Source organism: Diabrotica virgifera, chromosome 1, assembly GCF_917563875.1.
Source record: "Diabrotica virgifera virgifera chromosome 1, PGI_DIABVI_V3a".
Classification (NCBI taxonomy): Eukaryota; Metazoa; Arthropoda; class Insecta; order Coleoptera; family Chrysomelidae; genus Diabrotica; species Diabrotica virgifera.
Genome location: NC_065443.1, coordinates 257,921,794 through 257,982,741, shown reverse-complemented (window position 1 = coordinate 257,982,741; position 60,948 = coordinate 257,921,794). Strand labels below are relative to the sequence as shown.

At 32.6% G+C, this 60,948-nt stretch overlaps 1 protein-coding gene across 1 annotated transcript; it reads left to right on the top strand.

Moving 5' to 3' along the window:
• The first annotated feature begins 726 nt into the window (after window positions 1–726).
• LOC126893348 (uncharacterized) lies at window positions 727–9,690 on the top strand. The gene is made up of 3 exons (XM_050663434.1): window positions 727–2,328; window positions 2,899–3,630; window positions 9,640–9,690. The coding sequence occupies exons 1-3, from the start codon at window positions 727–729 to the stop codon at window positions 9,688–9,690; spliced, it is 2,385 nt and encodes a 794-aa protein (XP_050519391.1).
• The last annotated feature ends 51,258 nt before the right edge of the window (window positions 9,691–60,948 follow it).

Sequence of the window (60,948 nt, the reverse complement as noted above, 5' to 3'; positions counted from 1 at the left end):
AGTAGAAGCCTTCGAGAACCTTTGAGCACCAGAGAACCTGAGTAGCAGTCCTTAAGTCTACGGTTCCAGCTGTTTGGAGGTGAAAAATCTAGCGGCATCCAGAGATCCAGCTCACCAGTTCCAGTTGCAGTTCTAAGAAAGAGGCAGCGCTGCAGATTCCAGGCCCACCCGGTGACATACAAGTGAACATCGGAATAAAACTGTAAGTTTTTGAATATTTATTATCATTTAGGGCAGTGCATTTTTTTTATATAAAGTAAAAAGTTTATTAAAGAAACTTAAGCATCGAATTTTACTAATTTTTATTGAAATATTTATTCTGTATACTGTATATCTATTTACTTAAAATATTTACTGGTAATATTTTGTCTAATTCAAATCTAACAGTTTGATTATTCGGATATTAAGTATATTTGGTAATTTTGATTCTTATAATTTGAAATTTTTTAAAACATTTGATTTCCTAAACATATATAAACTCCTGACATACTGACACATTTAATCAATCAAGTCATTTTTATATTACAATCTTGCGTTTATTCAACTCCATATATATTTATGTCGCATATGCATTTTTTTATAAAGAATTATATTTCTCTGGTTTAAAAGTGAAATTATTTCATTGTACAAATCAGCATTTTTTGAGGTCGTTGGTTTATTATTGAGAAAGGTTTTTTTTTTTGCTGAGACATTATCTTGAATATAGGTCAAGTTTATATTTAAAACATGAAGAGATTATACGCAGAACAAGAAAAACTTGGACAGGAAATTGCAAAAATCTTGACTAATATTAAAAAACTGAACAAAGAAAGGCGTACTACAGAATATTTAAACATAAGGCGGCAGACAGTTGAAGAATTGTGGAATGACTTTGCGAAACAACATAATGAAATTGTAGAAAAAGGTTCAAAAGATGATAAATATTTTACATCTAACTATTATGAACAGGTACAGAAAAAATATGAAGAAACGAAAAAGGCTTTAGAGGAGTTTATTAAAAATTCATACAAGTCTTCGATAAAAATTAGAGAAGTAGAAATTAGAATGGGAAAACTTCATAATTTATTGGAAGACGACGAAAACAATGAAGATATACAAGTGGATTTAAAAGAAGAGGTACAAAAAATAGATGCTTTAATAATGGAAATAACTGTGGAAAATGAACAGGATGCACTAGAAGCTGAAATAGAAAGATTTTATACAATGAAAAGAAGGGTGCGGTCGATTATCAAAGTAAATAAGAGAGTGGTGGCAGAAGGATGCAAGAAAGAAAAAATAATACTCCCTCAGGCAAAGTTGCCCTCTTTTGAAGGAAGATACGAGGCTTGGGGAACATTCTTTGATATTTTTAAACAATTGATACATGAGAATAATCAACTATCAAATGTGGAAAAAATGCAGTATCTGAAGACAAGCCTCCGAGGAGAAGCAAGTAGAATAATACAACATTTAAACACAACAGAAGCAAACTACAGTGCTGCGTGGAAAATGTTGCAAGATCGGTACGATAATCCGAGGATGAATCTATTTATATTAATAGACAAGATACTTCAGGCTGCGGAGATAAAAGAAGCGTCAGCAAAGGCGCTTAAAAAATTACATGATACTATCCACGAATGCTTAGAAGCGATTAGTGGACTAGGTATAATGACAGAGTCCTGGAGTCCTCTTATAGCAAGGATAAGCATGTTAAAGTGGGACACAGAAACCAGGAGATTATATGAAACGTCAATCCAAAACAGTAGGGACATTCCGACATATAAGTCAACACAGGAATTCCTACAAAGAAGATTCCAGACATTGGAGATGTTGGAAAAAGAAAGGAAAAGGACAGATCACAAACAACAGGCAAAGAAGAAGATAACCTGTGTGGTATGTCATGAAGAACATAAACTGTTCAAATGTCCAAAGTTTCTAAGTCTACAAGTACGTGAAAGAAACAAAATAGTAAAGGAAAAGCAATGGTGCGGTAGATGCCTACTACATAAAAAAGAAGTACCATGTTATTCCACTTATAGATGTGCAGAATGTAATGGACAGCATAGCTCATTACTACACATGTCAGATGGTCAGTATGATAACAGAAGGAATTCTGAAAACAGAAGGCCACAAAATAGACCCAATACTAGTGGGTCAGATGGTCAGTATGATAACAGAAGGAATTCTGAAAACAGAAGGCCACAGAATAGACCCAATTCTAGTGGGTCAGAAGGTCAGTATGATAACAGAAGGAATTCTGAAAACAGAAGGCCAAAAAATAGACCCACTTCTAGTGGGACCAGAGATGACAACAGTTACGACGGATCGTCAAGGAGACAAGAGAATACTGTGAGCTGTTTAAGTCATCAGAATGAAGAAGTGCTACTTGCAACGGCATTAGTACGAGTAAGAGACTCAAAAGGAAGCTCACAATTGATGAGAGCATTGATTGACGAAGGCTCGCAGTCATCATTCATTACGGAGCAGGCCGCTACAAGTCTCGGAATAAAAAGAAAGGCTGTCCACGCTCAGATATCTGGAATTGGCAATGAAGACCAAAGGACGTCGAAATGGAGCGTGACAGTAAACTTAGAGGCTCATTTCAAAAATGAATTTGAAATGAAGACCGAAGCTCTTGTGCTACAAAAAATAACAAAGAATCTACCGGAAAAGGAGATACAAATAAAAGAAAGGAACCCTAGGAACTTAGTCCTGGCTGATCCAAATTTTAATGAAACAGGCCCGATAGATATACTATTAGGAGCCAAAGCATATAGTTTGATTTTACTTGACGGAGTAGATCGAACAAAGAATGGTTTGCTCGCCCAAAATACAAAATTGGGTTGGATAATGTCAGGGGTAGCACAGCAAGAGCATATCCCGCAGATGCAAGTACTCAGTATGTTCTGTAGGAGACAGATGACTAGATATTCGGAAGTACCTAAAAATAAAGCCATAGAGCAAACTATAGATATTAAAAAAGAGTTGAAATTGGTTGAAACAAATACCAATGAAATAAAATCAGCTAATAGCAAAATAGAAGCTTCTGTAGTCGAGCTTGATTTCAAGGAATTAGAGCCAACCCAAACTGCAAAAGAAACTAATTTCGATTCGGGAAGAAAGACAACCGAGGGAAAGGATTCTAAATCGTTTATACTTGAGGAAGAAAATTCCAAGACAATAAATGAAAGGGTTGATGATTTAATGACTCAATCCCATAAAGATGTTCAAAAAATTTCTGATATCGAGGGTACAGACCAAAATAAAACTAGAATAGTTGTACAAGAGACAGAAAGTATTAAAATTGACTCAAAGGAAATAGAACAGCTTAATAAAAGTATAGAAAATACAGAATGTTCGAGAGCTGTTGAAAATAAAGATGCCAAGAATCATGTAATGCAGTTAGAACAAGTTAATAATAATATAGAAGATGGAAAAATTTATATAAACAGTACCGAAGAAATTGATTTTAAAGAGATAGAAGTAAATGTCCACATGCCAAGTGATGGTATGACGGAAAATTTGAATTTTGAAAAGTTAAATACAATTTGTAGTGCACAGCAAAATGTCTTGCACACTGAAAATTTTCAAAGAGAAATTACCATAACAGTAAACGATACTGGATTTACAGAGAAACATAAAACTAACAAGGTTAAATTGGCAGAACAACAAATAAATACAATAATTTCAAATGCATTTTTTAATAAATGTGATAATATTCGAGGTAAAATAGAATATGCTGTTAACTTACATGAACCAGGAAGGTTTCAAATAAAATTAGTTGAAAAGTTAGCAGAATCTAAAAATAAAATTATAAAAATGAAACCGATGAATGTTGAACTTGCTGAGGAAGGAATATTTTCTAAGACTTTAAATGTAATAGAATCTTTTACCAGAGTCCTACATTTCGAAATAATATAAACGGAAAAATAAGTAAAAGCCTGATATACAAGTTAAAACAAATAGTCAGAGAGCCAAACGCACAAAATACAAATTATAGAGTATGTATTAGGTGGGAAAAAATTATTCGTTATAAGTATAATATATTTAGTATTTTTAACATTTTCAAACGGTCAAATGCAGACCTGAAAAGGAGGAAAAAGTCAGCACGTATGCATATAGTCAGAAAATTTTTAAAATTTGCCACAGCTCTTCCATTGTCGGTAAAAGATGGCGTTGCTTTCTCGTTGTTGGTCCCAAGGAATCTGCTTGCAGCAGATTTCATAAAAGCCGATCAACATATTCGATCATAATGTAACTATTCGGGGAGATGAGTTCCTCGATGAGAGTTTGAAAAAACACAGCATCACAACCAAATTTAACTAACACTTTAAAACCGTTTCATCTAGAACAGTTTCACTTAAATAGATTAGATTTGAATTAAACAGATTAGCTGAATAGTAAATTCTAAATATTCAAGTTATAGGTAGCACTGCTCGGGTGAGATAATAATTCAAAAACCGAGTGAATAAGTGTTAGGATTATTGTTATATGAATATTATTTTATATTATAATGTGTTTAAACATTTTCTATTGGTCGTCTCTTTCTTTTAAGTGGCCAATATGTTCAATCTCAAATTAGTCCCTTAATTTGTAATCTCACATTTTTTCTTAACTTCCTAAACTTTTATAGTTTCACCATGTATAATTGAAACATTGGGAAACATCGAGTAATATTTTAATAATTAGAGTCCATTAAACCTGCAAACTTAGTAAATTGCCAAATAATATATTTTCCAATTGAACTTTATAAGTTTTGCAATAGCTTCCGTTAAACTATAGTTGCAATCTTTCAACATGCAAAGTCCGTAGTTCGGTTGTCATGCAACTTATTGATGAATTGTATATTTTGACGAGATTATAAATTAACCAAAGGGAATATTTTGGGTTGCAGTCTAATTGAAATAGTTACCTCGTTAACAAGTGCGTAAGTCGTTGTTAGAAGTTACGCCGAGTGTAATTATTATCAGTAGCTGTCATTAAAGGCAGTCTATCATAGAAAGTTACCTGAACATCATCTATAGTGTAATTACGTAGCTGTCAATAAAACCATATTTTTACTCCACACTCAAACATTTATTTACCATCGTCGATCGAGAAGAAGCGGACAAAGGGGCATTACAAAACAATTCGATCTTGATATCTACGTCGAATTGTCCACCCGTAGTAGAGCTACAACTTGCAGAGATTAGAGGGGCTAAATACTTTAGCAAACTTGATGCAAATCATGGATTCTGGCAACTTAATTTAGCCGAAGAATCAAGAGACTACACAACCTTTTTAACCCCATTTGGAAGATTTAAATTCCAGAAATTACCTTTCGGCATTACATCGGCACCAGAGGAATTCCAGAAAAGAATGTCACGAGTCCTTGAAGGAGCAAAAAATACTCTAGTCCATATGGATGATGTGCTGGTTTGGGGAAACACAAAAGAGGAATACGATGACCGCCTAAGAGAAGTGCTCGAGAGAATCAAAAAAGCACGTATAACCTTGAATAAGGGCAAAACTGAATTCTGTAAGCAGAAAATCGATTTCTTGGGATTTGTGTTGTCGAAGGAAGGGGTAGCACCAGATCCAGGCAAGGTGAAAGCAATTGTAGACATGGAAGCACCAAAAAATGTCAAGGAAGTTCAACGCCTTATGGGTACTGTAACATTCCTAGCGAAATTTATCCCTAATAGGAGTGAGATTATGCAACCAATTACAAGTTTAGTTAGTCCAAGCAATGCATTTCTATGGGGCCCAGCACAAAAAGAGGCGTTTCAGAAAATAAAAGAATTGCTTATATCAGCACCTTGTTTAACAATGTATGATGCAAATAAACCTACAATCCTATCCAGTGACGCTTCTACCAAAGGACTGGGAGCTGTATTACTTCAAGTTGAAGGTGGTCATAAGAAACCTGTAGCATACATCTCGAGGACTTTGACTTCAGCTGAACAAAATTATGCAAACATAGAAAGAGAAGCACTAGCTCTGACCTGGGCAAGCGATCGACTAAAGAGTTTTCTGATAGGAAAACAATATACCATAGAGACCGATCACAAGCCACTTATACAAATATTTAAAACTAAGCATCTCGATGATCTGTCCCCAAGACTTCAAAGGTTTAGAATGCGCATGATGCGTTATGACTACAATATTGTATATACCCCAGGGAAAAATTTATATATTGCTGATACTTTATCTCGTAAACCCATACCTTCAGAAGATGACAAAGAATTAGAAGAAGAAATCGATGCCTTCATTCATGGAGTCACTCTTGCAGGTATTCACACATCTGACGAGAATGTAACACGAGTTGCTAACTCACAAAGCAATGATCAAACCTGTAATCAACTGAAGAACTACATAATGGGAGACTGGCCTCACAAGTCTGCATTATCAGGTGATGTTAAACCATACTACCCAGTACGTCATGAACTTTTTTTTTTTTTTTTTTTTTTTTTTTTTTTTTTATTTATTTATAGTACTATACAAATGACCTGGCCTCTTGTGACTAATCCAGGTCGTTTCCTGATGGGATTACAGTAGTTTATCTTTACATTATTATTATTTTAAGAATTTTCTATATTTGACTATTTAACAATAGCCCTAATCTACTACTAATTATGAAAACTACAAAATGTAAACAATTCTAATAAATAATTCTAATGAACAAATAATAACAAATAAACAAAAACCAATAAACAAAATATAAATTATTAATTTTTTTTTTGAACATATAATTTTTATAAAAGTGCTCCCATTTCTCATTCTCAGATGAGAAATGCCAGCATTCTTCATCTAAAAATAGTCACGAATAATTTTAAGTGCAGGTCTAATCGACTTTATGATATTCTTAATGGTATTTCGGTGAGCCTCAGACCATTGAGTTTTAAAATTTCAGGCTTTTAGTTTATTTTTTTTTTGTTTGATTAATAATTTTTTATTTTTGATTTATTTTATTTTATATTTGATATTAATTTTTAATTTTTTATTATATAAATATTTATTTAATTATTCCAATATTTTATTTTATATTTTTATAGGTAATTTTAATTTTTTTTTTTGTATAATTTCTTATTTAAATTCAAAGAGGTTGGATATTATTTACTTGATTTCTTCTTCGTCTAATATTATATAATTCTAATTGTTTCTTTGATATTATGTCCGCTAAATTGTTTAATGTATTAAATAATTCTTCATTTTGTATTATATTTTCTATATTTATGCCAAGAAGGTCTCTTCTCATTCTTTGTAGTTCTTGTGTATTTGTTTGTCTTTCGCAAATAAATACTATGTGTTCTGGTGTGCCTATTTCTCCACATTCACAATATTCATTGTCTTTTAAGTTAAATCTATGTAGGTATGTAGGGTACGGACCGTGCCCTGTAAGAAAATGTATTAATCCTTTTTTTGGGTTAAAATAATTTGGTATATTATTTAAATTTGGAATGAAATTATAGAGACGTCTTGCTTTAGGTGAATTATTCCATTCGTTTTGCCATTTTCTATTTAATATTTCTTCTAATTGTCTTTTTGTTCTGATTTCTATTCCCATTAATTGCATTATTTTTTCATAATTTTCTTTTCTTTGCCAATATCTACATGCACGTTTTTGTGCTTCCAAGTGCATGGGCATTACACCAGTCAAGACTGTTAAAGCTGATGTTGCTGTAGTACTGAAGGCTCCTGTCATTCTAACAAGGAAACCTCTTTGTGCTTTATTCAGTTTTTCAATATTTGTATTATTTGTTAGTCTGTGTGCCCATACACTTGCACCGTACCCTACAATTGAGGCAAGTATCGTACTCAGGTATACGCGCATATGCTGGAACGGAATTCTATATTCCCTTTGTGCTAGGCTTGCAATGCAATGCATGACTTTCGCTGCCTTCTCACAGACGCTATTTATATGGTTTGTAAAGAATATACTATATTTATAATATTTATAATATAAGAAAATACGTCATGAACTATCAGTTGTGGATGGTATCCTTCTTAGAGGAAACCGTATGATCATTCCATGTGAGCTCAGGGCAATAATGTTGGAAAAATTGCACGCTGGCCACTTTGGAATAACTAAAACTCGTCGTCGTGCTCTGGGAACGATGTGGTGGCCAGGAATTTCTCAAGAGATAGAAGCCAAAGTAAGATCTTGTCCTATCTGTATTCAAAACTCGACAAACCATCATGAACCTTTATTGCCAGCTAAATTTCCAGATTATCCATGGCAAGTGATATCAATGGACCTTTTTAAAACTGAAGGAAAATGGTATATCGTCGTAACTGATAACTATTCCAGATTTTTTAAAGTACTTCCTGTTCAGAACATGAGATCACAGGAAGTAATAAACATCTGCAAAACAATATTTGCAAGATATGGTATACCACAGTTGGTTTGTTCCGACACTGGAACACAATTTCATGCTGTTGAAACATCAGAGTTCCAACAGTTTGCAAGAGAATGGGGGTTCTCTACATCGAGAAGTAGCCCACAATTCCACCAAGCAAATGGCGCAGCAGAAGCTGCTGTAAAAGTCGCAAAAACCTTAATAAAGAAGAATAAGAACAACATAGAGATAGCTCTTCTGTCCTATCGAAACACACCACTAGAGAACGGATTCAGTCCATCCGAAATGATGTTTGGAAGAAAATTGAGAGATAATCTACCATCAATCGCATTAGCTGAATTTAAATCATCAAAGAAGCTAGTAAGCGCGGAGAGGAAGTACCGCTCGAAATATAAAAAATTATATGATGGAAAACATGGACCGAAGAATTTGAGTCGACTTCAAATTGGTGATTTTGTATGGATCACAGACCTGAAACGACATGGTGAAATCATTAACGAAGTTAATCCAAGATCATACATAGTTAAGACCGCCATAAGCACCATAAGGAGAAACCGTTTTCATCTGATCCCTGCTCCATATCAAAGCAGTATCCCCGATGGAGTATTGAAACAACTGCCAGGGATTCAACAAACAAATTCGACTCCAGAAACTACACCGACTACTCAACAATTAACATCCCAAAGACCAACAAACATTGAGAAAGGTAGTCAAGAAGTGGAAAGTCACCCAACTCAACCCAAAACGCCTGTACGACTTCCAACGCCAACGAAAACTGATGGACCATTTAATATTGAGAATTGAGCAGAGTAAGAATACAACGCGCTCTGGGAGAGCGGTTGTCAGACCTTTACACTATCGTGAAGATTAGTCAGTAGTTATGTTGAAGATGTATCATCTTGAGGGGGGATGTTGTATTACCTACCTTAAACAAGATTATAAAAAAGAATAAGAGTTCCTTTTGACTATTGACTTTTATAAATAATTATTAGGTTTGAATGACGGATAAGGGTAACAATACATTTGTATTTTAATTAAAATAAAACTATTAAAATTAGTCTTAACTTCTATAAAGAGTTAATCCAGAGAACGAATAAAACACACATTATTATTTATTTTTTAAGTACCTATTAAGGTTGATGTTGATATCAAAAATTTAGATTTCAAGGATAGTTTTATGTAGGTAGATACTAATAGAGTAATACCACAGTATAGGAGGAATTCTCCTATACTGTGGTAATACTAGATAATAGATTAGATACAAAGTAAGCTGTAAGTAGTATAACTGCCCATGTAATCACCTGTTATGTTGTTTTTTTAGATTTGTACTGTATGGATGGCACAGGAAGGGAACAAGAGTACAAGAACATGAAACATCTTATTATGAATATATACGTATGTGATCCTCAAAAAATTATTTTACAAAACAAGATAGAGAAAGTGCTTTAAAATCCCAAGGATCCTGCAAAATGTTTATTTAGTGTACTAGTCGAATAATAGTATCTAAAAATATTGAAACTATTTTAAAACACATTACGGGCATGAGGATGATGTAGAGCACTTACATAAATACCAAAATCAGATAAATATCTCTTCAAAGTTTATTTTGAGACTTTCTTCAATAATGTAAGTAAAATATTTGCATATCGACAGCGGAAAGGCAGGACTTCGTAACTGAAAATTTTTTATAACATGAGTTACTTCAGTTTTCGCTTTAGAATAAGTGTATCGGCAGCTATTAAACAGCGATTACAGCTGGGAAAGTTTCCGGAAGGCTTCCAAAAGGCTTTCCCAGCTCTAAAAGCTGTTTAATAGGTGCTGATACACTTATTCTAAAGCGAAAACCGAAGTAACTCATTTTATACAAATTTTTCAGTTATGATGTCCTGCCTTTCCGCCGTCGATATACACAACATAATTTAAAACAAGAATGTTACCACTAAACCACTTTTTAAATATTACTCATGAATATTTACTACAGTTTACAATTTCAAACTAGTGTGTTTGATTCTCCTATACCTATATTTTACTTTTTTAGTAAACTTCAGACTGTTCAGGATAGCATAATAGCACTGGCGAAGCGTCCATGTAACCATTGTTACCATTGGTAACAGTTAAAATTTGCAAATAAATATTTTGACTACTATGAAATAATTCCATTTATATTTTTTAAAAATAGAAATATTTGTTAATAGTATCTACCTAATTCAGTAAAATAGCCAACTAGACGCACGAAAATATCAGCGAGTTTATGCAAAATCGGTTGCACGTTATTATAAGGTTTGTTCGTAGTACGATCCAACCGATCAGCAACCGTTGCCAACCATCAGACGCATGCGCAGTTAACAGTTCGCGCAGCGCAGTTAACAGTTAGAGATCGTAGACTACGAACACGCATGCGTCTGATGGTTGGCAACGGTTGCTGATCGTTCTACGAACAAACCTATAATACGCCCTTACCACAGTATATAGAGGTTCCTCTTTATACTGTGCCCTTACCGTGCGCCGCGCCGTTACCACCTCTGTGAGTGGCAACGATGGTAGGATCTTTTATCGGTCAGGACTGGATCGTCTCTGAAAATTTTGCGGGCGCGATGGCTCTGAAGCCGCTGTGGATTAGTATTCTTGTTACCAAATTTTAATTTGGTGACGCTAGGTATGGCCGGTGTCTATTGGGACAGAAAATACCGACCGTAAGAATATCAGACTTGATAAATGCAATTTTAATTATTATTATAATTATAGGTAATAATTATAATTCCATTTAAGAAGTCTGTTATTCTTAGGGACGGTATTTTCTCGATTAAACTCCGGTTAGTTAACCGTACCGGCCCTTTGGATTCTATTATTGCATAATATGCATTATTGATTATTAGTTTATAATTTGTAACTGTACTTGCTTATTATACAGATAACATATCTATACCTTTTTATCCTATATATGTAAATCATATATACCTGAGCAGGCTGGATTTGTAAAGGGCAGAGGTACTAGAGAACAAATCCTTAATGTAAGAAACATCATAGAAAAAGCCAGAGAATACCAGATCCCGATATTTATATGTTTCGTCGATTATACAAAGGCCTTTGATAATGTTAGATGGGACAAACTATGGAACATATTGACGACAATGGGTGTACCTAAACACTTGACTCACCTTATTAGCCAACTGTACCAAGATAACCTGGCATATATTCGAATGGACGGATACCTGTCTGACAAATGCACTTTGGAGAAGGGAGTACGCCAAGGATGCGTTTTATCTCCCTTATTATTTAACATCTATTCGGAGTTCATAATGCGCAGAGCCTTGGACGGTTGGGAGGGAGGAGTAAACCTAGGTGGTGTTAAGATATCTAACTTGCGTTTCGCAGACGACACTACACTTCTAGCCTCTACTCCAGAAGAAATTATTGAATTATTAAAAAAACTCGAGGTAGAAAGTGCTAAATTTGGACTCATGGTTAACTACAACAAAACCAAAATCATGGTTATTGATCGCCAATAACAGTTTCCTGAAACCCAAACTATTGCGGGATGCGAGGTAGTCTCATCTATGATATATCTTGGAGCTCTAGTTAACAACACAGGCAGTTGTGAACCCGAAATTAGAAGACGCATTCAACTAGCAAGAGCAGCAATGAGTGAACTAAACGAGGTCTGGCGTGATCGTCACATTACTATGACAAACAAAAAGAGACTCGTTTCAACTCTGGTCTTTTCCATATTTTACTATGCATGCGAGACATGGACAGTCAAAGAATCAGATAGACGACGTATAGACGCCTTTGAAATGTGGACATGGAGACGCCTGCTTCGAATTCCATGGACGGCTCGCCGTACAAATGTCTCGGTTCTGGATGAAATTAAACCGGATCAGCGTCTCTCCAGTACCGTTTACTCTAGAATTTTAAAGTTCTTTGGTCATATCCATCGGAGTGATCACAAAATGGAGCGGTTGGTGGTCCAAGGAAGGCCTCAGACTCAACGCCAACGCGGAAGATCTCCACAGCGATGGGCGGACATTACTAAAAAGCTTCTCAACAAACAGTATACTGAGGCAATACATGTAACTGATGACCGCGACCAGTGGAGAAATATTATCAATCAAACTGTCCGAGCTGCTGAAGCCCAATTATGAACCACAACACATCTACTAAGATGTTAATGACTATGATGATGATGATGTAAATCATATTAATCGATTTTAATTACTTGTCGAAATATATTAATTAACAACAACATTATTATATGACACATAATAATATTGATTATACAGTATATTGTAGTGTATATAATTAAGGTGACCAACTATTTTATGTTCAAAAAGAGTACACTTTGCAAGTACAGTGGACTCTCTCTATAACAAACACGGATATTACAAGGTTTCGCTTATAACGAGGTACATTAGGTGTCCAATGAAATTCCTATTGAACTATAACCCTCTATAACGAGGAACATTTGGTTATAACGAGGAAAAATAAAACCGAAGAATATGTTTTTTACCTGATTTTAGGGCAGTAATGGCTATAAATAAACACCCCAACTGGCTGTATATAGAAATTCCTAACATCTGTGTTATTATCGAGGCAAGTGCTGTAATATGCTTCGCCGCCTGCAATAAACTTCTTCCTGTGTATATCGACCGATATTGATTATTGTAGAAAATTTACAATTTACGATGGCGACGTCTCATTGTTCACCATCGACCCCTAATAAACTACGTAAGAGATGTCAAAACATTTCAATATTACTATTCTCTGATATAACGAGATCCTCTTATAACGAGGTAATTAGGCCGCCATTTCATTTCTCGTTATAGAGGGAGTCTACTGTATTTCATAGGCGAAACAAAAAAAAGAAGAAAAAAGGAGAAAAACTTTATTTTCTTTTAAAAACATATTTTTCTTCGTAGTGCATTTTTTTGCTAAATGAGGATGTTCCTATAATAATGTAGCCACATCGGAACAACTTTTATTTTGCATATTAAATTTGACTGTTAAGACGGCAGATAATGTTTTTACAGAAAGTTGCGACTTCTCACTGCTCCAATAATCATTCCCTAGTGAAAATATCCTTTCAACAGCAGCATTAATTAGTGTCTGGACAACCTAAGCAAATTTCTATTAAAACTTTTAAATTTTCATGTGGGATATGTTCTACTCTAAAATGCCGAAAGGTTTCTGCCCATCTTTTTTCAAGTTCTATTTTCTCATTGTTCCATTTCTTCAATTTTTCTTCATTTAAATATAAATTTACTCTTCGAATTTCTTCAAAGAGAAAATGGTCATTAATAATAATATCTTTTACTTCGTTCATTACAAATTCGACTGCTGAAGAAAATTCTTTCCATTCAATTTTACTGTTTAGAAGGGTCCATTTGAAACAATTTAATGCTCTAAAGTTCACTATCCATTCTATCCGTTCACAATGAGTATAAAATTATACAAATGAGTACTTTCAGAGTACAGGATTTGAAAAGAGTACGATTTGCGAAAAAAGAGTAAAAAACTCAGTAAATGAGTACAGTTGGTCACCTTATTATAATCAATAAAATAAAAATTATTTAATATTTTAGGCTAAAAATGACAAATGAATGTACTGATTAGTATACCAATTATACAATTTGGATTTTTTAACAAAATTTAAAGGTGATATAATACATATTTTACCTAAAAACAACAAATATGTTTTTAGTTTGTAGATACTTTATATAATTTCTTAAATTTTTAATTTTTTAATTTTATTTCTGTATTTCATCTATTTTTATAATAGACCTGGATCGCGCGTACCAAAAAAAAAGTTGATTAATAGCAAGCTGATTAGCATATACTAATTATACACTTTGGATTTTTTAACAAAGTTTAAAGGTGATATAATACATATTTTACCTAAAAACAACAAATATGTTTTTAGTTTGTAGATACTTTATATAATTTCTTAAATTTTTAATTTTTTAATTTTATTTCTGTATTTCATCTATTTTTATAATAGACCTGGATTGCGCGTACCAAAAAAAAGTTGATTAATAGCAAGCTGAAAATTCACGGTGTCTAGTCGGACAAACTTTGATGTATGGGAACACTGTATATATAAAAATATTTATAAAATACATTATATATATATATATATATATATATATATATATATATATATTGTTATATTTCTATTTGATATAAAAATTAAATTTTGATAATTATAAGCAAAATTCAAATTAATATAAAATATTTTCAATTTTCTAAATCATGGGCATGTAAATTTTGAATAACCTGTACACAACAAATTATTATATTTTATTTTAAGAAGTGATTCGGAGAAGTGAAACGAAACTCGGGACAATGCGCTTAGAATAAACAAAGTGAATGACGCGTACCATTATCGTTCTTCGCGGAAGGTTCGAACATTAGCCCATGCTAAATAAAACTCAGTGAAATAGATGATAGGACATTATAGTATTCGCGGAAGGATCCGATCATTAGCCTATACTAAATAAGACTCAGTTGAAAGAGATAATAGGTCATTAAATTTTGTAAATAGTAGAAAGTAATTTTAGAATAGGAATTAAATATTTTCTTTTGAAATCCATTAAGCATATTTAGAAAGATTAAAAATTGGTTTTGTGGAAGACCACGAATGATAGTTGGTGGTGGAATGTTGATTTGTGAATCTGGAAGGGATAATTTTTGAAAGTAGGAGAATGAATGAAAATGAGAGATCAGAATGTTTTGAGCTGTCGAGAAGTGAAGTCCGGTGGTAGACGGTAGTGTACGGAGAGTGAGAAAGTCGGTGTATTTCCGTGAGTGTGGAGTATCTATCGTGGAACGAGAGGTAGGCCAGGTCGAGAGTAAAAAAACCTCCTTGAGCCAAGAGTGTGCCGGTAGCTGATAGCAGTTTCGAAAAAGGTAGAACACAGCATCACGACAGAAGCAGGAACGAGAGCTATACGAGCTATTTGTTCAAAGGAGAACAATACTGGAAGCCAGGACGAGGTTTGATCGCAGCCAAGGATAGCAGGAAACGGGTTTTGTGTGAAGACATTCTCAGTTCACCAGAAAAAGGTCAGTCTCATTTGTTTGGACATGAATGTATGGGTTTTTCGTATTAAATACCACATTTAAAAAAAATTGAAGAACATTATAAATAATATCAGAAAAGCTTTATCAAACTTAAATAGAATTGTTGCTAATAAATCCTAATAGTTAAATGTTAATAAAAACTTTCAATTGGAAACCAAAAGGAAATAAGATTCCCATTTGTAAATGTTATTTTTAAGAATAATAAGATCTAGCAAATATTAATCAGTGATTGCCATTTAAATAAAATAAAACATTTTGATTATAATTGTAACCCATATGTGTGTATTATTTTACTCTTTTCTTTTCTATCCCGATCAGGAACCATTGATAAATACTTAGAAGCCACGTAAGTAAGTAATTAATTTTATAAAAGCCCTGAGATTGAAAACATATTGATATGTGATCTGGTTAATTAATTAGATTAAGATTAATGCACTGATTAAATTAAATGACATATAAGAATATTATCTCATATCAATAATCAAGATCACGACAACATATATATATATATATATATATATATTGATGTGATCTTGATTATTGATATGAGATAATATTCTTATATGTCACTTAATTTAATCAATGTATTAATACTAATCCAATTAATTAACCAGATCACATATCAATATGTTTTCAATCTCAGGGCGAATTATAAATTAATTACTTACTTGCGTGGCTTCTAAATATTTCTTAATGGTTCCTAATCGGGATAGAAAAGAAAAGAGTAAAAAAAAATACAAATATGGGTTACAATTATAATTAAAATATTTTTTATTTTATTTAAAAGGCAATAATGCTTAATATTTGCTATTTCTTATTATTCTTAAACATAACATTTACAAATGGGAATCTTATTTCCTTTTGGTTTTCAATTGAAAGTTTTTATTAACATTTAACTATTAGGAGTTATTAGGAACAACTCTATTTAAGTTTGATGAAGCTTTTCTGATATTATTGATTATGTTATTCAATTTTTTTTGTGGAATTTAATACGAAAAACCCATACATTCATGTCCAAACAAATGAGACTGACCTTTTCCTGGTGAACTGAAAATGTCCTCACACAAGACCCGTTTCCTGCTATCCTTGGCTGCGATCAAACCTCGTCCTGGCTTCCAGTAATGTTCTCCTTTGAAAAACTAGCTCTCGTTCCTGCGTCTGTCGTGATGCTGTGTTCTACCTTTCTCGAAACTGCTATCAGCTACCGGGACACTCTTGGCTCAAAGAGGTTCTTTTACTCTCGACCTGGCCTACTTCTCGTTCCACGATAGATACTCCACACTCACGGAACTACACCGGCTTTCTCACTCTCCGTACACTACCGTCTACTACTCGACTTCACTTCTCGACAGCTCAAAACATTCTGATCCCACTTTGTCATTCATTTCTCTACTTTCTCAATATCCCTTCCAGATTCACAAATCAACCTTCCACCACCAACTCTCATTCTCAGTATTCCTCAAAAACCAATTTTTATTCTTTCTAAATATGCTTAATGGATTTCAAAAGAAAATATTTAATTCCCATTCTAAAATCACTTTCTACTATTTACAAATTTTAATGACCTATTCTCTCTTTCAAATGAGTTTTATTTAGCATAGGCTAATGATCGAAACCTTCCGCGAAAAACGGTAATGAACTATCATCTATTTCACTGAGTTTTATTTAGCATAGGCTAATGATCGACCTTCCGCGAAAAACGATAATGGTAGCCATTCACTTTGTTTATTTTAAGCGCACTGTCCCGAGTTCCGTCTAATCACTTCTTAAAATTAAATATAACAATTTGTTGTATACAGGGTGTTCTAAATTTATATGCCCGTGGTTGAGAAAATTGAAAATATTTTATATTAAATTGAATTTTGTTTACAACCATCAAAATTTAATTTTCATATCAAATAGAAATATAACAATATATATATATATATATATATATATATATATATATATATATATATATATATATATATATATATATATAAATATATACCTAGTATATTCATATAGCTAAATACAACAGAAGTTTTTACTTCAACTGCATTGTAAAATATTAATATTTTACGTTAACGAATCGGCACGTAAAATATTGCCCATTCTTTATGATACACTTTGTATAAAGTTAAAATTATTAAACAAAAATTAACCAACGCATGATCATGATTAATGTAAACAGATACAAATAGAGTACAATAATTGTTTAATATAAAAGTGAATTCACATTCTTAAAAAACCCCGCGGATGGTAGGCAACTTGGCCCCTGAGCTTTAAGTGTTGAGTAAATTGCGTCAACTTAAAGAATTTTCAAAAATTCCAACGGCATAATTCAAGATACATCGAACACAATTGCGTAACATGAACATAAATTCATATTCTTAAAAAAACCCGGGGGATGAAGGTCAAGTTGGCCCCCGAGCTTTAAATGTTAAATAAAATGCGTAACGTTGAAGCATTTTCAAAAATGCCAATGGCATAATTTAACAGATCGAGCACAATTGGGTAGCACAAAAATAAATTCTCATTTAAAAAAAACCCGGGGGCTGAGAGTCAAGTTGGCCCCCAAGCTTTAAATGTTAAATAAAATGCGTAACGTTGAAGCATTTTCAAAAATTCCAACGGCACAATTCAAGATACATCGAGCACAATTGCGTACCATCAAAATAAATTTATATTCTTAAAAAAACCCGGGGGCTGAGGGTCAAGTTGGCCCCCGAGCTTTAAATGTTAAAATAAAATGCGTAACGTTGAAGCATTTTCAAAAATTCCAATGGCACAATTTAACATACATCGAGCACAATTGGGTAACACAAAAATAAATTCACATTTAAAAAAAACCCGGGGGCTGAGAGTCAAGTTGGCCCCCGAGCTTTAAATGTTAAATAAAATGCGTAACGTTGAAGCATTTTCAAAAATTCCAACGCCACAATTCAAGAAACATTGAGCACAATTGCGTACCATTAAAATAAATTTATATTCTTAAAAAAACCCGGGGGCTGAGAGTCAAGTTGGCCCCCGAATGTTAATCATAGTGTAATTGAGTTTTCGTATCAGCACAAATTAAAATAATATCTGCACAAATTAGCACAACTTTAGCACAATTTTAAAACATAAGCAAAACAATGATTTTTAATTTTCGGGGGCTAACTTGATAGACATATTCTGCTCTCATTAGAGCTATATACAATTACTTCCCGACGACTGTTTTCTATGTCTATCAAGTTATCCCCCGAAAATTAAAAAACATTGTTTTGCTTATGTTTTTAAATTGTGTTAATGTTGTGCTAATTTGTGCTGATACGAAAACTCAATTACACTATGATTAAAATTCGGGGGCCAACTTGACTCTCAGCCCCCGGTTTTTTTTTAAGAATATGAATTTATTTTCATGTTACGCAATTGTGCTCGATGTATCTTAAATTGTGCCGTTGGAATTTTTGAAAATGCTTCAACGTTACGCATTTTATTTAACATTTAAAGCTTGGGAGCCAACTTGACTCTCAGCCCCCGGGTTTTTTTTAAAATGTGAATTTATTTTCGTGTTATGCAATTGTGCCCGATGTATGTTAAAATGTGCCATTGGAATTTTTGAAAATGCTTCAACGTTACGCATTTTATTTAACATTTAAAGCTCGGGGGCCAACTTGACTCTCAGCCCCCGGGTTTTTTTAAGAATATGAATTTATTTTCATGATACGCAATTGTGCTCGATGTATCTTAAATTGTGCCGTTGGAATTTTTGAAAATGCTTCAACGTTACGCATTGTATTAACATTTAAAGCTCGGGGGCCAACTTGACTCTCAGCCCCCTGGTTCTTTTTTTAAATATGAATTTATTTTCATGTTACGCAATTGTGCTCGATGTATGTTAAATTGTGCCATTGGAATTTTTGAAAATGCTTCAATGTTACGTATTTTATTTAACATTTAAAGCTCGGGGGCTAACTTTTGACTCTCAGCCCCCGGGTTTTTTTAAGAATGTGAATCCACTTTTGTGTTACACAATTGTGCTCGATGTATGTTGAATTGTGCCGTTGGGGGTTTTGAAAATGCTTCAACGTTACGCATTTTATTTAACATTTAAAGATCGGGGGCCAACTTGACTCTCAGCCCCCGGGTTTTTTTTTAAATATGAATTTATTTTCATGTTACGCAATTGTGCTCGATGTATGTTAAATTGTGCCATTGGAATTTTTGAAATTGCTTCAATGTTACGTATTTTATTTAACATTTAAAGCTCGGGGGCTAACTTGACTCTCAGCCCCCGGGTTTTTTTAAGAATGTGAATCCACTTTTGTGTTACACAATTGTGCTCGATGTATGTTGAATTGTGCCGTTGGAGGTTTTGAAAATGCTTCAACGTTACGCAATTTATTTTACAATAAAAATTGCCGTAACAGCTACAATTCAAATTTCGATTTAAAATTTGGCCGAAAAACACTATTTTTGCACCTTTTTTTTTTAATTTTTTTACTTTCGTATGATGGATTTTTTTATACATATATCGATAGGAAATTTCATTGCTGACAAAATATTTTCAATTAACTGTCAATCGTAGGTATAATATTTTACTAGATATTTCGGATCAAATATCAAACAACAGGGATCTAGAAAGTGAATTTTTCACTCACAAGAATTTTCCTGAGTTTCGCACAGGTTTTTCAACTGGCGCATATTTAAATTCTTATTCTATATAATATTTCCGAGCCATTCGATCCAAAATATATGCTCTGACTCTCCACAACCAACTTAGCCAATTTTTTAGAGACCTCGCGTGGGCTATGATTAAATTGAACAATATTTGGATGTGAATTATAAACAGATTTATTGAATTGCGAATGAAACGATTCACAAGCATTAGTAGTAGAATATTTAAAGCTACCAGTATTACAAGAAGAAAGTTGGCACATCATCAAAATTATATTTATGTACCATAGGTATTATCGAAAATTACAAACTCTTTCGTCGCTTGGTAAATAAGTAACGTAATTCTGTGAAATGTTTTTATTTATGTACCAACATGTTCCTGGAATAACCTCACCTCAGAAATCCATCAATGGTAGGATTAGAAATTCATTACCTGTCTAAAAGGACTATTACATCTTCCTAAATTTAGTGTCCGATATTTAGAACGTCCTGAATTCAGGATAGTGTAATCGCATTTAGTCAGTTAGCATCCTAATTAGGATGGTTTTCGACATTCTAAATGGCTAAATAGTCGGGACTATAACGTCGCCCCCGTTAGCGAAATTATTCCGACTCGATTTTTTTTGCACAAACTTTCTCAAAAACAGGTCCGTATAACAAATCCACAGGATGCCAGGCGGCAAATTCCCAAAAATAATTGTTTCATTTCGAACAAATTTTTTAGATAACTTGGGTCATTCTGAGCAAAAAAGGTTTCTAGTCATTTTTCTCTAAAATTGGTTATTGTCGAGATATACGCGATTTAATATTTGAAAAATACAAAATGCGAAAATGGCTATTTTTAAGGTTTAATAACTTGATTAAAAATTATTATGAAAGTAAAAAGTGACCAAATCAAAGATTAATACCCCCTCTTTCAAGATCCTGAAGAAACTTGAGTCATTATTTTATTACGAAGCTGTTATTTTTAATTACATATTAACAATTAGCGCCATAGGCTGTATCTCCCCGGTTAGCGAAATTATTTCTATTAGATTTTTGAAGTTATACTTCTTTACGATCGAGAGTGAAATTTTATTATACCGGGCGCATGCGCACACAGACAGTATGTAGTTCGTTGCTAATCTTTCAAGATATGTATGTATCAGCGCTGTCAGCGCCAATAAGTCATTAAAAGGATATATTAGTGTTTTTAGTAAATGTATTATTTATTATAATTTTTGTGTCTTTGGATTTGTCTTCCTCGGGAATAAGATATTTTATAATAATAGTAAGTATATTTAAAGTATTTTTGTATACTTCACTTGGTCTATTAAATTTGTCAGTATGTATGAGAAATCTTGTAACCTGTCAAAGCAAAGGGAATATAGCTCAGTGGTCGAGCGTGTGACCGGAGATCGAGAAATCCCGAACGATTCATATTCTATTTTTTTTAATTTTTGGTATTGTTTAATTAAAATTTTTTTAAAAGTGGTAGCTAAGAAAGTGAGTTTAATATTTAAATAAAATACAAATAACCTGTTAAGTAATTTATTTCTTTGAAATTATATAATAAAAGTATAACTTCTTACGTGCGTACAAAGTACACACACATTCTTTTTTTTTGCACAAACTTTAACGCGAAGTATTAAGTAACGCAATTTTTTGACCCCCCTCCCTTCCCCCTATGTCACGCACCGTAATAGGACGTTCAAGTATTACGTACCGCAATTTTTGAAGATTTTTGCCCCCCCCCCCCTCCCCTAACCTGCGTTACGTAATACTTGAACGTCCCCTTATAACAAATCCACAGGTTTTTTCACTTCGAACAATTTTTTTTAGATAATTTGGGTCATTCTGATCAAAAAAGGTCTCTTGTGATTTTTCTCTAAAATTGATTGTTGTCTATTTACACGCGATTTAAAAATTTGAAAAATGCGGAAATAGACATAATCACTTAATAACTCGATTAAAAATGATTATTAAGCTTGATATATGAGCGCTAATTGTTAAAAATAATAGCTTTGTAATAAAACAATGACAAAATTTCTTCAGGCTCTTGAAGGAGAGGTTTTAAACTTTGATTTGGTCACTTTCTGACTTTCATAATAATAACTATTTTTAATTAAAATATTAAGAGGAAACAGTAGCGATCAACAGGTAGCAAAAATGCGTTCCAAGATTGCACCTGTAATTTTAAATATTTTTTCGAGATATTTGGCACACGTATTCATAATATAATAAAGAATGGCGATACAGAGCTAAATTTTAAAAATATATTATTATGTGGAAATTACTCTGCAATTAAATACAATATTAAAAAAACAAGCCTGTAGTGCCATTAAGAACAACAAAAAATACACTTTCTTTTAATAAACTTTTTTATCCGATGCCTAGATTTTGTGTCATTTTGGAACTACTAATGAAATGAAAATTTTTAGTATTTCCAAAATGACACAAAATCTAGGCATCGGATAAAAAAGTTTATTTGAAGAAAGTGTATTTTTTTATTCTTCTTAATGGAGGTACACGCTCGTATTTTTAATATTGTATTTAATTGCAGAGTAATTTCCACATAATAATATACTTTTCAAATTTAGCTCTGTGCCGCCATTCTTTATTATATTACGAATACGTGTGCCAAATATCTCAAAAAAATATTCAAAATTTCAGCCGCAATCTTGGAACGGGTTTTTGCTACCTGTTGATCGCTACTGTTTGCTCTTAAGCCTTGAAAATTGCCATTTTCGCATTTTTCATAATTTAAATTGCGTATAACTCAACAAAAATTAATTTTAGAGAAAAATCACGAGACCTTTTTTGCCCAGAATGACCCATAATCTAAAAAAAAGTATACGAAGTGAAAAAATTGATTTTTTGAACTTGTTTAAAAAAAATGTTAAACAATTTTCCGACCTCGGCACCTCCCAGCACCCTGTGGATTTGTTGTAAGGACCTTTTTTTGAGTAAATTTGTGCAAAAAATCGAATCGTAATAATTTCGTACGGGGGTGACGCTACAGCGCAGTCTAAAATCGGATGGGTGTACAATCCCATATACCTACCTGTACCAACTGTACCTTTTGTACCCAAAACGATAAACATGTCACCGTAAATCACTCGACACGTCCATCACTCAAGCTGGTTGTTCAAATCTGATAGGAAAAGCTTTTGTTTGTTTACCTGCTTTTAAAAGTTTTACCTAATAAAACCGAACCTCTGTGGTTTTAACACTTGGTTTTCAAAGCCTGTCTTTGTGCTGTCTTTTATAATCTACGATCCTAAATTTAGGATAGTGTAATCGCGAGCTTCGGTGACTGAATTCAGTGTCCTAAATCGTATCCTGAATATCGGTCCTGAATTTAGGATAATGTAATAGCCTCTTAAGCGTTTAATTATCACTCCTAATCTGACACCCTCCGCCCTCCGCGGTGGGTGAAAAAGTTGAGGGGTAAGTAAAATTATCAATAGGTTAAGTAGGGATTAAGTTATAAACGCACTATAACTTTTGAAAAATATACCTTTGTATTCTTATAAAGGGCTATTACATCTTCCTACATTTAGTGTCCGATATTTAGAACGTCCTGAATTCAGGATAGTGTAATCGCATTTAGTCAGTTAGCATCCTAATTAGGATGGTTTTCGACATTCTAAATGGCTAAATAGTCGGGACTATAACGTCGCCCCCGTTAGCGAAATTATTCCGACTCGATTTTTTTGCACAAACTTTCTCAAAAACAGGTCCGTATAACAAATCCACAGGGTGCCAGGCGGTGCAGTGGTCGAAAAATTGTTTAAACAATTTTTCTATACAAATTCACAAAAATAATTGTTTCATTTCGAACAAATTTTTTAGATAACTTGGGTCATTCTGAGCAAAAAAGGTTTCTAGTCATTTTTCTCTAAAATTGATTGTTGTCGAGATATACGCGATTTAATATTTGAAAAATGCAAAATGCGAAAATGGCTATTTTAAGGCTTAATAACTTGATTAAAAATTATTATTATGAAAGTAAAAAGTGACCAAATCAAAGATTAAAACCCCCTCTTTCAAGGTCCTGAAGAAACTTTAGTCATTATTTTATTACGAAGCTGTTATTTTTAATTACATATTAACAATTCTCCCGTGAAAAGGAAAAACCTAGTAACTGAGTTTTGATAACTTTTCAGGAAACGAAAAGAAAGAAAAGTATATCGCCGTTTAATAGAATTATATTATTTTTTGTTTTTTTTTTTCGTTCAGTGGATTTCAAGTGTATGTCCCTGTAACTGTAACTTAGTTTTTTCCAAATATTTGCAGTTTTTTTAATTCTATGTCACTTACTATTTTTGAAATGCAAAGAAATATTGATTTTGCTGCGGAAAAAGCTAGTATGCTTACTTAGTTCCTAATTCATACTATTTTTGCCAAGGAAAAAACTAGTAGGTACTATATTACACTTGCTAATATGATACTTTATGATTGCTTTAAAACTATGTAAAATCAAGTAGTTAGGTACATTTTGGTTTTTAAAAATAAAAAGTAGGTAAAGTTATAATTTTTACATATATTTTATTAGAAAAATTACAAAAAGTTTTTGAATTCAACATTTAATTACATAAAACAAACAAAAATAATAAAAACTAAACTCGATTATTTAGTAAATCATTTGATGTTTCAGAAACAGGTAGTTTCTCCCAAAAGAATCTTTTTTGGCTTAGCATTGCAGGAAGAAGCTCTGTAATTATTTTTTGTTTTTTTTGAACATTTACACCCCTATCTTCAGTTTTGCTCTCAGGCATTTCCAGATTAAATTTAGGTTTTAAAAAGTCAAAATTAATAAATTCGTTTTCAGTATGACTTTTCTTATAAAACATTTGTCTTGACCCTTTTCTAAATTGTACTACTTTAATCACGTTAAGTTTTGGGAAATTTTCATCTTTTTTTGTTCTTTGTTTTACACCGTCTTTAAAGCGATAAAAATCATCATGTTTCATTAGTAAGGTTTTATTTTTTCTAGAGGCTTTTAATATTAGCTCATTTAAGTCGTTCATTTCATAAATGTTGGATCTCTTTTTCCATAGCTTGCCAATGTTTCCGTGGACACTGTCGGCTCTCATAAAAGAGTGCCCAGCTTCAAAGTATTTTAAAGTAATACTGTTTGGACCCCAGTTAGAATTGACAATTACCACAAATGACGTAAATAATTTCCAGTTTTTATTTTGGGCACTGCAGTTGTCACACCAAAATTCGTAGTGCTCTACGTTAACTGAGGATCTTTGAATAAGCCCGCAATATGCTGATGCCACATCTTCCGCCGAGCGACCACTTATAGCTTCATGCCACAAAACGCAAATATTTTCTTCATCTTTTGTTAACGAAGCAAAAGTTTCATTGAACACAACTAATTTACTAACAAAGACAGATTTTTTTAAAGATAACTTTGGAAGTAGTAACACTTTTTGCATATCCGCGCAATAAACTTTAAATGAGTCTGGATAGTCGTGCTGTCTGTCATTATCATACGCTTTTCTGGCAGCAATATATGCCATATGGTGATCATTAAACGTATTACATTGATCACAAGTCTCTGGAATTGTACATATTTTTTTGTGCTCTTTTTGATGTACGCAAATGTCACACTCATCTTGATTTGGTTGATCAAATCCAATGTTAAGTGAATTAAATTCAGTTCTATATCTGTCATAAGATATTTTTTCATGAGTTTCACAAAAATGTTTCCACATATCAGTAATAGATAGCTCTTGAGATAAATATCTTCTATTGGGAGCATGTTGCAATTTATAGTGTGATATTTGCGGATTATAAGATTCAATATGGTTTCTTATTAGAATGGGATCCTTCTTGTTAGATGGAACAGACGAGCCTCGTTTATCCTTAACCAGTTCTAACCCCATAGATTGTTTATATCTGTTTTTGAAGTCCGTTATCATACCATCAGTTTTCATTCCATGTGTATGTAAATACATTTGCTTACACACATTCATTTCAATACCATCATCCTTGAGCAACGAGTATGTAAGGACGTGTTGACGTTTATTTTCACTATCTACTTTTCTTCTCTTAATACCCCCAATCTTTATACTGGCATTAAAATATTGACTTCTCTCGCCAAAACTCATTTTCCAAAATGACTGGCAAATATTTTGTCTTCTTTCTTCTGATAAAAATTCTCTACATTTTTTTTTACAATTACATGGTTCTAATAACTGATATTTTTCTAGATGCCTCTCAATTTGCTCTTTCGCTGTTCTTGCTCTTTTTTTTCTGTTTTTCTCGTATCCTTCATCGGTTTTATCACTGATTTGTGCTTCTATAAAAAACGTAGATATTAGTTAATTCATGTGAAACACAAAATACAAAGCATTTTTACCTGGCAGAGTTTCCTGGTTTATATCTTTCAATTGTTTATCTACTAAACCTTCATTTTCCATAACAGTGCCAACTACACTTTTTTCATTTTCAGTTTGAAAAAATTTTGCTATTCTCCTTTTTTTCTTTGTCTCATAACTTATTTCTTCAGATTCTTGTGGGTCATAACTAGGGTCTAAATCTGAGTCATCGTCAACTGTGTCATCTAAAAAGTATAAGTTTGGTCTAATTGTTTATAATAATTAATATTTTATTTAGTAACCTTTATTATGCTGACAAACGTCTATAACATCAACCGATTTTTCTTTGTGACATTCATTATTAACATCCGTATCATTTTGACTACCATCCTTTGTTCCATCAATTAATGGTAGCGGTTTTAATTCGGTATAAACTTTTGTGTTTTCTTCCTTCCTAATATCTCTTACTAAACATATTGGTTGAATATCATAAAAATGGTTTTCATTAGTAGAGGGGTTATCATTATCACTAAAAATAAAAAAATAAAAATCAAAAATGCTAGCGACAAACGTCCATATTATTATTATCATTGTAATAATACTCCAAACCAAAAGCTTTTGAGTTCGAAGGCTCTTCTGAATAAACTGTTATGCTTAGTTTATTTGATTTTTGTTTATAAATTACTCTAAAAATAATGATAATACACATATTTTAACTTCTGAAGTTTAGAATTAAAAATTGCTACATTTGCTATAAATACACAATGTGTTTAAGAAATACTTTTTAGTATACGAATATGAGCAAGATAATTAAAATAATTTCCACGAAACATAGTCAATAGAAAAATGTTTTGGTAATTGAATATCCACTGCACACAAATATAACGATTTTTGTTACATAAGTAATGGTAACCTAAATATTTATTAACAATCAGCTGACATGCGAATTTTCTAAATATCAACTAAATTAATTTGTTGTAACCTATCACCTTTTACAGTAATAAATAAGTCGGTTCATATTATTTTTTGTTTCAAGAAATGTTGATTTATTCAGAATATGTTAATTTTATAATCAGAAGTCCGTATAAATAAATCTAGAAACCTACTTTTGATTTTGTAAGCCGTCCATCATCAGGTTATCAACCAAATAATCGTCTTTCACAGTATCTTGTATCGATTTCAAACAATCTTGACCAAAGGACGCAAGTTCACTATACCTATAACAAAAAGAATGCATTCGTTACAGCATTTCTTTTGAATTATCTACCATTTTACTGATTGTTTGTTTTTTGAAAATCAAACAAACAAAATTGTACTTTGTTTGTAATGTAAAAACTAATACTCACCGCTTTTCAAGATCACCCACTTCCTGAACACAAACTACTTTATTTTCCTTAGCCAAAGCCATTATAATGTTTTTTCTTTTAGACATAGTTTTCAAAACTTTATATAATTAGATTAAAACAAATTCACCACCAGACGAGTATATGTAGGTATACACAGTTGAGACTGGCTCGACAGACTGAATAATTTAACGAAGTGCATTGGAAGAACATAGTAAAAGATCCTTCGTTTTCGCGCCAAAGCGGAATTAAATTGGAAATACCTAGCATACACACTTTAAAATAATTCGCCGAGTTTAAATGACCGGAAAAAATATGGATATATCTAGTAAATGACTTTGCTAGTTTTTTGTTTAGAAATATGACGTTTTTGTCTTTCGGCTTAAAAATGGTAAGGTATGTTATTAGGAACTTCCAATTTAAAAAAAATATTTATATATACACTTTTCAAAGGAAATATTTAGTAAAAGCCTTTGTTATATTTTTCCTTCTGAAATAAGTAGAAATGTATCGTTCACTGTATAAGTTGCTATGTTTATTCTAAAAAAATAACAAGATGCTAGGTTTTTCCAACCAAATTTATTGAAATTACCATTTTGCTAGGATTTTCCATCTGAAATAACTTTCTTAAAAATGCAAGTATTTACAAGTTTTAAGTACCAGTCGATAAAGAGCTTCATGGGGTTTCACACAATTGATACTAAGCATAAACCTAGTAAGTCACTTTACTAGGTTTTTCCTTTTCACGGGAGAATTAGCGCTATAGGCTGTATCGTCTCCCCGGTTAGCGAAATTATTTCGATTAGATTTCTGAAGTTATACTTCTTTGCGATCGAGAGTGAAATTTTATAATACTGGGCACATGCGCACACAGACAGTATGTAGTTCGTTGCTAATCTTTCAAGATATGTATGTATCAGCGCTGTCAGCGCAAATAAGTCATTAAAAGGATATATTAGTGTTTTTAGTAAATGTATCATTTATTATAATTTTTGTGTCTTTGGATTTGTCTTCCTCGGGAATAAGATATTTTATAATAATAGTAAGTATATTTAAAGTATTTTTGTATACACTTGGTCTATTAAATTTGTCAGTATGTATGAGAAATATTGTAACCTGTCAAAGCAAAGGGAATATAGCTCAGTGGTCGAGCGTGTGACCGGAGATCGAGAAATCCCGGACGATTCATATTTTTTTTTTAATTTTTGGTATTGTTTTAATAAAAATTTTTTAAAAGTGGTAGGTAAGAAAGTTAGTTTAATATTTAAATAAAATACAAATAACCTGTTAGGTATATTTATATCTTTGAAATTATACAGTATGTCCCTGTAAGTTGTATCCATATGGAAAACTTTTTTATTATTAATTTTACGAAAAAAAGTTATTCTTCATAAAAAGCTCTGCATGGTCCAAAACCTAAGATTCAACCTTCAGATATAAAATTTTATGAATATTATACGAGGTATGTCAAAAAGTTTGAATTTCACTCAAAAGTAAAGTAGCTTTATTTTTCACAATATTGAAAATTGCTATTATAAAAAGTTGTTTGGAATTAAAAACTATATTCTAATATGCAAAAACATCCTTCTAATTGAAAAAAATTTTTTTTGAAAAATTATGGATAACAACATTATTTTCAGTTATTTCAATTCTGATAACTCTTTTATTATTAATTTTACGAAAAAAAGTGATTCCTAATAAAAAGTTCTGCATGGTCTGAAACCTAAAATACAACCATCTTATGTCAAATTTTATCAATTTTATACAAGGTATGTCAAAAAATATGAATTTGGCTCAAGAGTAAAATACCTTTATTTTTCACAATATCGAAAATTGTTATTATGAAAAGTTATTAAGAATTAAAAACCATGTTTCAATATGTAATTACATCCTTCTAATTGAAATATTTTGAACTATAAAGGTACTTTACTTTTGATCTAAATTTATCTTTTTTGACATACCTCGTATAAAATTGACATAAGATGGTTGTATTTTAGGTTTTAGAGTATTTTAGACCATGCAGAACTTTTTATTAAGAATAACTTTTTTCGTAAAATTAATAATAAAATAGTTATTAGAATTAAAATTACTAATAATAACGTTACTTATCCATAATTTTTCAAAAAAAAAATTTTTTCAATTAGAAGGATGTAATTGCATATTAGAATATAGTTTTTAATTCCAAACAACTTTTCATAATAGCAATTTTCAATATTGTGAAAAATAAAGCTACTTTACTCTTGAGTGAAATTCAAACTTTTTGACATACCTCGTATAATATTTAGAAAATTTGATATCTGATGGTTGAATCTTAGGTTTTGGACTATGCAGAGCTTTTTATGAAGAATAACTTTTTTTCGTAAAATTAATAATAAAAAAGTTTTCCATATGGATACAACTTACAGGGACATACTGTATAATAAAAGTATAACTTCTTACGTGCGTACAAAGTACACACACATTCTTTTTTTTTGCACAAACTTTAACTTCAAGTATTACGTACCGCAATTTTTGAAGATTTTTGCCCCCCCGCCTTCCCCAACCTGCGTTACGTAATACTTGAACGTCCCCTTATTACAAATCCACAGGTTTTTTCACTTCGGACTTTTTTAGATAATTTGGGTCATTCTGAGCAAAAAAGGTCTCTTGTGATTTTTCTCTAAAATTGATTGTTGTCTATTTACACGCGATTTAAAATTTGAAAAATGCGGAAATAGCCATTTTCAACGCTTAATAACTCGATTAAAAATGATTATTGTATAGCGCTAATTGTTAATAATTAAAAATAATAGCTTTGTAATAAAATAATGACAAAATTTCTTCAGGCTATGAAGGAGAGGTTTTAAACTTTGATTTGGTCACTTTCTGACTTTCATAATAATAATTATTTTTATGGTAGGCGGATGGTAGGCAACTTGGCCCCTGAGCTTTAAGTGTTGACTAAATTGCGTCAACTTGAAGAATTTTCAAAAATTCCAACGGCATAATTCAAGATACATCGAGCACAATTGCGTAACATGAAAATAAATTCATATTCTTAAAAAAACCCGGGGGCTGAGGGTCAAGTTGGCCCCAGAGCTTTAAATGTTAAATAAAATGCGTAACGTTGAAGCATTTTCAAAAATTCCAATGGCACAATTTAACATACATCGAGCACAATTGGGTAACACAAAAATAAATTGACATTTAAAAAAAAACCCGGGGGCTGAGAGTCAAGTTGGCCCCCGAGTTTAAATGTTAAATAAAATGCGTAACGTTGAAGCATTTTCAAAAATTCCAATGGCACAATTTAACATACATCGAGCACAATTGGGTAACACAAAAATAAATTCACATTTAAAAAAAAACCCGGGGGCTGAGAGTCAAGTTGGCCCCCGAGCTTTAAATCTTAAATAAAATGCGTAACGTTGAAGCATTTTCAAAAATTCCAACGGCACAATTCAAGATACATCGAGCACAATTGCGTACCATTAAAATAAATTTATATTCTTAAAAAAACCCGGGGGCTGAGAGTCAAGTTGGCCCCCGAATTTTAATTATAGTGTAATTGAGTTTTCGTATCAGCACAAATTAAAATAATATCTGCACAAATTAGCACAACTTTAGCACAATTTAAAAACATAAGCAAAACAATGTTTTTTAATTTTCGGGGGCTAACTTGATAGACATCTGTCTCCTCCTTTTTGACATTTTCCTATCTTCGTCAATTTTTCTTCCACTTTTTCCATATCGAATGTTACCGCATTCTTGAATTTTTCTTCCACCTTTTCAATTTTCTGTATCTCCTCAGCAATCTGATTTACCTCTTCCTACATTTTCTGTAAATAAACCTTCATATCTTCATATTTTTCCATTCGGTTTAGAAGTTTCAAGAAATTTTCTTTTTATTGTTTTATTATATTATCTTATTTTGTTTTACTATGTGTTCATTTTGTTGTTTTTCTATTAAATTTTTTAAAGCGAATAAAAAATAAGGTGATTTCAAAATTTTTTGTGTTGGTCAACTAAAATAACAATATGTAGGTTCAAAAAACTTCAGTCATAGAATCCATTAAAATGCGTTTTCAAGGGGTTAAATATCAAACATTTTTCCGGACTCTGCCTTCCGCTGGGGGGTAAACCAGATCACCTTTGCCCCGCAGCCCCTAAAATCGTAGTTACGGCCCTGACTTCGGTAGGATGCAAATCTTACGAGGATGGAAAATTTTTTACCCAGAGAGGGTAAAAAATTTTCCATCCTCTAAGATGCAAATTCTCTGTACATTTTGTAAATTCTTTTGTATATATGAGGTACCTGCTTCGTTTTAATCCTACCCTACGTTGAAATTTTCCACGGACATGGGGCAAAACAAAAGTTTTTAACCACCTGTTACAGCTTGTTTATCTGATTCTACCTGCAAATCGTGAATAGAAGTTCACCTAAGGCACTAGTGCTTTAAATTTTTAAGGCACTGCAGTTCATATTGACCGTTTAGACAATTTTGATGTAATGTCAAAAAAATATAAAAATGGAAAGTTCAAGTAAAAGTTTTTGTAGATATTGTCGTGTAATTACGTTTGTAGAAAAATATTGTATGATATGCGTGTTAAAAGTACATTTTTAAGGCACTCATGTGAATTGCAGAACTCGCTTCGTTCATTCTGCAAACTTTCACATGCGTGCCTTAAACGTGTACTTTTAACACTTATATCATTGTTTATATAGGGAGATAGTTGGTCAGCCCAATAGGTAAATATGTTTGATTCAAATTGAGACAGTCACCAGATGTCCTCACAATTTCTGTCAGGGTCGCAACGTCAAAATGCATAGACACCAAGTTGGAGACGATCCTATTCATAACACCCCAACTCGCATACATATTAAGAAAAATAAATATATAGAAAAGTATATATTTAGAAACTGAATTAATGATGGCATGCTACTATACATTATATATATATATATATATATATATATATATATATATATAATATCATGACATCATTAATTCAATTTCTAAATATATTATTCCATATATATTGTTATATTTCTATTTGATGTAAAAATTAAATTTTGATAATTATAAGCAAAATTCAAATTAATATAAAATATTTTCAATTTTCTCAATCACGGGCATGTAAATTTTGAATAACCTGTACACAACAAATTATTATATTTAATTTAAGAAGTGATTCGGAGAAGTGAAACGAAACTCGGGACAATGCGCTTAGAATAAACAAAGTGAATGACGCGTACCATTATCGTTCTTCGCGGAAGGTTCGAACATTAGCCCATGCTAAATAAAACTCAGTGAAATAGATGATAGGACATTATATTATTCGTGGAAGGTTCAATCATTAGCCTATGCTAAATAAGACTCAGTTGAAAGAGATAATAGGTCATTAAATTTTGTAAATAGTAGAAAGTAATTTTAGAATAGGAATTAAATATTTTCTTTTGAAATCCATTAAGCATATTTAGAAAGATTAAAAATTGGTTTTTGTGGAAGACCACGAATGATAGTTGGTGGTGGAATGTTGATTTGTGAATCTGGAAGGGATAATTTTTGAAAGTAGGAGATTGAATGAAAATGAGAGAGCAGAATGTTTTGAGCTGTCGAGAGGTGAAGTCCAGTGGTAGACGGTAGTGTGTACGGAGAGGAGAAAGCCGGTAGTTCCGTGAGTGTGGAGTATCGATCGGGGAACGAGAGGTAGGCCAAGTCGAGAGTAAAAGAAACCTCCTTGAGCCGAAAGTGTCCCGGTAGCTGATAGCAGATTAGAAAAAGGTAGAAAGCAGCATCACGATAGAAGCAGGAACGTTGAACTATACGAGCTACTTTTTCAAAGGAGAACATTACTGGAAGCCAGGACGAGGTTTGATCGCAGCCAAGGATAGCAGGAAACGGGTATTGTGTGAAGACATTCTCAGTTCACCAGAAAAAGGTCAGTCGAATTTGTTTGGACATGAATGTATGGGTTTTTTCGTATTAAATACCACATTAAAAAATTGAAGAACATTATAAATAATATCAGAAAAGCTTCATCAAATTTAAATAGAATTGTTGCAAATAAATCCTAATAGTTAAATGTTAATAAAAACTTTCAATTGGAAACCAAAAGGAAATAAGATTCACATTTGTAAACGTTATGTTTAAGAATAATAAGAGCTAGCAAATATTATTCATTGATTGCCATTTAAATAAAATAAACAATATTTTGATTATAATTGTAACCCATATTTGTTTTTATTTTACTCTTTTCTTGTCTACCCCGACTAGGAACCATTGGTAAATACTTAGAAGCCACGTAAGTAAGTAATTAATTTTATAAAAGCCCTGAGATTAAAAACATATTGATATGTGATCTGGTTAATTAATTAGATTATTATAAATGCATTGATTAAATTAAATTTGTTTAAGAATACTATATCTTATCATAAAATCACAACAACTGTCGTCCAACGTGGAAAGCATTGAAAAGTATTTCCAGTGGCAAATTTGAAGGATAGAAAGAGTAAAAGCCGGTATTTGAAAATTTATATGCCTGTGGTAAAAAGTGAGATACTTACATTTGATAATTTAAAATTTTAGATCTCTGTAGGTACAAATTTTACATAACTGATTTAATATTTTATTTTACGATATTTACATTTGATATATTTATTGACAATTTGTAATATTTGGGTGAGAAAAAGTCGTCTTGGTAACATACTAGTAAAATTTCATATTTGGCGGGGACAGTACTTCTTGAAAACAAAAAGAACATTCAGAGCAAGAGGAGAATTCAGACCAAGAAGATATTTTAAACACAACAATCATGGCATCAAGAAAACAGGAATTAATGAAAAAATTAATACAACTGATGGAACTCCAGTTACAAAAATGGGATGAAATATTAAATAAAAATCAGGAAGAAACATCAAAGAAAATGGATGAAACACAAAAGAAAATGGATAAAATCCAAGACAAATTTGAAAATGAAGTAAAAGCTTGTTTAGAAAATGTTAGGAAAGAAATGGCGGAAATAGAAAGGTATCTAAATACAATTCCGAGCACAGTAACAGAAGAGACCCCAGAATACATCATGAAGGGTGTACTGCCGATAAGGCCATGGGAAGACCAAGAGCAAAAAGAATATCAACAGGTGATTGAAACCGTACAGAGAAAATTACGGCGAAGCAACGAAAAATATATCCAAAGACAGGAACACAATAGAAAAAGAAGACCAGTGACTTTCCAAAAGGGTGAAAAAGTACTCGTGAGGGCATTACGAGTATCAAATCTCCTGGGGGCATTTGCGCAAAGTTGATGCCTGTTTTCGAAGGCCCGTACATCGTGAATAATGAAAATGAGAAACGGAAAAAGGACAATTTAAACAAAAAACAAACAGTGGAAATAAATGAAGACAATGAAGCCTGGGATTCCTCGAAAAAAGAGATGAGCCCAGAAGAAGAAAAAGAAGAAAAAAGAGTGACAAAAGAAATTGAAGATTGGGATTCCTCGAAAAAAGAGATGAGCCCAAAAGAAGAAGAAGAAGAAAAAATATTGACAAAAGAAAATGAAGCCTGGGATTCCTCGAAAGAAGAGTCGAGCCCAGAAGAAGAAAATTTGAGAGACAAGGAACATGAGAAACGGAAAAAGGATAATTTAGACAAAAAACACACGGTGGAAATGAATTTGGCAATGAAGCAAGGACAGAGAAGAAAAAGGTGGCAAAGGAAGATAAAAGAAAATGAAACCTGTGGCTCCTCAAAAGAAGAGTTGAGCCCAGAAGAAGAAAATGAAACCTGGGACTCCTCAGAAGAAGAGTCCAGCCCAGAAGAAGAAGAAGAAAAAATGAAAGTGACAAGAGAAAATGAAACATGGGATTCCTCAAAAGAAGAGTTGAGCCCAGAAGAAGAAAATTTGAGAGTATCAAAAGCAAAGAAAACCTGGGACTCCTCAGAAGAAGAGTCGAGCCCAGAAGAAGAAGAAGAAAAAAGGAGATTAACAAAAGAAAGAGAAAGAAAAGAAAAGGAGATGCATTTGAATTTAAGAGACTATAAAAATTTCAGAAATGGAGAGTATAAAGTTGCCGAAAAACAGGCACATGATATTTGGAAGAAAAAGAGAATGAAGGAAATAGAAGAAGAAAATCAAAGGATCAGAAAAATATGTAATTGTTACGATGTATACAAATATCAAGAATAAAAGACAGAATTACATGAAGTAGATAGTAAGTTAGGATATAAGACGTAGATTAAAGTAAGGAAATATATAGGGTTTTGGTTTGCCTCGAGAAAATTTATTTAAAAATGCAGATAAATTTTATCGAATACAAAGGCGGGGATTTTGTTATATTTCTATTTGATGTAAAAATTAAATTTTGATAATTATAAGCAAAATTCAAATTAATATAAAATATTTTCAATTTTCTCAATCACGGGCATGTAAATTTTGAATAACCTGTACACAACAAATTATTATATTTAATTTAAGAAGTGATTCGGAGAAGTGAAACGAAACTCGGGACAATGCGCTTAGAATAAACAAAGTGAATGACGCGTACCATTATCGTTCTTCGCGGAAGGTTCGAACATTAGCCCATGCTAAATAAAACTCAGTGAAATAGATGATAGGACATTATATTATTCGTGGAAGGTTCAATCATTAGCCTATGCTAAATAAGACTCAGTTGAAAGAGATAATAGGTCATTAAATTTTGTAAATAGTAGAAAGTAATTTTAGAATAGGAATTAAATATTTTCTTTTGAAATCCATTAAGCATATTTAGAAAGATTAAAAATTGGTTTTTGTGGAAGACCACGAATGATAGTTGGTGGTGGAATGTTGATTTGTGAATCTGGAAGGGATAATTTTTGAAAGTAGGAGATTGAATGAAAATGAGAGAGCAGAATGTTTTGAGCTGTCGAGAGGTGAAGTCCAGTGGTAGACGGTAGTGTGTACGGAGAGGAGAAAGCCGGTAGTTCCGTGAGTGTGGAGTATCGATCGGGGAACGAGAGGTAGGCCAAGTCGAGAGTAAAAGAAACCTCCTTGAGCCGAAAGTGTCCCGGTAGCTGATAGCAGATTAGAAAAAGGTAGAAAGCAGCATCACGATAGAAGCAGGAACGTTGAACTATACGAGCTACTTTTTCAAAGGAGAACATTACTGGAAGCCAGGACGAGGTTTGATCGCAGCCAAGGATAGCAGGAAACGGGTATTGTGTGAAGACATTCTCAGTTCACCAGAAAAAGGTCAGTCGAATTTGTTTGGACATGAATGTATGGGTTTTTTCGTATTAAATACCACATTAAAAAATTGAAGAACATTATAAATAATATCAGAAAAGCTTCATCAAATTTAAATAGAATTGTTGCAAATAAATCCTAATAGTTAAATGTTAATAAAAACTTTCAATTGGAAACCAAAAGGAAATAAGATTCACATTTGTAAACGTTATGTTTAAGAATAATAAGAGCTAGCAAATATTATTCATTGATTGCCATTTAAATAAAATAAACAATATTTTGATTATAATTGTAACCCATATTTGTTTTTATTTTACTCTTTTCTTGTCTACCCCGACTAGGAACCATTGGTAAATACTTAGAAGCCACGTAAGTAAGTAATTAATTTTATAAAAGCCCTGAGATTAAAAACATATTGATATGTGATCTGGTTAATTAATTAGATTATTATAAATGCATTGATTAAATTAAATTTGTTTAAGAATACTATATCTTATCATAAAATCACAACAACTGTCGTCCAACGTGGAAAGCATTGAAAAGTATTTCCAGTGGCAAATTTGAAGGATAGAAAGAGTAAAAGCCGGTATTTGAAAATTTATATGCCTGTGGTAAAAAGTGAGATACTTACATTTGATAATTTAAAATTTTAGATCTCTGTAGGTACAAATTTTACATAACTGATTTAATATTTTATTTTACGATATTTACATTTGATATATTTATTGACAATTTGTAATATTTGGGTGAGAAAAAGTCGTCTTGGTAACATACTAGTAAAATTTCATATTTGGCGGGGACAGTACTTCTTGAAAACAAAAAGAACATTCAGAGCAAGAGGAGAATTCAGACCAAGAAGATATTTTAAACACAACAATCATGGCATCAAGAAAACAGGAATTAATGAAAAAATTAATACAACTGATGGAACTCCAGTTACAAAAATGGGATGAAATATTAAATAAAAATCAGGAAGAAACATCAAAGAAAATGGATGAAACACAAAAGAAAATGGATAAAATCCAAGACAAATTTGAAAATGAAGTAAAAGCTTGTTTAGAAAATGTTAGGAAAGAAATGGCGGAAATAGAAAGGTATCTAAATACAATTCCGAGCACAGTAACAGAAGAGACCCCAGAATACATCATGAAGGGTGTACTGCCGATAAGGCCATGGGAAGACCAAGAGCAAAAAGAATATCAACAGGTGATTGAAACCGTACAGAGAAAATTACGGCGAAGCAACGAAAAATATATCCAAAGACAGGAACACAATAGAAAAAGAAGACCAGTGACTTTCCAAAAGGGTGAAAAAGTACTCGTGAGGGCATTACGAGTATCAAATCTCCTGGGGGCATTTGCGCAAAGTTGATGCCTGTTTTCGAAGGCCCGTACATCGTGAATAATGAAAATGAGAAACGGAAAAAGGACAATTTAAACAAAAAACAAACAGTGGAAATAAATGAAGACAATGAAGCCTGGGATTCCTCGAAAAAAGAGATGAGCCCAGAAGAAGAAAAAGAAGAAAAAAGAGTGACAAAAGAAATTGAAGATTGGGATTCCTCGAAAAAAGAGATGAGCCCAAAAGAAGAAGAAGAAGAAAAAATATTGACAAAAGAAAATGAAGCCTGGGATTCCTCGAAAGAAGAGTCGAGCCCAGAAGAAGAAAATTTGAGAGACAAGGAACATGAGAAACGGAAAAAGGATAATTTAGACAAAAAACACACGGTGGAAATGAATTTGGCAATGAAGCAAGGACAGAGAAGAAAAAGGTGGCAAAGGAAGATAAAAGAAAATGAAACCTGTGGCTCCTCAAAAGAAGAGTTGAGCCCAGAAGAAGAAAATGAAACCTGGGACTCCTCAGAAGAAGAGTCGAGCCCAGAAGAAGAAGAAGAAAAAATGAAAGTGACAAGAGAAAATGAAACATGGGATTCCTCAAAAGAAGAGTTGAGCCCAGAAGAAGAAAATTTGAGAGTATCAAAAGCAAAGAAAACCTGGGACTCCTCAGAAGAAGAGTCGAGCCCAGAAGAAGAAGAAGAAAAAAGGAGATTAACAAAAGAAAGAGAAAGAAAAGAAAAGGAGATGCATTTGAATTTAAGAGACTATAAAAATTTCAGAAATGGAGAGTATAAAGTTGCCGAAAAACAGGCACATGATATTTGGAAGAAAAAGAGAATGAAGGAAATAGAAGAAGAAAATCAAAGGATCAGAAAAATATGTAATTGTTACGATGTATACAAATATCAAGAATAAAAGACAGAATTACATGAAGTAGATAGTAAGTTAGGATATAAGACGTAGATTAAAGTAAGGAAATATATAGGGTTTTGGTTTGCCTCGAGAAAATTTATTTAAAAATGCAGATAAATTTTATCGAATACAAAGGCGGGGATTTTGTTATATTTCTATTTGATGTAAAAATTAAATTTTGATAATTATAAGCAAAATTCAAATTAATATAAAATATTTTCAATTTTCTCAATCACGGGCATGTAAATTTTGAATAACCTGTACACAACAAATTATTATATTTAATTTAAGAAGTGATTCGGAGAAGTGAAACGAAACTCGGGACAATGCGCTTAGAATAAACAAAGTGAATGACGCGTACCATTATCGTTCTTCGCGGAAGGTTCGAACATTAGCCCATGCTAAATAAAACTCAGTGAAATAGATGATAGGACATTATATTATTCGTGGAAGGTTCAATCATTAGCCTATGCTAAATAAGACTCAGTTGAAAGAGATAATAGGTCATTAAATTTTGTAAATAGTAGAAAGTAATTTTAGAATAGGAATTAAATATTTTCTTTTGAAATCCATTAAGCATATTTAGAAAGATTAAAAATTGGTTTTTGTGGAAGACCACGAATGATAGTTGGTGGTGGAATGTTGATTTGTGAATCTGGAAGGGATAATTTTTGAAAGTAGGAGATTGAATGAAAATGAGAGAGCAGAATGTTTTGAGCTGTCGAGAGGTGAAGTCCAGTGGTAGACGGTAGTGTGTACGGAGAGGAGAAAGCCGGTAGTTCCGTGAGTGTGGAGTATCGATCGGGGAACGAGAGGTAGGCCAAGTCGAGAGTAAAAGAAACCTCCTTGAGCCGAAAGTGTCCCGGTAGCTGATAGCAGATTAGAAAAAGGTAGAAAGCAGCATCACGATAGAAGCAGGAACGTTGAACTATACGAGCTACTTTTTCAAAGGAGAACATTACTGGAAGCCAGGACGAGGTTTGATCGCAGCCAAGGATAGCAGGAAACGGGTATTGTGAGAAGACATTCTCAGTTCACCAGAAAAAGGTCAGTCGAATTTGTTTGGACATGAATGTATGGGTTTTTTCGTATTAAATACCACATTAAAAAATTGAAGAACATTATAAATAATATCAGAAAAGCTTCATCAAATTTAAATAGAATTGTTGCAAATAAATCCTAATAGTTAAATGTTAATAAAAACTTTCAATTGGAAACCAAAAGGAAATAAGATTCACATTTGTAAACGTTATGTTTAAGAATAATAAGAGCTAGCAAATATTAATCATTGATTGCCATTTAAATAAAATAAACAATATTTTGATTAAAATTGTAACCCATATTTGTTTTTATTTTACTCTTTTCTTTTCTACCCCGACTAGGAACCATTGGTAAATACTTAGAAGCCACGTAAGTAAGTAATTAATTTTATAAAAGCCCTGAGATTAAAAACATATTGATATGTGATCTGGTTAATTAATTAGATTATTATAAATGCATTGATTAAATTAAATTTGTTTAAGAATACTATATCTTATCATAAAATAAAGATCACAACAATATTTATATTTATTTTTCTTAATATGTATGCGAGTTGGGGTGTTATGAATAGGATCGTATCCAACTTGGTGTCTATGCATTTTGACGTTGCGACACTGACAGAAATTGTGGGGACATCTGGTGACTGTCTCAATTTAAATCAAACAAATTTTCCTATTGGGCTGACCAACTATCCTTATATAAACAATGCTTATATCATAAATAACTATTATTTATTTGTAACATATTTATATTTTATCATTGAACATTCAATCAAAGTAGCTATCATAAATGTCATTATTTTAGGTTTAGTTTTTTTTAACATTGAGACCAAAAAAGTTTGTTGTAATTTTTGTCTAAAGTTGATCGTTTTCGCGTTATAAACAATTTAAAACTGAAAAAAAAACGAAAAATGTCAATTTTCAATGCTGAAAACACAAGTGGAAAAAATTACTTTTGAAATCATCAAATGCCTCATAGAAAGTTCAAACCTTCTGTCAGCACCCGATCAGCAGGGCCTATTTTACCACTAGGCCCGTGAATGTCTATCAAGTTAGCCCTCGAAAATTAAAAAACATTGTTTTGCTTATGTTTTTAAATTGTGCTAATGTTGTGCTAATTTGTGCCGATATTATTTTAATTTGTGCTGATACGAAAACTTAATTACACTATGATTAAAATTCGGGGGCCAACTTGACTCTCAGCCCGCGGTTTTTTTTTAAGAATATGAATTTATTTTCATGTTACGCAATTGTGCTCGATGTATCTTAAATTGTGCCGTTGAAGTTTTTGAAAATGCTTCAACGTTACGCATTTTATTTAACATTTAAAGCTCGGGGGCCAACTTGACTCTCAGCCCCCGGGTTTTTTTTCAAATGTGAATTTATTTTCGTGTTATGCAATTGTGCCCGATGTATGTTAGAATGTGCCATTGGAATTTTTGAAATTGCTAGTGGGTCAAGTTGGCCCCCGAGCTTTAAATGTTAAATAAAATGCGTAACGTTGAAGCTTTTTCAAAAATTCCAACGGCACAATTCAAGATACATCGAGCACAATTGCGTACCATTAAAATAAATTTATATTCTTAAAAAAACCCGGGGGCTGAGAGTCAAGTTGGCCCCCGAATGTTAATCATAGTGTAATTAAGTTTTCGTATCAGCACAAATTAAAATAACATCTGCACAAATTAGCACAACTTTAGCACAATTTAAAAACATAAGCAAAACAATGTTTTTTAATTTTCGGGGGCTAACTTGATAGACATGGCCCGTGAGGCACCTGCCTCGAGCCCCTATTTGAATGGGGCCTGGAAAGATTACCAAACAAAACATGTTTATTACAATAACAAAATAAATTTTCAATTTTTTTTTCATCTTACGAACAGGCAATGATAAATGATAACCATAAGAGTTATAATTAAGTGGATAGACGCAAACTGTCGGCTTCAATGCTCTTTAAATGCATTCATTTTTCGAATCCTCAAAAAACTAATAAATATTTTTTAACAATTTAGACGCAGAATGAAAGATAACAAAACAAATTTTCAAATTTTTTTCATCTTACGAACAGGCAATAATGATAAATGATAACCATAAGAGTTATAATGAAGTGGATAGACGCAAACTTTCGGCTTCAATGCTCTTTAAATGCACTCATTTTTTCGAATCCTCAAAAAACAAATAAATATTTTTTAAAAATTTAGACGCAGAATGAAAGATTACACAGAATGAAGGTAACAAAACAAATTTTCAAATTTTTTTCATCTTACGAACAGGCAATGATAAATGATAACCATAAGAGTTATAATTAAGTGGATAGACACAAACTGTCGGCTTCAATGCTCTTTAAATGCATTCATTTTTTCGAATCCTCAAAAAATGAATAACTATTTTAAAAAAATTTAGATGCAGAATGAAAGATTACACTGAATGAAAGATAACAACAAATTTTCAATTTTTTTTTTCATCTTACGAACAGGCAATGATAAATGATAACCATAAGAGTTATAATTAAGTGGATAGACACAAACTGTCGGCTTCAATGCTCTTTAAATGCATTCATTTTTCGAATCCCCAAAAAACGAATAAATATTTTTTAAAAATTTAGACGCAGAATGAAAGATTACACAGAATGAAAGATAACAAAACAAATTTTCAAATTTTTTTCATCTTACGAACAGGCAATAATGATAAATGATAACCATAAGAGTTATAATGAAGTGGATAGATACAAACTTTCGGCTTCAATGCTCTTTAAATGCATTCATTTTTTCGAATCCTCAAAAAACAAATAAATATTTTTTAAAAATTTAGACGCAGAATGAAAGATTACACAGAATGAAGGTAACAAAACAAATTTTCAAATTTTTTTCATCTTACGAACAGGCAATGATAAATGATAACCATAAGAGTTATAATTAAGTGGATAGACGCAAACTTTCGGCTTCAATGCTCTTTAAATGCATTCATTTTTTCGAATCCTCAAAAAATGAATAACTATTTTAAAAAAATTTAGATGCAGAATGAAAGATTACACTGAATGAAAGATAACAACAAATTTTCAATTTTTTTTTCATCTTACGAACAGGCAATGATAAATGATAACCATAAGAGTTATAATTAAGTGGATAGACACAAACTGTCGGCTTCAATGCTCTTTAAATGCATTCATTTTTTCGAATCCTCAAAAAACAAATAAATATTTTTTAAAAATTTAGACGCAGAATGAAAGATTACACAGAATGAAGGTAACAAAACAAATTTTCAAATTTTTTTCATCTTACGAACAGGCAATGATAAATGATAACCATAAGAGTTATAATTAAGTGGATAGACACAAACTTTCGGCTTCAATGCTCTTTAAATGCATTCATTTTTTCGAATCCTCAAAAAATGAATAACTATTTTAAAAAAATTTAGATGCAGAATGAAAGATTACACTGAATGAAAGATAACAACAAATTTTCAATTTTTTTTTCATCTTACGAACAGGCAATGATAAATGATAACCATAAGAGTTATAATTAAGTGGATAGACACAAACTGTCGGCTTCAATGCTCTTTAAATGCATTCATTTTTTCGAATCCTCAAAAAATGAATAACTATTTTAAAAAAATTTAGATGCAGAATGAAAGATTACACTGAATGAAAGATAACAACAAATTTTCAATTTTTTTTTCATCTTACGAACAGGCAATGATAAATGATAACCATAAGAGTTATAATTAAGTGGATAGACACAAACTGTCGGCTTCAATGCTCTTTAAATGCATTCATTTTTTCGAATCCTCAAAAAACAAATAAATATTTTTTAAAAATTTAGACGCACAATGAAAGATTACACAGAATGAAGGTAACAAAACAAATTTTCAAATTTTTTTCATCTTACGAACAGGCAATGATAAATGATAACCATAAGAGTTATAATTAAGTGGATAGACACAAACTTTCGGCTTCAATGCTCTTTAAATGCATTCATTTTTTCGAATCCCCAAAAAACGAATAAATATTTTTTAAAAATTTAGACGCAGAATGAAAGATTACACAGAATGAAGGTAACAAAACAAATTTTCAAATTTTTTTCATCTTACGAACAGGCAATGATAAATGATAACCATAAGAGTTATAATTAAGTGGATAGTCACAAACTTTCGGCTTCAATGCTCTTTAAATGCATTCATTTTTTCGAATCCTCAAAAAATGAATAACTATTTTAAAAAAATTTAGATGCAGAATGAAAGATTACACTGAATGAAAGATAACAACAAATTTTCAATTTTTTTTTCATCTTACGAACAGGCAATGATAAATGATAACCATAAGAGTTATAATTAAGTGGATAGACACAAACTGTCGGCTTCAATGCTCTTTAAATGCATTCATTTTTTCGAATCCTCAAAAAATGAATAACTATTTTAAAAAAATTTAGATGCAGAATGAAAGATTACACTGAATGAAAGATAACAACAAATTTTCAATTTTTTTTTTCATCTTACGAATAGGCAATGATAAATGATAACCATAAGAGTTATAATTAAGTGGATAGACACAAACTGTCGGCTTCAATGCTCTTTAAATGCATTCATTTTTTCGAATCCTCAAAAAATGAATAACTATTTTAAAAAAATTTAGATGCAGAATGAAAGATTACACTGAATGAAAGATAACAACAAATTTTCAATTTTTTTTTTATCTTACGAACAGGCAATGATAAATGATAACCATAAGAGTTATAATTAAGTGGATAGACGCAAACTGTCGGCTTCAATGCTCTTTAAATGCATTCATTTTTTCGAATCCTCAAAAAATGAATAACTATTTTAAAAAAATTTAGATGCAGAATGAAAGATTACACTGAATGAAAGATAACAACAAATTTTCAATTTTTTTTTCATCTTACGAACAGGCAATGATAAATGATAACCATAAGAGTTATAATTAAGTGGATAGACACAAACTGTCGGCTTCAATGCTCTTTAAATGCATTCATTTTTCGAATCCCCCAAAAACGAATAAATATTTTTTAAAAATTTAGACGCAGAATGAAAGATTACACAGAATGAAAGATAACAAAACAAATTTTCAAATTTTTTTCATCTTACGAACAGGCAATAATGATAAATGATAACCATAAGAGTTATAATGAAGTGGATAGACACAAACTTTCGGCTTCAATGCTCTTTAAATGCATTCATTTTTTCGAATCCTCAAAAAACAAATAAATATTTTTTAAAAATTTAGACGCAGAACGAAAGATTACACAGAATGAAGGTAACAAAACAAATTTTCAAATTTTTTTCATCTTACGAACAGGCAATGATAAATGATAACCATAAGAGTTATAATTAAGTGGATAGACGCAAACTTTCGGCTTCAATGCTCTTTAAATGCATTCATTTTTTCGAATCCTCAAAAAATGAATAACTATTTTAAAAAAATTTAGATGCAGAATGAAAGATTACACTGAATGAAAGATAACAACAAATTTTCAATTTTTTTTTCATCTTACGAACAGGCAATGATAAATGATAACCATAAGAGTTATAATTAAGTGGATAGACACAAACTGTGGGCTTCAATGCTCTTTAAATGCATTCATTTTTTCGAATCCTCAAAAAACAAATAAATATTTTTTAAAAATTTAGACGCAGAATGAAAGATTACACAGAATGAAGGTAACAAAACAAATTTTCAAATTTTTTTCATCTTACGAACAGGCAATGATAAATGATAACCATAAGAGTTATAATTAAGTGGATAGACACAAACTTTCGGCTTCAATGCTCTTTAAATGCATTCATTTTTTCGAATCCTCAAAAAATGAATAACTATTTTAAAAAAATTTAGATGCAGAATGAAAGATTACACTGAATGAAAGGTAACAACAAATTTTCAATTTTTTTTTCATCTTACGAACAGGCAATGATAAATAATAACCATAAGAGTTATAATTAAGTGGATAGACGCAAACTTTCGGCTTCAATGCTCTTTAAATGCATTCATTTTTTCGAATCCTCAAAAAACAAATAAATATTTTTTAAAAATTTAGACGCAGAATGAAAGATTACACAGAATGAAGGTAACAAAACAAATTTTCAAATTTTTTTCATCTTACGAACAGGCAATGATAAATGATAACCATAAGAGTTATAATTAAGTGGATAGACACAAACTTTCGGCTTCAATGCTCTTTAAATGCATTCATTTTTTCGAATCCTCAAAAAATGAAAAACTATTTTAAAAAAATTTAGATGCAGAATGAAAGATTACACTGAATGAAAGATAACAACAAATTTTCAATTTTTTTTTTCATCTTACGAACAGGCAATGATAAATGATAACCATAAGAGTTATAATTAAGTGGATAGACACAAACTGTCGGCTTCAATGCTCTTTAAATGCATTCATTTTTTCGAATCCTCAAAAAACAAATAAATATTTTTTAAAAATTTAGACGCAGAATGAAAGATTACACAGAATGAAAGATAACAAAACAAATTTTCAAATTTTTTTCATCTTACGAACAGGCAATGATAAATGATAACCATAAGAGTTGATAGACGCAAACTTTCGGCTTCAATGCTCTTTAAATGCATTCATTTTTTCGAATCCTCAAAAAATGAATAACTATTTTAAAAAAATTTAGATGCAGAATGAAAGATTACACTGAATGAAAGATAACAACAAATTTTCAATTTTTTTTTTCATCTTACGAACAGGCAATGATAAATGATAACCATAAGAGTTATAATTAAGTGGATAGACACAAACTGTCGGCTTCAATGCTCTTTAAATGCATTCATTTTTCGAATCCCCAAAAAACGAATAAATATTTTTTAAAAATTTAGACGCAGAATGAAAGATTACACAGAATGAAAGATAACAAAACAAATTTTCAAATTTTTTTCATCTTACGAACAGGCAATAATGATAAATGATAACCATAAGAGTTATAATGAAGTGGATAGATACAAACTTTCGGCTTCAATGCTCTTTAAATGCATTCATTTTTTCGAATCCTCAAAAAACAAATAAATATTTTTTAAAAATTTAGACGCAGAATGAAAGATTACACAGAATGAAGGTAACAAAACAAATTTTCAAATTTTTTTCATCTTACGAACAGGCAATGATAAATGATAACCATAAGAGTTATAATTAAGTGGATAGACGCAAACTTTCGGCTTCAATGCTCTTTAAATGCATTCATTTTTTCGAATCCTCAAAAAATGAATAACTATTTTAAAAAAATTTAGATGCAGAATGAAAGATTACACTGAATGAAAGATAACAACAAATTTTCAATTTTTTTTTTCATCTTACGAACAGGCAATGATAAATGATAACCATAAGAGTTATAATTAAGTGGATAGACACAAACTGTCGGCTTCAATGCTCTTTAAATGCATTCATTTTTTCGAATCCTCAAAAAACAAATAAATATTTTTTAAAAATTTAGACGCAGAATGAAAGATTACACAGAATGAAGGTAACAAAACAAATTTTCAAATTTTTTTCATCTTACGAACAGGCAATGATAAATGATAACCATAAGAGTTATAATTAAGTGGATAGACACAAACTTTCGGCTTCAATGCTCTTTAAATGCATTCATTTTTTCGAATCCTCAAAAAATGAATAACTATTTTAAAAAAATTTAGATGCAGAATGAAAGATTACACTGAATGAAAGATAACAACAAATTTTCAATTTTTTTTTCATCTTACGAACAGGCAATGATAAATGATAACCATAAGAGTTATAATTAAGTGGATAGACACAAACTGTCGGCTTCAATGCTCTTTAAATGCATTCATTTTTTCGAATCCTCAAAAAATGAATAACTATTTTAAAAAAATTTAGATGCAGAATGAAAGATTACACTGAATGAAAGATAACAACAAATTTTCAATTTTTTTTTCATCTTACGAACAGGCAATGATAAATGATAACCATAAGAGTTATAATTAAGTGGATAGACGCAAACTTTCGGCTTCAATGCTCTTTAAATGCATTCATTTTTTCGAATCCTCAAAAAATGAATAACTATTTTAAAAAAATTTTGATGCAGAATGAAAGATTACACTGAATGAAAGATAACAACAAATTTTCAATTTTTTTTTCATCTTACGAACAGGCAATGATAAATGATAACCATAAGAGTTATAATTAAGTGGATAGACGCAAACTTTCGGCTTCAATGCTCTTTAAATGCATTCATTTTTTCGAATCCTCAAAAAACAAATAAATATTTTTTAAAAATTTAGACGCAGAATGAAAGATTACACAGAATGAAGGTAACAAAACAAATTTTTAAATTTTTTTCATCTTACGAACAGGCAATGATAAATGATAACTATAAGAGTTATAATTAAGTGGATAGACACAAACTTTCGGCTTCAATGCTCTTTAAATGCATTCATTTTTTCGAATCCTCAAAAAATGAATAACTATTTTAAAAAAATTTAGATGCAGAATGAAAGATTACACTGAATGAAAGATAACAACAAATTTTCAATTTTTTTTTCATCTTACGAACAGGCAATGATAAATGATAACCATAAGAGTTATAATTAAGTGGATAGACACAAACTGTCGGCTTCAATGCTCTTTAAATGCATTCATTTTTCGAATCCCCAAAAGCGAATAAATATTTTTTAAAAATTTAGACGCAGAATGAAAGATTACACAGAATGAAAGATAACAAAACAAATTTTCAAATTTTTTTCATCTTACGAACAGGCAATAATGATAAATGATAACCATAAGAGTTATAATGAAGTGGATAGATGCAAACTTTCGGCTTCAATGCTCTTTAAATGCATTCATTTTTTCGAATCCTCAAAAAACGAATAAATATTTTAAAAAAATTTAGACGCAGAATGAAAGATTACGCAGAATGAAAGATAACAAAACAAATTTTTAAATTTTTTTCATCTTACGAACAGGCAATGATAAATGATAACCATAAGAGTTATAATTAAGTGGATAGACGTAAACTTTCGGCTTCAATGCTCTTTAAATGCATTCATTTTTTCGAATCCTCAAAAAACGACTAAATTTAAAAAAAATAGACGCAGAATGAAATATTACATTATTCCGAGAGCCGAATGTCCCTTAGAATAAATAAAAAGTTTCTTTTGAATAAGATATGTATTTAAAATTAAAAATCACACTCAATTTTCTGTTTTTTATCCCTGTAACTTATTAGAATAAACATTATCGAAGATTTCAAAGACTTTTGGCCCTCGGTAGTATCGTAATCTGTCATTCTGCTTATAAATTTTTCAAAAATACTGTTATGACTGTTCCGTAGATTGATCCTTCATAGAAAAAGTCCCTTGACGTAAAAGAAGAAGTAGTCACGTACGAGAATGTTCTGGATGTCATGGAATAACCCAGAAATGTCTGGTGACGTCCAGAACGCCAGAAATCTATATAAACATATGTGTTTGACATTTTAGAGTTTCAGTTGTAATTCAGATTTAGTAGTCGACAGTTGTCAGTTTGTTAAAGTTTGTAATATTTGAGTTTGAATAAAGTTACTTTCAAGAAGTTGTAACATTGGAGACAGCGGTGGGATAAGAAGACATAATCTAAGTAATTTTTATATGGTCAATACAAGATCTACCAACTTTAAAAAAGAAATGGATACATCCGGACCCCCAGACTTGTTTTTAAAAATGGAAGAGTTGAAAGAGAAATGTAGGCAAGAAGAGAAAGAAAATGAAGAGAAACGTAGACAAGAAGAGAAATTAAATGAAGAAAAACGTAGGCAAGAAGAAAAAGAAAATGAAGAGAAGCGCAGGCAAGAAGTGAAAGAAAATGAAGAGAAGCGCAGGCAAGAAGAGAAAGAAAATGAATAAAAACGTAGACAAGAAGAGAAAGAAAATGAAGAGAAGCGCAGACAAGAAGAGAAAAAGCTTAGACAAGAAGAGGAGGAGAGGCTTAGACAAGTAGAGGTAGAAATAATAAATAGTTTGTCTCAAATTCAAGAAAGTTTTACATTAGAGGTAAGTCAAATTAATAGTAGAATAGACACATTACAAGAAAAATATAACTATTTAGATAATAAACTAGAACAGCAACAAAATGATTTAATTACAACAAGGCAACAACAAGATAATTTAAAATCTAGTTTAGAAAGACAAATAGTTATGTTAGAACGAAATATTAATACCCAAGTTTCCTTGCCTAATAATATTTCAGTAACTAATATCGAATCAGAACAGACAGCTTCATCAAATTCAATAGTTGAACCACCAATTAGAACAACCAAAATTTTAAAACCACCTACGTTCGATGGCCAAACAGCATGGGAAACGTATCGTTTCCAATTTGAAGCTGCAGCCAGAGCGAATGGATGGACCGAGAAAGAAATGGCTGCTTCTTTGGTAGTGTCACTTAGAGGACAAGCAGCAACCGTTTTACAATTTCTTCCCCAGGATGACATTAGTTATATGTCGCTCGTACAAGCTTCAGAGACAAGATGTGGCCAGCAGCATCTTAAGCAGGTTTTCCAGAGTCAACTGAAAGTTAGATATCAAAAACGTAACGAAAGCCTGCAAGAGTTCGAAGCTGATATAAAAAATTATTGCATTTAGCGTACCCTCAGGCACCTAAAGATTTTCTGGAACAAATTGGGATACAGGCTTTCATACATGGACTACATGATATCGAAATGCAGCAGGCTCTCCGATTACAACACCACAACACACTAAATGGAACACTAATCTCAGCTCAGGAGTTTGAAGCGGCAAAAAGTATTTCCAGATCTCACCCAAAATTAAAAGAAATAAGATTTAGAGAAAACGAAGAAGTCACAACCCCAGATAATCAACAACCTATTTTATCCCAAATTTTAAGCATACTACAAAATATTCAACAAAGACCTCGAAATGAAAACAGAAGATGTTTTATCTGCGGAAGAATTGGACATTCCAAAACAATTGCAGAAGCCGATCCCAGCCAAGCAAAGAACCAAATACCGAGGTGAGAAGGTCGCCTAGATCGACATCCAGAAGCCCATCACATAGTCCTACAAGAAATACTAGTAGAGATAGGCATTTAAGGAATCGATCGCCCACAACTGACCACAGACGTCCAAGCAATGACCAGGGAAACGAATAAAGGGGCGGGCGTCGGCTGTATCTAACGAAAGCCCCCAAATACGCAGTTATACTTTTAATAAAAATGAACAGAATTTATTACTTAAGGGACAAGTTGACAATCAAAAATGCACCTTTATTATTGATACCGGTGCAACAAAATCGTTTATTCGCACCGGACTTCTGAAGAGAAAATTACAGCCAACTAAAACAAACCTAGTTCTTGAGACAGATTCAGGTCACACTATTCCAATTCATGGAGAAATAACGGCAACCATACAGATTGGTAACACCTTGATAAAACACCTGTTTCTTGTAGCTGATATTAAAGATGAATGCATTCTTGGAATGGACATTATGCAAAACAAATTTGTCATAGATCTTCAAAATAAGATTTTGTTTATTGAAAATGAAGAAATAGTCCTAAATTTTGAAGATCGACACCTAAGTAAGAGTTATAGTTAGTGAAGATACAGAAATTCCTCAAAAATTCTGAAAGTATAGTCCTGGCGAGACTGAGTCAAAAACCTGAAGGTTTACATTTCGGCGTTGTTGAAAGCGAGGAACTTGTTAATGACGGAATCTTGATAGCCAGATGCCTCGTGAATGTAGATGAGATAATTCCAGTAAGGGTTGCTAATTTGTCCAAAAAGCCTTTTAAGTTGAAGAAAGAACAACAAATAGCACTCTGTACGCCAATAGAAAAAATAATTCAAGTGCGAAAAGTATTTGAAAAAGAATACAGCTTTAAGTTACCAAGTTGACGCTAACCTGGCGAAAGAACTGATCAAAAATATTGATCACTTAACAACTGAAGAAGTAGAAAAAGTTAATGAATTTATTAATGAAAATTACGACATTTTTGAATCCGGGAAATCTACTGGGTGTACTAGTCTAGTTCAACATAGAATTGATACTGGAGATGCAAGACTAATTCGTCAAGCCCCACGCAGATTACCGTTTGCTAGACAAAAAGAAGTTAAAAACATAATACAAGACATGATACATTCCGATATCATCGAAGAAGCTTCGGGCCCCTGGTGTTCACCAGTAGTCTTAGTAACTAAGAAAGACGGATCTACTCGTTTTTGTGTAGAGCCAATGTTACACAAACCATTGTTAAACCATGTTACACAAAAGGACAGTTATCCATTGCCACGAATAGATGATACACTAAACACTTTATCATGTGCTAAATGGTTTTCGACTCTAGATTTAAAAAGCGGCTACTGGCAAGTAGAAGTACATCCTGATGATAGAGACAAAACAGCTTTTTCAACTGGCCGTGGTCTCTACAGGTTTCAGGTTCTACCATTTGGTCTTTGTAATGCTGCAGCTACGTTTAACGCCTGATGGAAATGGTTTTAAGAGGACTTACTTGGAAAACATGTCTAGTATATCTTGATGATATAATGATTATGTCCAAAACCTTTGATGAGCATCTGAAAAACTTAAGCGAGGTATTTGACAGATTGCGAAATGCCAACTTAAAGCTTAATTATAAGACATGTTCACTATTTCAAAGAGAAGCGTACTATCTAGGACATATCGTTTCAGCAGATGGAATTAAAACTGATCCAGAGCAGATTTCAGTTATTAAAGATTGGCCTAAACCAGGAAATAAAAAAGAAATTAGAAGTTTTCTTGGACTCTGTTCATATTACCGAAAATTCATAAAAGATTTTGGCCGCATCGCTAAGCCCCTTCATCGACTAACCGAAAACAATATTGAATTTGACTGGACACCGGATTGTCAAAATGCCTTCGTAGATTTAAAAAAACGACTTACGACAGCACCTATCCTTAGCCTATCCACGAGAAGATGGAAAATTTCTGTTGGATTGTGACGCATCTCAGCATGGTATTGGCGCCGTATTATCACAAGAACAGGAAGGTGAAGAAAATGTTATTGCATATTTTAGTAAAACAATAGGAAAGGCAGAAAAGAATTATTGCGTTACCAGAAAAGAGCTCCTAGCTATCATAAAAGCCCTAGAACATTTTCATACCTTCCTTTATAACAGAAATTTTACAATCAGAACTGACCATAGTGCTTTGCAGTGGCTAATGAATTTTAAAAAGCCAGAAGGACAAGTGGCTCGATGGATAGGGAGACTATAACAGTATAACTTTGACATAGTACATCGAAAAGGGCGTCTCCATAACAATGCCGATATTCTTTCTAGATGACCCTGTTTTGAACGACAATGTCAGTACTGTAAAAGACTTGAAGAAAAAGAGAGTGTTTCCGAAGAAGTAAGTCTCTGCATGACTACGGTTGAACAGGGTGAAGATAATGATCAGACTTCCCTGGAAAACATTAAGAAGAGTCAAAAGAAAGATAATGACTTAAGAGTCATAAGAGAATGGGTTAAAAATGGAGTAAGATCTATTTGGCAGGAAATATCCAAATACAGTGGAACTATAAAGGCGTACTGGGCTCAATGGGAATCTCTATATCTTTCGAATGGTCTGTTATATCGGAAGTGGGAAAGTCCTGATGGAGTACGTATAGTTTAACAAGTGATACTACCAAAATCACACATTAAAAGTGTGTTGCAAGAACTTCATAGCAGCCTGTCTGGAGGACATTTTGGAGTAAAAAGGACACAGGCCAGTGTTCGAGACAGCTTTTATTGGATAAATTGTCGCCGAGATGTAGAAGATTGGTGTAAGAAATGCGATTTATATAACGGTAGAAAAGGCCCTAGAACAAGAAGTCGTGGTAAAATGGCACAATATCTTTCCGGAGAGCCTTTTGAACGGCTTGCAGTAGATATTCTCGGTCCACTCCCGCTGACAGAGAGAGGAAACAAGTACTTAATGGTTGCAATGGATTATTTTTCAAAATGGCCTGAAATTGCACCCCTTCCTAATCAAGAAGCGACTACAGTAGCAGAAGCATTTATAACACACATCGTATTAAGACATGGAGTCCCTTTAGAGTTGCATTCTGATCAAGGTCGAAATTTTGAATCAGAATTATGGCCAGAATTAATGAAAATCTTGGGTAATAAGAAAACTCGAACTACGCCTCTCCATCCACAATCAGACGGAATGATCGAAAGATATAATAGAACTATTTGTCAATATCTTTCAATGTTTGTTGCTGATAATCAAAAAGATTAGCATATCCTAATTCCCTTGTTCTTGTTAGCCTATAGAAGTTCCGAACATGAAGCAACTGGTTATTCTCTAAGAGAAATGAAGCTTCCTAAAGATCTTATTTTCGGAAGATTGCCTCCCTGCGAAGAAGAACCTCCATCCTTGACCTACGTTGAAAACTTAAAAGAAAGATTGGAAAAGGCCTATGAATTTGCTCGTAAAAGTTTGAAGCTTCAAAGTGATAGAGCTAAGTCCAGGCTCGATATGCATGCTACTGGGACAATTTTCAAAAGAGGTGACCCAGTATGGTTATACAATCCCGCATGCAAGAAAGAACTTTGTCCGAAACTTCAACGAAACTGGGAAGGCCCGTACACCGTCTTGAAGAAAATAAATGACCTAGTCTACCGCATCCAGTTTTCAGCTAGAAGTAAACCCAAGGTAGTTCATATAGGTCTGGATCCCGCGTATGAAAAAAAAGTTGATTAATAGCAAGCTGAAAATTTGTTAATAGCTTAAGGGTGTCTAGTCGGATAAACTTTGATATATGGGAACACTGTAACAGGGGCAGTTTTAATTGGGGAACAGGTTAAAAATTTGGAACGGTCAGAACACGAAAATGGCACATTTATTTTGTCCGACAGAACAGACATAAACTCTCCGAACAGAGATTAAACTCTCATGCAAAAATCAGACTGCTATTTATTACCTGTCATAATTCCTGTCATTTGACATATTCTACATGTTCCACTCATTAAAACGCCAAGTTGGTGATAAATAGCAGTCTGATTTTTGCATGAGAGTTTAATCTCTGTTCGGAGAGTTTAAGTCTGTTCTGTCGGACAAAATACATGTGCCGTTTTCGTGGTCTGACCGTTCCAAATTTTTAACCTGTTCCACAGTTAAAACTTCCCCTGTTCCAGTGTTCCCATATATCAATGTTTGTCCGACTAGACACCCTTAAGCTAATAACAAATTTTCAGCTTGCTATTAATCAACTTTTTTTTCATACGCGGGATCCAGACCTAATATCGAGAGATTAGCCCCTTATCATGGAATTGATTCACCCTGTTGGCTTCAACCAGACCCTGATAGACCAGTTATTCGAGGCGAATAACTAAAGGAGGGAGCAGTGTTATGACAGTTCCGTAGATTGATCCTTCATAGAAAAAGTCCCTTGACGTAAAAGAAGAAGTAGTCACGTACGAGAATGTTCTGGATGTCATGGAATAACCCAGAAATGTCTGGTGACGTCCAGAACGCCAGAAATCTATATTAACATATGTGTTTGACATTTTAGAGTTTCAGTTGTAATTCAGATTTAGTAGTCGACAGTTGTCAGTTTGTTAAAGTTTGTAATATTTGAGTTTGAATAAAGTTTCTTTTTTTATGGCATGGACTTTATGTCAATCAGCCAGTCACAACATGACTACTATATCAAGAATATTAAATATTTAAAGACCGTAAGTCCATAAAATATCAATAACGAAAAAAAATTAGTTCAATAGCTGTTGAGAGGTAATTTATGTACTGAAATAAAGAGATGGTACTAAGCTAAGGTAAGCTAATTATAGCCCCCTTTCAACATCATAGGTGTGTTCAAAAACGATCTACAAAAAATTAATAACAATAACAATAAGATAAGAATAATAAAATAAGAATAATAATAAACAAGACGGTGAGGTCCTCAAAGTTCCATAGCAAGTTTTTTCTTTGTTTTTATCTTCCGCGGCTCCCTACTCAATTCGAAAGCCGCCTTGCTATGGACTGTCCAAGTTGCTCACCATATTTTCTCTATATACATACATACACATATTATACTTTTAATACTTGCTACTACAAAACTATTTTGGTACTTGACAGAAACCTCACCAACGCATTATACATACTCTCTTGTCCATTGGCTAAGATACTAAGGATATTAAACGGAGCAGGTATCTTAAGTATATGTAGCTGCTGAATAAATCTATGTTTCATTCTTATATTTTTGGCATTCAAAAAAAATATGATCTAAATCACCTTTTTTATCACAATTTGGGCATCGATCATTTTCGAGAACACGAATTTTATGCAGGTATGTGGGATAACAGGCGTGACCAAAACGAAGACGTGTTATAGTTGTACAATAAATATATTATACACGGCTCACTAAAATAATTAGTTACGCCCCTGTACTACTGATTACTTAAAATTCAAGTAGTATTTATGTAACCTTTCTGGAAACTCCAGGTTATTGTTGAGACTCGCATTTGAACCCCTCGCCGGGGCAGATCGTCAAAAGCTTCCTAACGAGAATCATCTCTAATCTATCGACGCTCCCGCTATTCGTAAAAAGGCCGCATTTTACCGGCTTTTTTTGCTATCGTTTTATACCGCTCAGATAATTCAATCTGCTCAGTATTATCGACGATGATTTATTTAGCGTATTAGTGAGTGCCTTACAAATGAACCAAATGGATTATGGAATTCAATCAGAGCTCTGATGTGACACGTCATCAAGGAATAAAACTGTAAGTACTCTACATGTATGTGAACATAACTTATTAGTCGTGATACTGTATGCATTTTGAACCATATACCTCTCGTAGCAAATATTCTTTGTGCCATTTATGCAGATAATACTTTAAATTACATATGAAAAATCGTTATCTACTCTTAACCAGCTTACCTATGGGAATATACTCTATAACCGTACAATAAGTATAGGTTACTATTGTTAAGGATACTTTACGTATTGCCTAAACATTTCTGTTCCATCGAGCCGTATCATATTAATTATTTATTAATTAAATCCTCAAGGTCCTTCGTATTTGCATATTTTGATAATCTCTATTCTGAGAATAACGGTTTTTCATTTATAGTGTCTTTCTGTTGCATTTGGAAATTTCCAAGCCACGCCGCCCCGGCACAAAAATAAAATATTCCTCTCTTTCTGCACTCAAATTCTCAGTATTTAACCCAGCACGTCTCTACAATAGCTGGTAGGTTGTTAAGCCCGGTCTACACGTGCAATTTCAGAAACTACTTGCTTTGTTCAAATAAAGGAGTCGTTTTGTTTGTATGAAAAAATATTTGCATATATTACATTATTTTATTTTCGTAAATATATTTTTCTGTTTATAGTATACAAAAAGTGTACTCATTTCTTGGCTGATAGTACGGGTGTTATAATTTTAACATTGTTTGTTCAACCTTTTGATTTAAATTAAATTTATAATTTTGAATCCGATTAAGCCTGGTTCACAGGTTACAAAAATTATTAAAAATAATTTTGTTTTCTTGCATAAATTGTAAGTTTTTGCTACATTTAGCTTCGCTTAAGCTCATTTTACACTTCTAGAAAACTATAGAAAATAAATAATTGTTTTTTCCTTCAATTTAATTAATTTAAATACTTGTTAAGGGTGTCTCACACTTGCTGAAAAATACCCATTTTGGAAAATTGCATATATTTTGAAATTTTATAGTTTTGCATTTCATATACTAATCTGCGCTCATACAGGGTGATACTATTAAGCCAATCTCACACTATTAAACGTGTAATATATAATATATTGTACATATTCTCTCATTTTCGCATCGATTTATAGGTTTAGACATTTGCAAATAATCTATCTAATCTCACATTCTCGCAACATGGCTGACCGATCAAAATATAACCGACAGAGGCTCACCGCAAAACTTGATATAACCAAGTTGGCTGATTCGGTTCCCACAACTCTTAATTCTCTAAACAAATATAAAATTCGTGAAATAATTTCACAACTCAAACATTCTTACGGACTTTTCCGCGATGCTCAAAATGTGCTGGAGACGATCCCCGAGGAACCTACCCCCTCTACTGATTCCTCTGTGGTTTTTGATAAATATTTGGATACAATTTCTCTATTGGAAGAAAGGTTAGAGGTCATTGAAAGTTCTAATGTGACTGCTACCCCCTCCCTCCAATTTGACCCTAATTCTTCTCTAACCTCACAGTCTATGGCTAGGCAACGAACAGTAAACCTCCCTCGTATTCAGTTAAAACCATTTAGTGGCTTAGTTACTGAATACAATTCATTCATTGAGACCTTTGATACAATAATAGGATCTGATACTACATTAAGTGATCTGGAAAAACTCATTTACCTCAAAAGTTTTCTAACTTCCGAGCCTTTGACGCTTCTCGAGCATATCCCACTCACAGGTGACAATTACAAAATAGCCCGGGATAACCTGACACAAAGGTACGCCAACTCTAAATCGCTTATCAAAACTCTCATCTCTCAAATTCTTGATGCGCCTCCTATTTCTGGAAACGCAAATCACTCACAATTAAGAAATTTTCATACGGTCATGTCAAATAATTTCAAGGCCCTATTGAACTTGAATAGGCCCCCTTCAGATCTCTTGCATTTACTTCTCATACATATCGCTACTCAGAAACTCGACGCACCTACCATTAGGGCTCTTGAGTTCCAATCCGGTGGTAGCCAAGCTACCCCTGATTTTGTCCATTTTCTAGGGGAAATCGAGACACGCGTTGTTCATCTTGAGAATATTCAATCTCAATCAAAACCAAAATCGACTACTACTTCCAGACACTCTTTACACCTAGCCTCAGACACTTCTACCAGTAACCTTTCGCCTCGCTTAGGTCCTAAGAAATGTTCCTATTGCAACGACTCTCACTCGATCTACTCTTGTCCTCAGTTCAAGCAGTTGAATTCTAAAGAACGTTTTAGTTTTGTCAAACAAAATAAATTTTGTATTAATTGTCTTGGGTCTCACATGCTCGATCAGTGTAAATCCAAATTCTCTTGCATAGTTTGTAAATCTCGTCATCACACGTTGCTCCATTTCGACAAAACGGGTCATAGTAACCCTTCCGCGGCTGTTGGCCAACACAACTCAAATAATCATAATAAAACCGCTATCTCAAATAACTCCCATACACAGGGTAATTCACAACAGGGGCCCTCACATGTTAGAGCTCCTGAAACGGAAGTTAATCTTCAAAATTCGACTCCACATTCAATGGCTCTATCTGCAGCCTCGCTTGATAATCATTTGGTGTTATTAAGCACACTCCAGGTCTATCTTGTCGCTCCTAGCGGCAAGAGGGTCTTCGCAAAGGCACTTTTAGACTCGGCCTCACAGGTTTCATTTATTAGTGCTGACCTCGTAAAGGAACTGTCACTCACCACTAGAGATGGAAAATTACGGATCAATGGAATTAACTCCACCTCATCCTCGTCTCAATCTATTGTAGATACAACAATTTTCGCTGTCGCTAACGACGTTCCTTTTGACATCTCGTGCTCTGTACTCCCAAAGATAACAAATCCGCTTCCTCAAATTTCTATTTCGGCGAGCAAACTAAACATACCCTCAGAGATACCATTAGGTGATCCGATGTTCCATGTAACATCCCCAATTGGTATCCTGCTCGGTGCAGACCTGTATAACGATATCATTCAACCTGAAATAATTCGTTTGGGAAAAGGTCTTCCCGTTCTTCAACGCACTCTACTCGGGTACACGATATCAGGGTCAGTTCCAGACTTTGCTCTTAAGTCGAAAAATACTAAAAAGGCTTTGGAATTTTATTCAAACTCTCTCGTTACTTGTTGTTCTCATAACACTCCTTCCGCCGTAAATGAGCCGGTAGTGTCCAACGAGGAACTATCCGATCATTTACAAAAATTCTGGGAGCTGGAAGAAGCCGCTCCTCAGAACACCGATCTCATTAATGATCACCCCGCTGAAATTAATTTTGTAAAACATGTTAATGTTCTCCCCAATGGACGATATGAGTCCACACTCAATCTCAAACTCCCTATCGAAGATATAGACATGGGAAATTCGTTTCTCTCGGCAAAAAGACGTTTTCTCAGTCTCGAGAAACGTTTTCAACTCAACCCTGATTTATTGGAAAAATATCAGGACATTATATCGGAATATCTCAATAACGGACAAATAATTCAAGTGCCGTTAAAAATGCTAAATGACTCAGGTAAACCTAATTACTTTCTCCCTCACTTTCCCGTTTTCAAATCCAACTCTACTACTTCCACTCGTATAGTTTTCGATCCAAACAATAAATCGTCTACGGGAATCTCCCTCAGTGACGTCATAGACAAAGGTTATGTCGTCCAACATGAACTTTTTGACATTCTCGCTAAGTTTCGTCAGTTTAAATTCGCACTAGTAGGCGACATCAAGGCTATGTTCCTACAAATCGCCATTTGTCCCACTGAAACATTTCTGTTAAATTTTCTCTTTAGGGACAATATTCAGCAGCCTTTACGGTGCTATCAATTTCAAAGATTACCCTTCGGGCTCCCAAGTAGCCCATTTATCGCTCAAAGAGTTATCAAGCACATCGCTGACAACAACAAACATACCCACGAACTTGCTACTAGTGTTCTGCAAGAATCTATCTATATGGATGACCTGATCAGCGGTGCTGACAGTCTTCATGAATTAAGTTGTCTTTTCGAACAATTAACTTCTTTGCTAGAAACCCATGGTTTCCTCCTCCACAAGTGGAACTGCAGTTCTTCAGAATTT

Excerpts from the sequence above, each read along its gene's own strand:
- LOC126893348 (XM_050663434.1), top strand. The coding sequence starts at position 727 with ATGAAGAGATTATACGCAGAACAAGAAAAACTTGGACAGGAAATTGCA. Across the intron at positions 2,329-2,898 it reads CAAGGAGACAAGAGAATACT|ATGACTAGATATTCGGAAGT; the intron begins GTGAGCTGTTTA and ends TGTAGGAGACAG. Across the intron at positions 3,631-9,639 it reads AGAAACATAAAACTAACAAG|ATTTGTACTGTATGGATGGC; the intron begins GTTAAATTGGCA and ends TTGTTTTTTTAG.